The following is a 72,089-nucleotide window of genomic DNA, read 5'->3' as shown; positions in this document are numbered from 1 at the left end:
GTTCTACCTCGCCAATGGTTGCTGATCGAGGCCATCAGTTTTGTGCAAGGGCCAAAAGAATGGTGCTTGGGATTAGCATTTCATTCACAATTCACAAAACTCGTGCTCCCCCTTTGAAAATGAAAAATAACGGCGCCGGCCACGTCCTAGTAGTCAATGAGGAATGAAGGAATGATTGTTAGTTAGATATTTTTAGGATCAATCAACAACCTTTTGTCCCTAAATAATCCAAAGAATAATTTTGAAATACTCAGATAAAAAGGTAAGTCAATACCACCAACTATAGAAACCGTCTATACGTCTGCGAATCTATATTTAAATATCCAAGGAAAGGGTTTTGTTAGTAGGGGAAAGGTTATAGATCAGGATCCATTTTGGTGAATGGCGCGATCGAGTTTTCCTACACCTCCTATGCTCCTAGATTTTTCTTAAGGAAACTCCTATTTCTATCTTTGAGGCAGTGATAAAAAGTTTAAAACTAAAGTAAAAAATGTGTTTAAATTTTCTTTCAAATAAACTTGTTTTCCTTAGTCTTGTTCCTGATTCACTTATGAGTTTTCAAGAACGATCCTTAAGATTGAAGATACTTTTATCAAACTTAAGAATATTTATAAGAATATATTTAAATTAATAAAGTTTCGTTAATGGATGAAGAGGTTCACCTTTTTGTTTCTTTTAATTTTTAATTTGTTATGTTGTGATAACTGGACAAGATCGTTTTTGAAAACTCATCAGTGCAATTCTACTCTTTGCCTCAGTTGGGTTACGCGATTGCACGAAGAAAACAAATCAACCAAAAAAGTTGGTTGTTCAGAGTAAACAAGTGAGATATTCAATCTCATATAGCGGATAAAAGTTTATTTTAAAAATCAGTAACAATACTTGTTATTGAAAAGTTACTCATTTTATTCGACAGTTTAAAAAGTCTTTTCGCAGTCCAATAACCTGAAAGTTGAGGTAAATAGGTATGTTATAAATTTAAGTTTATTTTTTATTTATTTGCCTATTTATGTAAGTTTCATATCACAAGAATATTCCATTTTCTAAAACTAACAAATGATAGCAGTTACTGTTAGCACAATTTAAAATTCTTTATTATTATACAAAAAAATGATTTTTTAACACACAACATATTTTCAAGTAGTACATGTAGTGTTCTTACGTATTTTAGTGACTGCCGATATATCATCATCCATAATTTCCTACACTTCATTTAAAATCTTTAAAGAAAAAAAATCGAAACTTTGCGCCCTATCAAATCTGAATAACTATAAGCTTTTCAAGTTATACTCTTAGCATACCTAACAAGCGCTTTTAGTGAATGCTCCTGAATATATGCTGTTAGGAATCAAACTTGTGCAAGTTGTGTGTAAGTTTTTAAAGAATTGAACCATTTCAGATGAAATATTTCAAATTTGCAAAATCGAGCATGTTTAGTAGAAAACAAAGGAACTCGATTTATTAAACAGAATCATAGTATTTAGAACCACTTTTGAATAAATACAATCACCAAATAAATTTTAAGTCAATATTTTTGAAATGCCAGAAAACAAATTCAAATCCAAATTCAGAATACAACCAGAATTCAAAGCTTCGGACATATAAATCATAAAAAACACATAAAATGTAATATTTAAAAACACTGTTTAAAACCAATTTAATACCAGTTCTGAAATAAATTTTCAGATCAGGTCAGGAACAAACCATGATTAAAATAATATTTAATCAAGATTAAAAATGTGAATTTTCGATAAGAGAAAAAATCTTTTTAAACTTAAGAGAAAATATTGAAAACACATAGATAATAAATAAATAAATGTGATACAAATGAAAATATCAGCCAGTGATCAAAGAAAGAGACGAAATCCAATTGAATTTTTTTGTACATTTATCGAAGTAAATGACTTAAAAAATTCATGATTTGTTGAAGTTTACAATCATAACTTTCTAAATTTGAAAAACAACATATTCAACTCATCATCTCTGACAAATTACAGATTTAGAAATGGGTGATTTCTTGTATGATCAAATACGAAACTGATAAAATTACAAAATAAGGAATTCCAAGACGTGTTGTAAATATCGAGAGCATAAAGCATTAATTTAATTAGTATTTGCTTATTGAAATCAACTCTTGAAGTTACTATTAAGAATCGTTTTTCGAACCTTTCATAAATGATGGTCAATTCAGAAAAGATTATTTAAAATAATTAAAATACAGATAAGCATATTAAACTGATGAACCATCGAATCTACATAAACTGATTCTGAATATTATTTATTATACTGTTTCAATAAGAATATAATATTTTGATGATGATGATGATGATGATGATGATGATGACGATGAATGATCTAAAAAGGTAATTTCTTCATATTTTTAAGTTTGGAAGAATAAGCATTTTTAACATTACTGAAGAAAGTTAAAAAAAAAGTTTTTATTTCATTTGATAAATTTATTTAAGTCTGCAAAACGATTGGACTTTTGCTTGTGAAAATATTTGAAATTCAATTTAGTTAATTCTTACTGAAAAATTCCCTAAAATTCTATTATTTCACAGAATTGGAAAAATGAATCAGAAAGATATTTCTAGTTTGTAGAAGTATAATTTAATTGCGGTTTTAAAGATAGTTGATATAACTTCAGCTTATTAATTTTTTTAAACTTATCTTTACAGATTTGTCAGAAAAACGCAGAGTTTTTTTATACAATTTTTACCTATTTTCAAAAGATTTGCTGCCGCTGGAAGCATAATTGTCACATGTTACATTTTGATACGTGAGGTGTTTTGGTGTCTACAACCTCGTTGAAATGAGTATTTTCATTATGTTTGATAAAAACATGTTTTTAAGAGTAAACTTGATGTCTCTATAAAAAAAATAGCAAACACAAATTTTGAAATAAGTCCTCTAGACACCAAAAAGTAGAAAATTTCAGAATGTAACATGTGACAATTATGCTTCCAACGACGGCAGTTTAGGGCATCAACATTAACATGAAAAAAAAATTAGGGCCTTAATTCTTTGCACCTCAGAAAAAGGTGAACTTTGTTGAATTTTTCAAAACCCTTTTGAATTTGGAGTTGAGTTGGATTTAGAAGAACAAGAAAAACAAAATGAAATTGAGGTATAAAAAATTTCACATTAGCATTAAATATGCAATGAAATAGATTATTTTTATTTTTTTTTCTAAGAAATAAGTAATAAAATGATGGATGAAATGGTTAAGATAAACATCATAATAAATACCAATTTTGAAGACGAGGTAGGGTTTTTGTGTGTCAAGATTTAAGTTTCAATATAGAAGGCTTATAAAATTGCCGATCGAAATTAACAATTAAACATAATTTTCAAATCTTGAAAGACATGTAGTGTCGTTGATTGAAATGTGTAAGTTTTAGAGTGATATAGAATAAAATACAGACGGAGGCGAGCCATTTTTCGGACATCTTCACACTTATTTTAAAACACCTTCTAGTATCAAGTAATTCATTTCTTGAACAGAAAACTTTACTTGGAAAAAATCTCCATGGGAGGGGGGGGGGGGTTAAACCCCAAACCCCCCCCCCCTTTCGCACGCCCTTGCCTGCTTTCCTCTGATTGTAAGAAACTTCGATTCTCAATTTTGTTTTTAAGTTTCATAAATAAACTATTCATCCTCTCATACCAATCATCCTCTCATACAGAACACTTATTTTCTGGAATCATGTGCTAGATATTGCAAATTAACTCCTATCCTTTAAAAATGTAAAAAATGTATTAGTTGTATTACAAAAAATATTTTAAGCTGTAAAATTTAACAAAAAGTATGTCAATTTTTTTATTAAAACTCCTAAACGAGAATCTTTATTTTAATGTTTTATCCTTCTTATATATAGTTGTTAAACAAGATGAAATTTTCTTCACTCAACTCATTACTGTATTCTGATTTTTAGAGAATTGATCATAGAAAATACACGTTGATTACAGTGCTTATGTGAATTTGCTAATGTGTTAACACTTAGTTTTAAGACGTGTTCTAATTAATTTTTATTGTGAATTTGAACATAACTCAAAATCCAACACACTGTTCTTTACGCGGTTTGATTTTACTCAGTTATTTTAACGCGGCTTCTCCGTACACGGACTTTTGCCATGGATACGGATCTTCTACTCGGCTTAAGTGAATTAAAACGTTTTGGAGCGAAAAACTTCCATGTCCTATACGTTAACGACGGATTTCATACCGCATAAAAAAACTTTAGCGTTATCTTGAAAACGTCGGAATCGATTCGAGTCACATACATACGAAAAACATTCTTGAAATAAAAATAATTGATCTAAGGTATATGAAAAATCATTTAAAAAAATATACTTTTTTTTAAATATTTATTTGCCGTTATTTTTACGGTTTTGGAAACTTTTACAAATTATTTAATTCCATAAAATTACAAACAACCTCCTGCACTTAAAAATATGTTTGGCAGAAATCTGCAAAACTGTTTTGAATTACAATAAATCAACAATACCTGCTTACTTTATCGGCCTTATTGGTGAAAAGAAATGTCCTTTTTTGCAAGAACATCGTAAAATAATGAAACTTCATTGACGAATAGAAAGTAAGAAGAAGAAATGAAAGTTGGTGCAAATGATTGAATTTTATTAGAAGACCAAATTTTTGTTCGAGCACTTCTATGAAGTGGTAGATACAGATAGAATAAGTCCCGCTCATTATCACCATCTTTCATTTCTTCTAACTTTCTTTCCGTATGTGTATGTTTTTCATAATTTAAAGGACACAGGGTACAGTGGGGCAGACCTGACCAATCGATGGTCAAAACCTCATATTTTTTTCAAATCAAATGGTTTGAAGTCTTCTGAAAAGTTGTTCATCTGATCAAAATCTTCAATTTGATGTAACTTTTTTTTTCATCTAGATGTTGTGAAATTTGATCTAGATAACTTTTTTAAGCAGATTTTCCTTATCAACTTGAAGGCTACTCAGTCGAGCGTCGTGGAAATTATAATGTAAGGGTTTTTGGACAGTTGAATAGTTAAATGATGTTTTAAAATCCTTCCCCTAACAAGGATGGTGGGCTCCCATACAAGTGATACCTTAATATCAACAAATTTCTTGAATTAATAATGTCAATGGATCCAAATTTGCCAAGAGAGAAATGCATGTTATTTTAACACTAGTTTTAGACCAATCTCTTTTCTGGAAGAAGAAGATTTCATAGAAATGGTACAAAATGTCAACATTTCTAAAAACTAACCAAGTAACCATAGCAGATCTAACAACTAGTAGGAGCTTGACAAGGAACAAATCAATCAAATTGAATTGAATTATGATGGCTTAAAATTTATTCCATCTATGAAACAATAAAATTTATGTATAACTCGAGAATAAAAAAAAATAAGTTCCAATAAATAAGCCATAAACTCATATTGGTGCCTTATTTAAGAAGCTAGTGGATCAAGTAGGCTGTTGCTCAATGTGACAGCTTAAAACATGGTTTCATTGTTTTTATAAATATTCAAACACTCAGTGTGAAAATAATTTCTATTTAATTTTTGAGTAAAACTAGAAGATCTGGTTTTTTCTCCTTTTGAACGAATGTTGTAGAAACAGTTTATAGAAAAAAAAAATTTGAATCAAAAATTAAGTAAGTAAAAAGCTACTATGCATCTGACCCAAGGCCGTGCGAACGGGGGGGGGGGGGGGGGTTTAGGGGTTTAACCCCCCCCATGGAGATTTTTTCCAAGTAAAATTTTTCAGTTCAAGAAATGAATATATCATAGTAACGAAAAATTGCTTCACCTCAAAAGGTTTTCATAAATACATGTCGCAAAATTTTCTCGCCTCCGGCGGTTTTTAACCCTTTATCACTCTAGGTCTAAGACATTGCATTCTGCGCCAGTACATGACATTTATGAATTGAGACTAGTTTTTAATTGTCAATTTCGATTTACAATTTAATATTAAACCCTACCTCGACTTTGAAATTGGTTTTATTAAATAAGACATTTATCTAAACAAGTTCATCCATTACATTATTACTAATCACTTCGATAATAATAAAACACTTTTATATCATAACAAATTTAATGCTGATATTCTTCTTTGGTCCTGGTTGGTCACCAATTTCAACATCAACTTTAATTTGCGTTTATTGTTCTTCCAAAATAAACTACACAAAATTCACATTTAATTCAGTTGCAAAGAATTTAAGAGCTAATTTCGATTAATTTTGTTGTCTTGCAATTTTTGAAAATATGTATAAATTATTTTAGAAAATTCTACACTTTTCTGATAAAACTTTGAAACATTTCTGACAAATTTAAAATAAAGGTTTTTTCCCCTAAGACCGTAAGTCATTTTGACTCCTGTGAAAAAAAAAAACTTATCAAAGTTTTCTTTTTGTTCAGTTTTCCCAATTTTGTAAAATAATAGATTTTAAACGAATTTTTAATGCTGTATTAACTAAATCGGATTTGATATATTTTTGAAGCAAATATTAAAGCATTTGCATATTTCGAAAAGTTCGTTAATTTGAATCATCAATTGAATTCAATAAATGAGTTAAAAAATTGTATGACGTTTTTATTGAAAAATAGTTTTCCAAAAATGTTAAAATTTTATCTAAAAAACCTTGTTTTGGATCCGTTAATTGACCGAGAAAGCTGAAATATTTTCCCGTTGTTTATATTTTAATACACGAAAAGCCCTCATTGATGAAAGTTATGTACTTTAACAAAGAAAATTATAAGATCATTAAAATTAAGGCAGATTGATAGAAATTAAATCAATATATATTTAAAATTAGCGAGTAGAATTTGATAAGAATCATTTTCATCACATGTCATCAATTTGTTCCTCATGGAACAAATTTTCATATCCATAGTTTTGAAATGTTCTTACTAAAATAACATGACTTTATCCAATAACTCGGATAAAATGAGTTAACATATTATTTGAATTTCCAAAAAAAAAAAAATAACCAAGTTCTAATGCATTTTTTTTTCAATTATATGACCGATTTTGAAGTCAAACTTTGTAGAACTTTGTTTTTACGAGTCTAAATTTTTGTGTGTTGAAAACATAATCTTCTTGGAAGCCCAAAAATCTAAATTTTCAATAAGAATAACTTTGTTTCATGCTTTTGTCCTTGAAAATTTGAAAAATGATTTGAAGTAGCAACTTCAATGGTTAATTTGAAGGCGCAATGTTGACTCAATTAATATTTGATATCCTTAGTTTTTCTAAAGCTTAAATTATGACAAACGTTTCAACTCCAGATTGCATAAACGTTATCACAAAAAAGTTAAAGTGATTCAAGTATTTAGTGACTTTTTTAAATCTTTAATCTTGTTTGTTTAAAATTTCACCAATGTTTTCACAATCGGAAAATCAAAAGAGATGGATTTAGATGGAACCATATATAGATTCATATAATTTTAGATAAATTTTATGATTTCAGATAATTCAACCCTCCAGAACTGCTGACAAGATTTGCAAGCCGCTTTTAAAATTCTAATATTAGGAGACATTTTAAAAAGTAATATTTTTGGTTTTACTGCGTATTTTCTGTAACTCGTTTTTGTAAGTCTATCTACAAAACACACCGTGCCGTTTTTGTTATTTTTGGTATTTCTAACTAAATTTCATTTTCGAAAACCCCCCCATGGACGAGTCTTTCGCACGGGCCTGATCTGACCGAATAGGTTTTGAGAACGTTGTAGAAAGTTTATATTCCAAAAAATCTTATCTTTTTGTCTGTAGATTAAAAAAAACTTCATAAAACCGGAATAGTATTATCAAAATAACTAAGAGGAAAATAAGTTTTGAAAAAATTTTAAATGAGCTGCATTTCAAATTCGATTGAGTTCAAGTATTTCTAGCAAAAACCATTATATAAAGTACGAAAATTGTCCAAAAACATGTTTCACTAAAACGTGAATAACTTTTGAATTGGCAAAAAGTAGCAACTAGTTTTGATTTTGTTGAATAGTTGAGACTTATATTTAAATGTTTGAGTAGTAATGAGAGTGGAGTAACGTGGGATAACATGTTTTCCAGATGTCCGAATATGATGAAAATTCGTAATTTTTTAACGATATACGTTTATGCTCGTAAAAAAAATTACGATCTTTTTTTCAATTCTTCAACCAAGCAATTAGCAACCAAATTTAAGAAAAATGTATTAGCAAGTGCTGTAACTCGGAGTATGATAACATAAATCAGTTATATCATCCACAATTCTAGGTTTAGGTTAGTAGATAGAATTAGTTTTGAGCATCTATAAAATTAGAAATGCAAAGCATTCAAGAGAGTATCCTGAGATGCCACCAAGTCACAAAAAAAAATCAAAAATTGAATAACTTGACTAAAGATTCAAGCAAATATGCGTATCTCTTAATTTGTAAACAAACCTCAAGTGTTAAAGCTCTTAACAAAAATTAAGTAGTTAAAAAAATAACAGGGTTCAATTCTTCATACAAATAAATCAATAGTTTTTGAAATAATTTTTCAACTTTGATGAGTAATAGCTTTCATACGACTCAAAATAAAGGCTTCAAAATAAAAATCTTTAGTTGGTTTCCATAAAATTGAGTTTTAAGTTTGATTTTAGACTTATGTTTGAGGGTCATTTAAATTTTAAAAAAAGCTTTTTTAAAAAAGAAACTATTTTTCATCCGGTCAGTTTCAGTTTAAATGTTTTTTAGTGGGTGAGTATTTCCAGGGATAGTAAGAAAAAATATACTTTAAAAATTAAGCAGGAAATGAAGGGGGAACTAATGGGTCCTAGATCATGTTTTTTTCAAATTTTTTTTTTTATCATAACAGTTGCGTGTTAAAGTGCATTTTTTTTACAAATTTCAAAATGCATGTTGTCAAAAAAGTTTTCTTTTTGGTCAAAATGAGCGTGTGGATTTTAATGATTTCAACACTAAGATTAAAGTAATCGGGTTCAAATTTAAAGATTTATGTGAAAAACATGAAAATTAGTTCTGAGATTGTTAATTTTTTGGTTATTGGGCTTAAAGTTTTCCGAAAACCACAGAGCGGTAGAAGTAAAGAGAAAAAAATATGACGTTACAAACAGGGTGCTCTTTTTATGACAAAAAAAAAGAATACAGCATCACTGTCAGATTGCCACTATGCTCGAAGTCCATCTGTCCAGAACTAGATTAAAACCGGAAAAGAAATTTCCTATATATTCACCCACGATTAAGGTTGCCAGATTGCCCGATTGTATCCGAGTTTGCTTGGATATTTAATACAAAACTTTGTAAAGTCCGGTCCAGCCCGGTTGCCCTGATTCCAGCTCGGATTTTGCCCGGATTTTGCCGGAAATAAACGGGATTTAATTCATTTATTTGGCTAATCATACAAAAAAAAATTATGAAGTGAATTTTTTTTATTTATGTCACCAAAACGAAATTTTTAAAGCAAGAATTATTATTTAAAATAAGCTGATGAGTTTTTATGGAATTTTATTTTTCTTGATTTAGCTTCAATATTGGTTTCACAGCACTTATTCAGAATCAGATTTTGAAAATAGTTACCCAAAAAATGTACTTCCAATTTTAAATTTCTGATAAAAGAATTGATTAAGTTGTGTCTAATTCGATAATTCTTGAAGTTCTAGGCAAAGTTTTTGCAATCGTTGGCGGTAATTTAAATTCTACGTATTTGTTCAAGCATGTCACGCTTCTGGTAGGTGTGTAGGTAGAGAGAAAAAAAAAGATGAAAACAATTTATTCCATTCACATGGGAAATGACAAAATGCTGTCTCCGGCTTCCGTTGCGCTTCAGCGCCTGCATAATTCCGTATGAATAAATACGCCTGAAACCTCCGTTGTCGTCGTCGGCGTTTTTTGTATGAAGTCTGCAGCCAACGAGCAAGAAAATGAAACAAAAAACGAAATGGTAGGTAGGCACCCATAATGTTATTTCAAATTGTGTCGTCTAAAAATTGCTCCCGCTCGGAAAATGTACGGCTTTTTCGAGATGCGGGACTGCCAGATTGTCACAAAGATGAAGCCAGTCGTTGCAGTGTGCTGGAAAATTTAAGCAGAGTACTTTTCTGAAATATGAAGACTGAAAAATGAACCCCATTCTGGCGTCCTTGCCGGATGTTTTATGAGCTTCCTACTACAACCTGAGGCCGTTTTGCGTTACGCTCAAGAAACCTCGAAACATGAATGACTTATTTCACACGTACAAACCCACACATCCGCGTTCCCTCCAAGGAACATAATTTGTTACATGCGGGAAACATTTATGAACTGCCGCCCAGGGACTCCCATGGAAAACCCATCTTTGGGTGGTTGATTTGTGGCTCCATTAGTCGGTGAAGCTTCGATGGAAAAACAACTCGCGCCAAACAATTAACAGTAAATTTTCCGCCCAAGAAAGCGGCAACTGATGGAGCATCAATCATTTGCGTTGTGGAGCTTTTAAGCGTCGTCGGTCGATTCTGTGGCGCGGTGAATATTTCCGGTTCAGTTTGTTTTCCCATTCAGTTCCAAACATCGTTCTCGTGCAACGAAATGTTTTTTTAGGGTGTAGCTAAAATATTCCATGCTTTCGAATGTTGATTTATAACATCAAATTGCTTTTTTTGGTTAAAATATGGAACGATATAAAATGTAGTAAAAATATTCTCAACTGTTGACACTATAAAATTGAATGGGTCATGACAACGCAAAACATCTGCTTCGTATTTATCGGTAGCAAAATAGGAAACTCTGGATCGTGTTTGTCTAGACTTTGCCAGTTTTCCCGACTATTCCCCCACCCAAGAGCATCCCATCAATCGAAAACTTTATCAAACGAACGCAAACCCACAGATCCTTCTGCGGCATATCATTCTGATTCCAGGAAATTTCTACCAAGATCCGATATCAACTGTGCCAATAATGTTGCAGCCAGCTCTAGCACTCACTCTGTCACAGTTATTTATCTTCAATTTGCTCGACAAACCCCAGAATTTAGCTTTCTGGCTGCCGGAGAATGTCCCTACATATCAACATACGTTCTTCTACCAGATGTTCGGTGTTTTGTGGTTTGCTGAGAGCAAAGTTCGATTAGTCGAGTCGATTTGAAACCATGCAATTCCATGTTTTGCTATGCAATGATTGAAGTTTTGTAGCTTTTTGGTAAAAGGCGATCGGGGTGGGGGTATTAAAGTTTATTTTCAAAAACAATTAATTTAATTGCTTTCAAATATGTGTAGAAAACATTGGAACATTGGTTGACATATTTTCCTTCAAAGAATGCTATTTTACTTCGTATGATATGGAGTAAAAAGAATAGTTTTTTTTCTAATTTAGAGTTTCAACCTTAGTGTGGGTTTACACGCTTTAGAAGCAAACAACTTTCTCCTAAATCGCTGCAAAACAATTTTTACTGTTCCTAAAACCATATTATTGGGAAGATATTTCATGGAATAAATAAAGGAATCGCGTAGATGATTTTGTTCAAGTATCAGTCTTTTTTATAAGTTGATAACCACAAGTGGAAGCTCGTCTATATGCCCGCGTACTTGAACTCAATCGATAGCGGATCGCGAAGTGATCGCTGTGCGTATATTTAGGCTTCGCTTAGCAATTCAATCGCACACCAACCCCGGGCTACCGAAGGTGACATCTATGGTTGACTCTCTCCGGCTTCTGTGGTAGGTCCTGGTGTTCCCTACGTTCGCTTGTAAGACTCGCCACTAGTCAGTCGGCAGGCGTCTCAGAGATTCCCTAAACAATCTCCAGGGTCTACAAGCTTACTGATCAAAGCAAAATGCAGGGAATATTCGGAGGAAGAAAAACTTCACCTTCTAGCTTAAACTTAAATTTATTGGGGAGCACAATCCAAGCTTCAATTCCACCACTTTGAACAAAACATGAACGACAATAATGGTTATCTGACCTTATTACTGCTACCACCTGGTACTGGTCCTCGGGTTGGTCCGACCTTGGGTTCGGTGAGGTCAAACTCGGTCCAATGGCGTCGACGCGGCGATGTAACTAGCAGCGCATTAGGGTAACGACCAGCGGAAGGTGCGAAGCAGTTAACGGGTAAGTTGCAGTGTACCTGGCCCCACCTTGGATGCTGAACCAGGAAAGGAAGTGTTGTTGGTCGGATCAAATTCGCCAGCGAGAAATTTACTCTAACTAGCGACGGAGCGATGCGCAAAACCAACGGCTGATTAAAATCCGTCTAACGGTGGATCCGGAGGCGATGAGGTTACCTCTATTGTAGCGACAGACGTAACCTCCAAGACGGCAACGGATTTACGGCGGATTCAACTTGTGTGTTCGTATTTGAATCCGATTGAACGGTGACGGCTCGACGATGGGTTGTTATTTCATCCCAAAACAACGGGGTCCTAAATATAGGGTCCAAATATCAGATGATGTCGATGGCGAGAGCAAAATGTCGAATTTTTATCTGCTGTCCGAATATGTGACTTCAAACTTATCACAATATTCCAATTTCTTCAGGAGTTCTTTCGTCAACGTTCAAATTCTAAATGACGATGGCCGTTCATATCACGAGCTTTGGACTGCAGGCAATCGTTGCTCTCGCCTCGCGCCTTTTTTGCCTCGCCTTAATTCCAATTCTTCTATTTCCATTCGCCTCTGTTGCCTCTTCGCTCTGCTGGGTGGCCCCGTGGTCATGGCTGCGTGCTTCTCGTGGAAGTTTTCGCCTTCCAGAGGAATAAAGTCTGTTTCTCTTAGAATCTGGTCGGATAAAATAGATCATTTCTCCGCATAGAAATAACGTACAACAAAAGTAAAAATGTCATTTTGTAGGGTTTTTGTTGCACTTTAAGGAAAAAATACATAAAAATCATTCGTCAGCTTTTCGGATGAATTTTCGAACTTTTTTTGTGATATCACCCAACATTTTCTGCACAGTACTGCTGGTAACCTCATTCGCCATCTCGTTCCACCACTTTTCCATTTGAGCGGGTTTTTCCATGGTTCTGCCACATTTCTTCAGTTTGCCCTTAACTATTGCCCAATATTTATCGTTAGGACGAAAATCCGGACAGTTTGGTGGATTGATACTTTTTTGAACAAAATCGATCTTGTTCTCCTTATAGCACTTAAGGACATCCCGGCTGTAGTGGCAGCTTGCCAGGTCCGGCCAGAACATCACCGGACCTTTGTGGGACCGAATGAGTGGCAAAACCCTCTTCTGGAGACATTCTTCTTTGGAAACATTTCCATTAATTGATGAAAATCTTAGCCTTCTTCCAACAACTACAGATCCCTTGCCAAACCATCAATTTACGAGCAAATTTATCTGCGAAAACAAACTTGAATCTACCCGCAACATTCCCTTTACGCTTCGCAAGGTAAAATTTGTTACCGGGTATTTGTCCAAAATCCATTTTGACGTAAGTCTCGTCGTCCATCAAAATGCATCCGTTGTACTTGGTCAACACTTTCTCGTACAACTTCCTGGCCCTGGATTTGGCAGCCAGGTTTTGTTCCAGCGTCTTTTTGGAGTGTTTGCTTGCATGATACGACCGCAAGCCTTCTCGCAAACAAATTCGTCGAGCTGTACTGTAGTTCGCCTTGAACTTTTTCGCCAAATCACGCAAGGAGATTCCAAGATTATTGTGAACTGATCAAATTACCTTTGCTCACAGCTTCCGGTCATATGCTCCACTTTTACGCCTGGTTTGTTTTGCTCGATCCGTAAGGGTCTCCCGGTAACGTTGCAGCACCGAATTTACAGTCGATTTTCTCTCGCCTTTCGCGTTCCATCGTCGATAACTTTTGACTGACTGCTTCAATCTTGATGAAATTTTCACCACTAACTAAACAAACCATCCGGATCAAAACACTATCAATAGATTTGCGATGTGACAACTAGGGGCGCTGCGGTAAATGAAATGATGCGACCAGATTCTTTGGCCCTTATTCTGCGCCTCGAGTGACGTGACGATAGTAGAGTCACCCAAGTCACTCTATTCCAGCAGTCGGTTTAGGTGAGGAACGTCACTTCGGATGAACTTTGTGAGTTCTCGTAGTCACCGTGTGTGAGAATCGTCGCATTCGGGTGACGATTTTAGGTGACAATTGTCGGTACCTTTTCAGGTGGCGACGAGATAGAAATTCAATGAAAAATTTATGAAACAGGGAATAATTTGGCTCTTAAAGTTCAACAACATTAAAGTATGACCATTTTAAAAACAATTTTCACGAACAAATCTAGATTCGCTTAACTAATTCGGCAATCGATGAGGATTGTCGGTACCTTTTCAGGTGGTGACCAAAAATAAATATAACAGAAAATTTATGTACACGGGAATGAAAGGCTCTAAATAGTTAATTAAATGATGAGAATGATAGTTTTGAATATGTATGATTTTTTTTATTTATTGAAATTTTTAGCAAAATGTGAAAACGTGAAAACACGAACACTTTGAAAATAAAATATTAGCAATCAGTCCGTTTATTTTCACTATTATCATTAGGATCATTTTTCCTCGAAACCTTTTCCGACATATGTGACAAAAATTACGTATATTGTTCCACCTCAACTGGTCCGCAAATTCAATGTTTTCCGGCATACTTCCGTTCTTGGGTCATGGCCTTTTCTTATCGGAAAGTTTGGTTTGGGCGGTCGGTATGTGGATGTGGAGGTAAGTGAAGGTAACACAGGCTCCGATCGGGTTTTTTAAAAAAATTGGCTGAAGGCTTTTTCGACGGAATACCACGACTTTCCTGTGGCGCAGCCTCGAAGATGGCGCAGTCATGTTGTAAGCTTTTGCCCAGTTCTTAGATTGCGACCACTTTTCCAAATCTAAAAAATAATAAAATCCATTAGTAAAGAATCAGTACGCCACAATCAACTAACTGTTCGGATCGATAATTTCCGGCATTCCACGGTGGTAACCTCGGTTGGAGAAAATATATAAACCGACACCATTCGGAGCCGTCGGCATCTGATTTTGTTTTTTCGGCAATAATACCCAAATCCGAATCCAGCTTTGATAAGCGTAATTTCTACTTACGTCGCACAAATCGTCCTTTTATCATCCTCAAGCAGCTTGCTGTGACCGTACAATCCGATGATGGCCATTTTCGAACCGAAATTCTAAACCGTTACACGAAAAACTTATTCGGAAAATCCGAAGCGAAAGCAAAATCAAAACAGCTAAATTCTACCATTTTGACAGATGTGTTCATTCGGCCACTCACCTAGAATGAACCTCTGTCACTTTACCCATATCGACTACGGGAATAAGGTGACAAATCTCACGGTGATTCCGAGGTGAGGTGACAATCATAACGTCACGCGTGGCGCAGAATAAGGGCCTTTGTGAAAAAGACTTTAGTTCAACCACCAGCAGTGATAGAAATATTGCTATTTTTGCATCACAGCATGCGAAACTACAACACGTGTTGTTAAAAAACTTGAAGGCCACAGATCTTGAAAATGTTTTTGCATGGCAAAATTTTCAAAATGTGCAAAAAGTGACAAAATTTCTACCACTTTTTCCCAACACCAGTGAACTTGCTTTTAATAGAAAAGGAAATCGAGGAATATTTGTTGTTTGGTAGGAACCGACTAACCATGCTGACGTTCCTTACTCTTCTTAGAGTACTTTACCTTGGCTGGTCCTGCCGCTTAAGACTATATTGCGGACTCTCTTCTTGAATTCGGATCTTGATCCTGAGTCATAATTTGAATCCCCAGTTTCAGAATCCTTCATCCTTTATATTTATTGTGAACCTACTTTAATGAATAATTCCCCTGATTCAAAGCAATCGAAAGATTCCCTTTAATTCAACTACGGTATCTGAACTTTTCTTATAGGTACCGTGGTTGATTTAAAGGAATTTCGATTGCTTTGATTCGGTTTATATTGATCCTTTTTCTGATTCTGTATGTTGATTTCTGATCACGCATTTTGCTCCCGAAGCCTAATTCCGGATCCCGATTTCTGATTTCGATTTTGATCCAGAATTTCAATACTCTTATCCTATTTAATCCCGAATTCGTATGTCACTTTAGTCATTTCTGTCATTTTTGTGTAAACCTTACCAATCAGCGTTGAAGAAGCTCCACTGAGGCCAGTGCTCATCTAATAAGATGTGCTCATGACATCCGGTCAATGACAGGTACTTCAAAGTGTCTGAAAATTTAAAATGTTTGGAATTAAAAAAAAATGCAATTTTGGTTTTGTAACAATTACTTTCTTTAATTCTAACTAAATTCATCAACTTTACTTCAAATAGTATTTAAAAAACAAATAAAAATTGAAAAAAAAAATTCCATAATCAAGTCTGAGCAACTGTCACCCTCACTTCCCACAATTGATTGATACCTGTTCGCCACCGGCAAACAGTGATCTGCCAACTTGTTTTGATGTTTGTTCAACTGATGGCAATGGTGAGTTTTTTTTCCCCAAAACTGAAAAACAAATTGAACCAGAGCTTAATTTGGGTACCGGTTATTTGAGTAATGGGAGATACTTGCCAACATTTTCTATCACTCAAGCTATCTAGTGTTCCACATTTTTTGACGATTTTTGCTAACTTTTGTACGCATTGTTTATTGTCAAACACTCTCCCATCAATGTGCAGGAAAAACTAACAAACTGTGGGACCGGAAAATAATTTTGTAACAAAACATTTGACATAAATTTTTTACTTAAATTTAGAGCAGTTGGATGTTTACAGGTTGCAACTGGAAATTTGTCAATACTACTGGATCAAAATTAGCACAATTTAAAATGAGTTGACACTTACAGAACTGAACTGCTGTGGTTTTCCGCGGTTTAAAGTTTAAATGTGGTTTAAATGTATATTTTTTTGTTATTTCAGTACAATGAATATCGGTCTAGAGAAAAAAAAACCTTCGCCATTCTTGTAACCTAAATTGGCACAACTAATCGGAACTGTTCATGTGAGTTCGAGGCGTCTAGCAACATATATAAACAAAGTTCGTCCACAAGGCCCCCGAAAAGTTGGTGGATAAACTTTAGCCGGTCGACGTCGACGTTTACAGAAGCTAGTGCAATATCGAAAGTGCTTATCTCAGTGCCAGTGTATCGAGCACTCTTTCGAGAGAAAAGATAATATTAGATCAACACCTGACTGAGTCGGAAGCTGGGCAGCGTCATTCACACGAAAACGCTTTCCAGTGAGTTTGGATTGGCACTCAAATCAAAGGATTAATCACTCAAATCAAAGGATTAATCATAATATTATTTTTTTTTTGAATTCAGAATTCTTATTTCGGAAAGAATGAGATTTGAATACAAAATGATAAAAATTTGAAATTCAGGCTTTTGAATTCTAATTTATTCAAATTGAACTTTGAGCGCATAACTACATTGTTGTTTGTTCAATCCCACACAGAATCGTCCTAATCGTCCTGAACTGTTCTCGAAGGCAGCCCAATCCAAAACACTTGCTCTGCAATGAACTTCCAAAAGGGAAAATCAATGGTCCTCAACGTGGTGCTGTTGCTGCTGGTTGCATTTGTGGCCATCTCCGAGGGCCACCGGAACTGCACCGCGGTCAATTCCACTTATGTAGGTTTCATCCGAACCATTGAGAGAATCTTGACTGTTTCCTGAAGTCAGCTTTAATGTGTTTTGGTTTTTTTCTGGTCTCAAAATTTCTTCCCTTTGACCCAGATTACATGTACGGTTGTGAATGGGACGTACCTAGGAGGAGGTTTTAGCGGTGAACGACGTCGTGGACGTCGTTTTGCTCCAACAATTTTGAAACCGATGCAATTGAAGGAAGGCTCGAACAATTGACTTTTTCCGATGGCGATTCTACAGAGAATGGGGGGATGATTTAGGAGGGCCTTAAAAAACTGGAGCTACCGGAGAAAGGACGAAGTATAAATCTTGGGTTTATCGTTTTGGATTAAATGGTGAAAAATGTATTTGGTGAGGGTATTTGGTAATTGATACGATGGAGTCGATTTTTTTCTTCAATGTTAAATAAACTGATTGATGAGAAAACGAAAGCATAAAACCATTATTTATTATCCATTGCATACAACTAATACAGAAATAGAATTATAGTTCAGCATAGTATTTGAAGGATGTCGTTTATTTTTGTTTAACAAACATAGTGAGAAAAACAAGTTCTTATGCATAGCAGATCAAAAATCTCCGACATTGCTAAAAGCACTTGACTATCACCAAATGGCGATTCTCCAACTTCCTGTCTGTTAAAGGTGAAGTGTTTTAGTAGAACGATGGTGAAACTGAACCTCTCTCTATCTCTGTCTTTTCGGAATAAACGTTCCGGTGTTTTCCTATTCCCGTTTAGCTGTTTTGTTATGCAATGAATGGCTTCGTATAGCTATCGTATGTATACTGAGCCGAGATAAAACAAACATTGCCACTTCCTTGGAGCGACAGGCGAGAGTGTAGAGCAAAAAATGGTGGCACAACACCGGAAGGAACACATTTTTAGGTAGGATAAGACTCGGAAGTCTGCACACAATGGAGTCTGCTGGCTGGCAAACGGAAGTCCCAATAAAGAGAACGAGCGGAAATGCGTCTACCGTGGTATTGTATTTCGGCTACATGGAGTTTTTCATCTTCCCCATCTGTTCTATGGACGTGTTCAGCTTTTGATTTGGCTGGTGGAAGCTACCGTCCTATTGTCGAGAATAAAAAAGTCGATGCACCTTCAACAACGATGTCAATTACGCTGAGTGGAACCCTCTAGGCAAACTTGAAATTGATAGTGCCAGCGAATTTCCGGGGAAAATCATTTTAATGGACGCTTTTATTGGCTATTAGTGAGGCAAAGATTGATTTGTGAAATCATTAAGATGAATCTCATTAGAAATTAAGTGATGAATAATAAACTAATGAATCAAAGCAACCGAAAGATACCCTTTGATTCAACCACGGTATGAGAAAAGTTCAAATACTGAAATTTAAAATCAAATACTATTTTCTTCAGTGAGCGTTTTCGATTCAAAAACGCTCTCTGAAGAAAATGGTAAGTTGCTATCGAAGAACCAGTATCTGAGCTTATCTAATACCGTGGTTGAGTTATTATTGAACCAAGTAGGCCATAACACATATAAAAGTAAATAAACTATAAAAATTAATACGAACGAGAATCAATTTCAACATAATATTCAATACAACTTTAGTGAAGCGGAAGAATTTATGGGACTGTCAAAAATGACAAAAATGACAAAAATAACAAAAATGACAAAAATGACAAAAATGACAAAAATGACAAAAATGACAAAAATGACAAAAATGACAAAAATGACAAAAATGACAAAAATGACAAAAATGACAAAAATGACAAAAATGACAAAAATGACAAAAATGACAAAAATGACAAAAATGACAAAAATGACAAAAATGACAAAAATGACAAAAATGACAAAAATGACAAAAATGACAAAAATGACAAAAATGACAAAAATGACAAAAATGACAAAAATGACAAAAATGACAAAAATGACAAAAATGACAAAAATGACAAAAATGACAAAAATGACAAAAATGACAAAAATGACAAAAATGACAAAAATGACAAAAATGACAAAAATGACAAAAATGACAAAAATGACAAAAATGACAAAAATGACAAAAATGACAAAAATGACAAAAATGACAAAAATGACAAAAATGACAAAAATGACAAAAATGACAAAAATGACAAAAATGACAAAAATGACAAAAATGACAAAAATGACAAAAATGACAAAAATGACAAAAATGACAAAAATGACAAAAATGACAAAAATGACAAAAATGACAAAAATGACAAAAATGACAAAAATGACAAAAATGACAAAAATGACAAAAATGACAAAAATGACAAAAATGACAAAAATGACAAAAATGACAAAAATGACAAAAATGACAAAAATGACAAAAATGACAAAAATGACAAAAATGACAAAAATGACAAAAATGACAAAAATGACAAAAATGACAAAAATGACAAAAATGACAAAAATGACAAAAATGACAAAAATGACAAAAATGACAAAAATGACAAAAATGACAAAAATGACAAAAATGACAAAAATGACAAAAATGACAAAAATGACAAAAATGACAAAAATGACAAAAATGACAAAAATGACAAAAATGACAAAAATGACAAAAATGACAAAAATGACAAAAATGACAAAAATGACAAAAATGACAAAAATGACAAAAATGACAAAAATGACAAAAATGACAAAAATGACAAAAATGACAAAAATGACAAAAATGACAAAAATGACCAAAATGACAAAAATGACAAAAATGACAAAAATGACAAAAATGACAAAAATGACAAAAATGACAAAAATGACAAAAATTACAAAAATGACAAAAATTACAAAAATGACAAAAATGACAAAAATGACAAAAATGACAAAAATGACAAAAATGACAAAAATGACAAAAATGACAAAAATGACAAAAATGACAAAAATGACAAAAATGACAAAAATGACAAAAATGACAAAAATGACAAAAATGACAAAAATGACAAAAATGACAAAAATGACAAAAATGACAAAAATGACAAAAATGACAAAAATGACAAAAATGACAAAAATGACAAAAATGACAAAAATGACAAAAATGACAAAAATGACAAAAATGACAAAAATGACAAAAATGACAAAAATGACAAAAATGACAAAAATGACAAAAATGACAAAAATGACAAAAATGACAAAAATGACAAAAATGACAAAAATGACAAAAATGACAAAAATGACAAAAATGACAAAAATGACAAAAATGACAAAAATGACAAAAATGACAAAAATGACAAAAATGACAAAAATGACAAAAATGACAAAAATGACAAAAATGACAAAAATGACAAAAATGACAAAAATGACAAAAATGACAAAAATGACAAAAATGACAAAAATGACAAAAATGACAAAAATGACAAAAATGACAAAAATGACAAAAATGACAAAAATGACAAGAATGACAAAAATAACAAAAAAAATAAAAATGATAAAAATGACAAAAATGACAAAAATGACAAAAATGACAAAAATGACAAAAATGACAAAAATGACAAAAATGACAAAAATGACAAAAATGACAAAAATGACAAAAATGACAAAAATGACAAAAATGACAAAAATGACAAAAATGACAAAAATGACAAAAATGACAAAAATGACAAAAATGACAAAAATGACAAAAATGACAAAAATGACAAAAATGACAAAAATGACAAAAATGACAAAAATGACAAAAATGACAAAAATGACAAAAATGACAAAAATGACAAAAATGACAAAAATGACAAAAATGACAAAAATGACAAAAATGACAAAAATGACAAAAATGACAAAAATGACAAAAATGACAAAAATGACAAAAATGACAAAAATGACAAAAATGACAAAAATGACAAAAATGACAAAAATGACAAAAATGACAAAAATGACAAAAATGACAAAAATGACAAAAATGACAAAAATGACAAAAATGACAAAAATGACAAAAATGACAAAAATGACAAAAATGACAAAAATGACAAAAATGACAAAAATGACAAAAATGACAAAAATGACAAAAATGACAAAAATGACAAAAATGACAAAAATGACAAAAATGACAAAAATGACAAAAATGACAAAAATGACAAAAATGACAAAAATGACAAAAATGACAAAAATGACAAAAATGACAAAAATGACAAAAATGACAAAAATGACAAAAATGACAAAAATGACAAAAATGACAAAAATGACAAAAATGACAAAAATGACAAAAATGACAAAAATGACAAAAATGACAAAAATGACAAAAATGACAAAAATGACAAAAATGACAAAAATGACAAAAATGACAAAAATGACAAAAATGACAAAAATGACAAAAATGACAAAAATGACAAAAATGACAAAAATGACAAAAATGACAAAAATGACAAAAATGACAAAAATGACAAAAATGACAAAAATGACAAAAATGACAAAAATGACAAAAATGACAAAAATGACAAAAATGACAAAAATGACAAAAATGACAAAAATGACAAAAATGACAAAAATGACAAGAATGACAAAAATAACAAAAAAAATAAAAATGATAAAAATGACAAAAATGACAAAAATGACAAAAATGACAAAAATGACAAAAATGACAAAAATGACAAAAATGACAAAAATGACAAAAATGACAAAAATGACAAAAATGACAAAAATGACAAAAATGACAAAAATGACAAAAATGACAAAAATGACAAAAATGACAAAAATGACAAAAATGACAAAAATGACAAAAATGACAAAAATGACAAAAATGACAAAAATGACAAAAATGACAAAAATGACAAAAATGACAAAAATGACAAAAATGACAAAAATGACAAAAATGACAAAAATGACAAAAATGACAAAAATGACAAAAATGACAAAAATGACAAAAATGACAAAAATGACAAAAATGACAAAAATGACAAAAATGACAAAAATGACAAAAATGACAAAAATGACAAAAATGACAAAAATGACAAAAATGACAAAAATGACAAAAATGACAAAAATGACAAAAATGACAAAAATGACAAAAATGACAAAAATGACAAAAATGACAAAAATGACAAAAATGACAAAAATGACAAAAATGACAAAAATTCTAAAAATGCCAAAAAAAAAGTATTTTATGTATTTGGATTTTTTAAAAAATTGTGAGGAATTGTTGGCCACCAATTCCAAATTGACTAAATAACGTGCAAAGTTTATGAGTTGGCCCAAAACTGAAATTTCAAAACCCATTTTGTTATTTTAAAGCAATTTCATATGAGGAAATAAAAAGAGAGTTGTGTATGATCAAATATTTCCTAAAACCTGGCTCTCGAACGTTTTGGCAAAATTCCTTAGGGAACATCCATAAATGACGTAGCATTTGAGGGGGAGGGGGGGGAGTTTGACTTTGTGTGACGATGTGTGACGAGAGGGGGGGTAGGGGTTCATGTAAAGCTACGTAGCTTTAATTAAATATCGAAAAAACAAATCAAAATTGAGAAAAATTATGCATAATTCAATTCAGTCTGAACATGTAGCTTTTGACTCCTACTGCCCGACTGTTTTCAAGCGTATCAAGGAGCGTACATGCAAGAAATGCAATTTATATTTCTTTCAAATGTTCTCCAAAAGGAGCATAGCAAAATCCACAAGGCCCCAGCCTCGGATTGAAAGATTCGTCCGAAGCGAATTGTAGGCAAAAGAGGACACGAAGTGCTGATTATCACTCCGGAGGACGATAGAGAGTGAGTGGAGGCAGCTGACATCGCAGATGCAATTATTCTAGCCGAACAGACGTTGGAGGAAAGCTGCCCAACAATTTCATTGGAATCCAGAATGGAGAAAATTTGGACCGACGCAACTGATTGAATACTTACTAGCTATCTGTGTGAATGGATAAAACCGACACTTCTTCATCCGACACGAGCGTGCACGCCAGTCGGCCGTCAGTCAGGACATCGAGCTCGCGAGTGAACCCCGTGAGGCAGCGCGGTAGTTCCTTCGGCTAGGTGCGGTCTAGAGACCCGCGGATGGTACTTCCAAACGTCGGACCAGTCTGCACATTTGGCGACCGTGGCAGGTAATATTTCAAAAGCTTAAAAAAAACGAGAAATAAGTAAAAAAAAGCGAACCGAAGAAAGAAAAACAAACGCGATTCACGTTAAAATAATTTTCGTCAAACGAGGTTGAAAATCAAACAGTTTATGAACTACCCATTGCAAAAAAAAACTGGAAAATGAGTAATTAGATTACCCATCATTTTTAAAGTTGTTTAACCTTCCCATGCCGTTCGCAAAATATCCGTTTCGGGGAGATTTGAGTTGTAGTTTGATTTCGTTCTCCTGGCTGTAAATATTAACCGATTTTGATGATATTATATTCATTGTGTAGGTAATTTATTCTAATTACTCAACATTTCAAAATAAAGTCGATATGTATTACCAAGTTATCAGAAACTGGTTCAGAAAGTAAAAAGTCCGAAAAATCAATTTTATTTTTAAAATGCTCATAACTTTTGACAGCTTTTCTGTATTCAAGAGTTTCATTGATGTTTGAAATTGTCAAGAATCCATCTATCCGACAGTGCATAGATATGTTGGGGTCCAATGAAAGTTTTGACCGCTATCTCAGATCTTCCGGTAGAAAAAAAATCTAACTTAAAAAAAACGATATCCAATTTTTGCTTTGCTTAGCTGTATTTCATTTCCAAATGAACCGATTTTCAAAACTCAAATTTTAATTTTTTTACGTTAATTTTATCATTATTTTCATAGAACATACTTGGTCTGTCAAAATTCCTAGTTCTTCAGTATATTGGAATGATGATAAAGAGATTTTAAATGTGCGCTTCGGGTCATATTGACCCGAACGGCATGGGAAGGTTAAGAAAAAAGCAACGCTGTTGGAGGACTTTCGGAAGCTATTTCGGTCAAAATGGAAAAATAGAAACAGCCATTTAGGAATAATGCCGAAACTGGATTTTAAGGAAAACAATTCAGTCTAATTTTAAAGTCTGTTGAGAAGAGAGCTTGGAAAAAAAACAATAAATATGTTAATGTTAAGCGAGTCGTAAAGGCAGCTTGATTATGTTCACAATTTCAAGCGAGTTGAGAGGACAGCTTGAAATTGGAAGGCGTGTTGAGAGGACAGCCCGAACATATTGACGCTAGTTTCAAGCGAGTTGAGAGGACAGCTTGAAACTGAAAGGCGAGTTGAGAGGACAGCCTGAGCGTTTTGGCAACAATTTCAAGCGAGTTGAGAGGACAGCTTGAAATTGGATGGCGAGTTGAGAGGACCGCCAGTGCATATTGATGAGAATTTCAAGCGAGTTGAGAGGACAGCTTGAAATTGATAGGCGAGTTTAGAGGACAGCCTGAGCGTTTTGGTAACCATTTCAAGCGAGTTGAGAGGACAGCTTGAAATTGGATGGCGAGTTGAGAGGACCGCCAGTGCATATTGATGAGAATTTCAAGCGAGTTGAAAGGACAGCTTGAAATTGATAGGCGAGTTGAGAGGACAGCCTGAGCGTTTTGGTAACAATTTCAAGCGAGTTGAGAGGACAGCTTGAAATTGGATGGCGTGTTGAGAGGACCGCCAGTGCACATTGACGAGGATTACAAGCGAGTTGAGAGGACAGCTTGAAACTGATAGGCGAGTTGAGAGGGCAGCTTGGAATTTTAAAGGCGAGTTGAGAGGACAGCCTCAAATGATTGTTAGAAATTTCGAGCGAGTTACAAGGATAGCTAGAAATTAAAAAAGCGAGTTGAGAGGGCAGCCTGAACGTATTGATAAAAAAAAATCCATTATGTTGTGAGGACAGCTTGAAATTGAAAAGTATGTTGAAAAGACTATTTAAGTATTTCATCTCATTGGAAACTAAACGAGTTGGAAGGACTGCTTGAGATAAGAACTAATTTTAAAACATATCGAAAGTAATTAGGGCTTTTTACTAAAATATAATTAGAAAATTTCATGTGATTTTATTGAATAAATCATTGATAGAGCAGAATTAGAGTTCAGCTTGAAATAAGAATATACAATACTTAGCGAGTCAAGATAGCGGATCGAATAAATACGTTAAGCATTCTTGAATTAAAATAACAGCAAGGTAACGGCTTAAAGCTTGAGATATGAATAAGACTGGCAATGTAATTGAATAGAAAAAAGTAAGAACATATTTTTTGGACAGCTTGAAATTTAAAGACGAGGTTAGAAAGTTTCTTGGGAAAAAAGGAGTTAAGCTAACTGTTTGGTTGAATACAGTAGAGGGTAATTGAATTGATCGATAAACACATCTTGAGAACGAATCAATTGACGTTAGTAATTGCACCTTGTATCGAAAGTAAGATTTCCGATGATTATCATGCGAAGTGAGTAAGAAATTTCCTGAAGCTATCGTATTGCAACCTAAATACCATTAAAGTATGGAAAAAAAATGATTATATATAGTTTTTCGTCGATTTTTTACCTCTCATAAAGATTTTTAAATATGAATCTGTTAAATGTTTGAGAGGGTTCTCTGAAGAAATTGCGAGGGTGTTGTGATAATATAACATATAGTGCATAACCACACTAAATGCAGTTCAACATTCAAATACTTTGCTTACATAAACTCCGTCAATTCCTTGAGTTTGCAGATTAAAATTAAATTTGGTAAAAAAACCATGATAAATATATGAGATAGTTTTTAAATATTTTCTATCATTTTTTTTGGGATAGGAGGGGGATGTGTGAATGGATAAAACCGACACTTCTTCATCCGACACGAGCGTGCACGCCAGTCGGCCGTCAGTCAGGACATCGAGCTCGCGAGTGAACCCCGTGAGGCAGCGCGGTAGTTCCTTCGGCTAGGTGCGGTCTAGAGACCCGCGGATGGTACTTCCAAACGTCGGACCAGTCTGCACACTATCCTGTTTGTAAAAAGGTAGCTTGATTTTTTTTTGACTGATTGATATGCTTTTTTAAACTTCCATTTATAACTTCTTTCCCTTTTTTTGGTAATTTTTGTATTATTCTTGCAAAATGCTAATAATAAAAGTAAAAATTAAAAACCGATTTTTAAAAATAGGGGGGGGGGGTTTATTAAAGCTACGTTATTATCTAGGGGGGGTCTATGACTTTGTGACGAAATGCTACGAGGGGGGAGGGGAGTGGTATAAAAACTCAAAAAAAAAGCTACGTCATTTATGGATGTTCCCTTATATAGGATGGACAAAATATTTTTCATAGCTCTTCATTTTGCATAAGCATGCGATTGTGTTATTGATGTTTCATCAAAAACATCTTTTCCACGTGAAAGAACATGACAAAACTAAGATCATAAGCTTATAAGCATATTTTTGTTATGAACTCGAGGCTCCCCTTCGATGCAATTAGCATTTTTTTTTTTAATTTTTTAAGCGTATTATATAAATCAGGCATATGATGCGTATTTAAGTCAACAAAATTAAGAGCTAAAATAAATTTAATTCCAATACATATAGAAGTATTTGAAATAGAAGATATCCTACTATCTTTCTCATGTTGAGAAAGATGCACACACTATCAAAGTACTAAGAATGAAACAGATAAGATAAAGAATGAGGCTTGTTTATTTAACCAATCGTAAATGAACAGTACAACAAAATGTTTACTGCGTGAGTGTTTCGCGAATCAGAAAGACTTTCTTATCAAACTAAAATACTTATGTAATGTGTAAAATTTTCCACGATTAAACCGATGAGATTGTAACTAGTTCAAATTTTCTCCACCCTAAGATACAGGCCACCCTTCGGCGACAAAATAAAACTTCTCTCGTCCAGCTGCAACGGAACCTGACACTTCTCCCCGATCGAAAATTTGAATCCATTCAACAGATACGCCAGTCCAATCCTAGCCTGCATCATCCCGAACCGCAGCCCAACGCAAATCCGAGGGCCCTCGCCGAACGGAGTCCACGCGTACGGATGCCGCTTGGCCTCTTCCTCCGCGGTAAAACGGTCCGGGTCGAATCGCTCCGGATCCGGGAAGATTTCCGGATCGTGATGGATGCCGTAAACGGGGATGAACACTCGGGTACCGGCTTCGATGACGGTTTTCGAATTCGGGACCTCGTAGTCTTTCGCCGTTTCCCGGAAGTGAACCGGAACCGGAGGATACTTCCGGAGGGCCTCTGCAAAGGATTGGGGTTGTGTTTAAGGGAATAATTTATTTGAAATTTCAATTTCTCAGAACTTACCATGCAAAATTTGATCCAAATACTTCATACTGGTAACTGTTTCGTAAGTCATTTCCCCGTTATTTTTGGATAGGACATCACGAACATGCTGTCGTCCCTTTTCCTGAATTTCCTGATTGATGGATAGTTCGTACAGAGTCCATGTTAAAAGAGTTGAACTGGTCTCGAATCCGGCCAGGAAGAAGATGAACGATTGAGCAGCTATTTCGTTAAAGGTAAGCGTACCTTCACTGCTTTTAGTTTCCTGGGGATCTCTCATTTCAATCAAAAGATCCATGAAGTCATTACGCTTAACGTTGTTTTGCACCCGGTAGTCGATTGTCTCCCGCACGATTTTCAAGAAAAAGTCCGATACTTCAGGATCTGTTATCTTAAGTCGAAGTATTTTTGCCAATTTTGGCATAGATGTCATGAAGAAACCCTTCACTTTGCCACGAGGTTTTTGGAAAATCTTTCGTCCCATTACTCGGAACTGTGCGTTGGGATCTTTCATTGAGTTACATTCAATCCCGAAGGCACACATTCCAATGACATCGGTAGTGAATCTAGCCAACAAATCCTTCAATTCAAGCTCTTGGCCTTCCTTAACCTGATCTTCCATAAAATCGTTGAACTGTTTCCCAGCAGCCACAATAGTTGGGAACATCATCTTCATTTTACCGGATGTGAAGGTAGGAGAGAGTTTATGCCTCAGCATCTTCCACCTGCTTCCACCCAAATTGAACATATTGGCAGATAACGGATCATACTTTTCGTTATGAAAGGTTCCTCGATCGTGGAAATACTGAAAATCTTTCACGAAAACACACTTCAACATCTCCAAATCAGTAACGACGGCAATCGGTGTCTGGAACAGGTAGATTCCACCGAATGGATTTTTTCCTTTCAGCTCATGATAAAACTTCTCGAACAGTTTTCCGACCTGCATGGTCCTGCCCATAGCTCTCCCATTTCCGTAAAAGAATTCTGGTTGAACGAAGGGAACTTTCCGATCGGCCCAATACTGATGCTTCCTATCCAAGTATAGATAGATCGCCAAGCAAACCATCACAACAGTGATGATTACATCCAACGGTTCCATCATTATTGATTGACCGGAAGCTTCAATTATCTCTATCTAACTAAAACACACGCAATCCAACCTCACCGTTGAAGTTGTTCCGACAAACTGTCACTCGGCGCTTCGTGTGATTCCCTATTATAATAGAAGAGTGGATTGAGTCAGATGACGTGATGAGACGAGGCGCGAGACCCTCATTCATATCGCGGTCTGTTGGGACGTCCGGCTGACCGGTTGGTTGGTCTATCTGGTGAGAGAGACTGCATGGCCATCATGACGGTGCAATTCGAGCTAGAGCCATTGATTAGTGGTATTAACAACAAACAACAATCGGAATCTCTTGTATGGGTACAGAGCGCCACTCATTGCAGCTGACTGTTTGGTGCTAGATTCCCATTATCAAGCAAGGGGTAATAAAACTGGTGGCAGTTCAAACGATATCGGTGGAACACATTTTTGTGAATCACTTACACGCGCCATGATGTTTTTGAACAATTTCTTAAGGAATACCATCTGATAAACGTATGCAATACATCTCCGTAACTTGATCGCAGGTCTTTTTCTGACATAATGATGTTTCTAACATGTCCAATTTCTATAGACATGTCATTTTTAAGTTCGAGACTAATTTATTGTACCTTGCGGAGTTTTCGATCCAACCCATAAAAATTTTCAAAGGTGCGAAATAAGAATAGCACCACTTGAGTTTTTCAACAGAAACAAGATAATTTTTAAAAATTGACTGAGTAAAAGTGAATAATAATGCTTCCACGAATTCTTCGAATAGATAACTGCATTTTAAGGAGTTTTACAGAATTCCAAAGGTTTTCAAAGGTTTTAAAAGGGGGTTTTAAGAGATGCTCCTCTAGCGTTAAGGAATTTGAGCAATAAAACTTTATCAAACTGCTTGATTTCTTCATTAACATTCATAAGTATGGTGCAAAATAATGAAACATAGATTTGAGGCTGAATTTGAATCCAAAAAGCAGGTTGGCATTCAAAAATACTAATGTTTTTTAATAGCCAAACACTATTTCTCTAGTTTTAAGTCATAGATGGCAGCACTATCTTGCCACTTAACAAAATTCATGTCCATTTTCGAATACCCGGGATTAATTAGGGAGTGCTGGATGATTTTGGTCAAGAAATAAATACATGTACCGTGTGAACGCTTTGGAAATTCTAAGATCACTAAATCCAAAAATAGTTAGAATTGTATCAAGGTCACTAAAAGTGAATTTTTTGGACCAATTATCAGAATAAAGTTATACTTCGCGATGGAGCTTGGTGGAACAGACGGTTATTATTGGTAAGATTTGCAGTTGAATCGGAAGTTGAGATGAGCATCAATATTGGCGGTTGTACATTTTTGTGCTGGTGATTCTTTTGCAAATCCGGAAAAACTTTCTGCAGCGTGAACTTCCACAAAACTGTGATGGGAAAATACCTCAAAATGATGAATATGGGCCTAAATAAACCTGGAAAACAATATTGAGACTAAATTTGGGTTTAACTGCAAAATAGTGCTCTCATCTACGACTTGAAACTGGAAAAAGTATGGTTTACTGAACAAAATCAAAGTTTTTGATTTCCAACCTATTTTTTCCTGATTCAAAATTAATCCCAAATGTTTGTTCCATCATTTCATGTCATTTTAATGAAGAAAGTAAGTAGATTGGTAAAAAAATTACAGCTCAAATATCAAATTCCTTAACGCTAGAGGAGCATCTCTTAAAACCCCCTTTTAAAACCTTTGAAAACCTTTGGAATTCTGGGAAACTCCTAAAATGCAATTATCTATTCAAAGGATTCGTAGAAGCATTATTATTCACTTTTACTCAGTCAATTTTTAAAAATTATCTTATTTCTGTTGAAAAACTCAAGTGGTGCTATTCTTATTTCGCACCCTTTTTTCACATTTTTGGTCCTCAACGCCAATTGCGATATCCAAAAAAAGTAAACTTATGTTTGATTTATCCGTCAAACAATTCAGAACAAACTGTGGAAGAAAGTTTTCGTAATTTTCAATCATTCATATTTTAAGAAGCAAAACACATAGTGGTGCTATTCTTATTTCGCTCACTGTATGTATGCCGTGACCGAGACTCGATCTCATGACCTCTCACTTAGAAGATTTGAACGCTATCCTCTAGGCCACGGTCGGCGGCATTTCAAAATTAACAATCAAGAAACACTAATAAGTTCAAAATGAACCAGTACAGAACCAGAACAAGAAGATGAGATTTAAAAACTTCAAAAAAATTATACGGTTTCGGAAGGGCTTTAGCCCTCCAGAATCCGATTTTTTTTTTCGCTGAAAAATTCACAGCTTAGTTTAATGATTACAAACAACTTTTGTTCTACGAAAATCATCATAGGTGAGGAAACATTTTTGGCACATGTTTCAAAAATTGCATAACCACAGGGGCACTCGAACTGGACTTTCAGTACCTTTTTGATTGTAGTTTTCACACTCTTCAACCATTTTTTTCCTTAATTAAGACAGACTCATTGCTATATTTTTATATATTTTTTGTTAAACTGTTCCACATATAGCTGAGATATTTCAACTTACATGGTCGGGATTCGACCAGACCGAACTAAACGCCAACAGCATTTTTTCAAGTCAATTGAGTTTAATGTACAAATATTTTCATCAATAGACGGAATCTGTTAAATTAAACAACGAGAATCAATAGTTTATAATCCGAGAAACACATTCCGGTGAATTATTTTAGTATTTTTGGTCTCGCAAAACAATAAGATGAGTTTCAAAATCAGCAGTTTAAAATTTTTTCTCATGGCGTTCAGTTCGGTCTGGTCGAAGCCAGGCCACATATATAAAAAGTAGATATTGCGCCAATTTGTTAAATTGTTGACATACTTTCTCAACTCCGCCCTAGGAAGGGGGTTTATGTTGCTCTTCTACCTAACTAAGGGTTTTTTGTTTTTTTTAAAATAATCCATTATGTTGGTAACGTTAAGACCTAACTGCAAATCAGTTTTTAAGATCGAAAAATACATAGAACAAGAATTCTTAGGCTACCAAATTGATTGTTTCTTGAGAAATAGGTCCATTTGTAGTTTTTTTATGTTTCAATTATTTTCTTAGCTGTAGCTTTAGACAACTACTCGTAAATTGTTTTCATTAGTATTGTTAGATTAACATATTTTGAAATGTGCTGCGTTAAAGTAAGTGATTGGCTATGCTGAATCAAAGCAATCGAAAGATTCCCTGAAATTCGGATACCGGTATTTCGATAGCAACTTACTAAATCATAGATCATCTTAAATCTGGGCGCATTCTATCTCGGAGCTATGTAAACGAAGTAAAAATGTTTTGTACTCAAAATGTAGGTCTTTTAATGAACTTTAAAGGAAAAATAATAAAAAAAATTCCGATGAGGTTTTGATGAAATTTTGAACTTTTCGTCGAATATCACTCATCATAGTTTGGACACCCTGTTTGCTGACCTCAACGGCCATTTTGTTTCACCATCTCTTCATCTGTGTTGGATCCCGAGTCGTCTTACCATTCTTCTTCATTTTCTGCTTGAATAGTGCCCAATATTTTTCGATAGGGCGGAATTGAGGGCAGTTGGGTGGGTTGATGTCCTTGCCAAATCTGGCCAAAGCTTTACTGGTCCTTTGTGAGATCCAATGTACGGAAGAATACGTTTTCTCGGGCACTCCCCCTTGTACATCTTGCATTCCATGGTTTTGTTTGTCACAAAAACCGGGGTTTTCGTCCGCAGCTACAAATACCTTGCAAGATCAAACACTTTCTTGCAAACTTATCGGCAAAAACAAATTTGAACTTGCCGGGGACATCACCCCGACCACTGGCTTTATAAAATTGTTGACCAGGGTGCTGCCAAAATCCATCTATACGTACGTTTCGTCATCCATGAGGATGCGATCATCGTACTTCGTTAGAACCTTGTTGTATAACTTCTGGGCGCGTCCTTTGGCTACTACAATCAATGTCCGGTTTGGTTGCTTATTGGCCCGATAAGATCGTATTCCTTCGCGCAGACGAATCCTTCTGACGGTGCACCCGTCGGCGTTGAATTTCTTGGCGATGTCATAGTCCGACTGCCCTGGGTTTGCCTTGATCGTTCTCAACACCTTCAAAAGTAGTTTCCAATCCTTAGTTCCACTATAACGCTTTGTATGAACCTGCCGATCGATAGTATGCATCTCACCGAAACGTTAGAGAACGTTGCACACGGACGATTTTACCATTTTTAACGATTTTGCGATTTTTGTACCCAACCACTTCGGATTTTTTAGGTGGGTGTCCAAAATTAATTTTCGTCTCGCGGATTCCAGCACGTGTAAATTTTTTGAAACAAAACGAATCGTGATCGTGAATCGAGATTTTCAGCACTGAGAGAAGAAACATTTCGTCAAATTACTGTCAAAACATTTCAGATCCGACAACTAGGAGCGCTATGGTATAATAAACAGTGCGTCCAGATTTAAGATGATCCATGCTTTATCTTCTTCGATATGCGTTTTTGATTGAAGAAAATATAGTAAGTTGCTATCTAAATACCGGTTACTGATCTTTTCTTATACCGTGGTTGCTCTTAAGGGATACTTTCGATTGCTTTGAATCAGCAGAATTATTCAACTAAGTAGGCTCATAACGAATATTAAATTGGCTATGGTTTTATACCAATTTTAGTATACCCCGTTTAAAAGCGGGTTTATTTCTGGTAACCCTAGTTTTATTTGGCAAATGATAGAGAGTCTAATGAAGATCGGAACATATCAATGCTCTAAAATCAATAACTGTCTTATTAATATCATATTTCTGAATATTGAGGAAAATCTGTCGATGCTGCTTGTATTTTTTTTCACAAATAATTTTTTTTTAAATCAAAACTCATTAGCAGTTTTTATGATTTTTTTTTGTAAAACTTGCTCAAAAAAATTTCGTTATGAACGCATAAATAAAAAAAAATTACAACACATGAACTCCGGGCAACAGGGCCGGAACGGACTTTTGTCAAAATAAGTATTACACGGAAAATAAAAAAAAGGTAAAATTTACCTTTTTGCGAGTTGAATTTTTTCCACCCCTTTTTCGAGGTAAATTTTACCTAGCAAAAAGGTAAATTTTACCTTTTTTCAATTTACCTAGCAAAAAGGTAAATTTTACCTTTTTCGCATTCACCTAGCAAAATAGTAAATAATACCGTTTTCCCATTTACTGATTTAAAAGATAAATGCTGGTTGGTTTGATTGTTTTCTTCAATAAGAATTAAAAAATTAGAAAATTCTTTCAAAAATGATATTTATTGGAGATAAATAGGGACTGGTAATTCGGCTTCGCGTTCTTCTGAGCCGCTATGGCCGCTGAATCCACCTGCGTTGCGTACATTCATGGCCTCCTCCGTTCGACTTTTCCGGCTGGAGGATGACGTGGAATTCACCTCAAAGCTCTATGGGCCGATCTGAAACAAAATCAATAGTATTATGACGAGAACCAGCACAACTAAATGATATTTAAGAACACTTACCATTCTATTCCGATTTTCACATATTAGGCACAAAGCAAAACTTGTTCCTAGAATGACAAAACAGCTTAACCTCAATGAACGGGTTCGGCGAATAGTTACTTTTTTTAGAAGAATTGTACCGTTTTGTTTAGCTCAATCCAGGTCAATTACACCTCGCTACGAGGTAAGTTTTACCTTATTTGGATTTACCTTTTTTTCTAGGTGAATTATACTTTTTTATCGAGCTCAATTCAGGTGAACTTCACCTCGCTACGAGGTAAGATTTACCTTTTTTGGATTCACCTTTTTTCTAGGTGAATTGTACCTTTTTTCCAACCTCGATTCAGGTAAATTTTACCTCACTGTGAGGTGAGTTTCACCTCGAAGAGGTAGAAGTAACCTTTTTGGCTTTCACGAGCGTTCACTTTTGCTAACTCGGTAAATTTTACCTTTTTATTATTTTCCGTGTAGATATTCAGGCTGTTGGAAATCATAGCAGTCAGCGATTTACAGCTATTTGTATATAAGGAGCATAGCAACTCAAGTTGCTATGCACGTAGTAAATAAGTATCCTAGCAGTTCTGGTTGCTATGGTAATAATAAATAACAACGGCTAGGGTATAAAAGCAACCAGCCTAGTATCATAAGTTGTCCTGTAATAAATCATCATCGAAAACGTAAAGACGTGTTTCTCAATAGGTTATGGGCCCAGTCACGCCATACCTAAGAGTGCAGTAGAGTTTAGAAGTTCTTGAAGTCTGTGAAAAGTTTCCGGTTCAAGATGAGTAGTCCGAAGAAAGTTGGCATCGTGCAGTTCGCTGGCGAGAACTACGACACGTGGAGGTTTCGAGTGGAGACTCAACTTTCGACGCATGGAGTGAAGGACACCATCACGGCGGATCCCCCCAGAGAAGCGGCAGCGAACGCAGCGTTTTTCGAGAGGGACGAGAGGGCGAAAGCACTCCTGGTGGCGTTTATTGCGGATAGCCATTTAGAGTACGTGCGCGACAAGGAGACGGCCAAAGAGATGTGGACGTCGTTGGCAAGTACCTTCGCTAAAAAAGGTTTTGCCTCCCAGACGTACATTCGGCGGTCCTTGGCTATGCTGCAGATGGAAGAAGGGACGTTGCTGGCAGATCATTTTCGTCGGTTCGATGAGCTGGTGAGACAGCTGAAGGATGCTGGTGCCACGGTGACTGAGCTTGACATGGTCAGTCAGCTGTTCATATCGTTGCCACCCAGCTAAGACGTCGTAGCCACGGCGATGGAAAATTTGGACGATCAACAAATAAGGCTTGATACCGTAAAAGCACGCCTTTTAGCAGAGGAGAGGAAGCGTTCTGGAAGAGAATTCGGACCAAATCTGGAAAAGGACGTAGGAGGTCAGCGAATTTTCCCGGAAAATGCTACAATTGTGGAAAGGTCGGGCATAAGAAGCATGCTTGTCCCAAGGCGAGTCGAACGGACGAGGCGCAGGTTGCGAAAACTTCATTCAACAAGGAGGTTGCCCTTGTTTCTGGTGCGAAGGTGTTCAGCCATCAAGACGAAGTCGAGTGGGTTCTCGATTCGGGTGCAAGCTGCCACATGGCCCGAGACGAATGCTTGTTTAACGAAATTCGCAACGTTCGTGAGCCACTCCACATCGACAGCGCAAAGGTTGGTGAGGTGCTGATAGCAACGAAGAAAGGTACCGTGAAAGGCGTGTCGGTCGTTGGGATGAATCAGTACAAGTTGTCGTTCGGCAATGTACTGTGCGTCAAGCAGCTCAAGTACAATGTGCTGTCGTTGGCGAGACTATTGAAAGCGGGTGTGCACGTGGAGTTTAAACCTGACCGTGCAATTCTGAGGAAGGACGGCGGCACAATCGGTGTTGCTAAGGCGAAGGGCAACCTCTTCTATTGGCGGATGAGTCGTTCACGCAAGGCACCAAGTGTGGACGAGAGATTGGTTATTTCGGAGATAATACCACCGTTTCCCGAGCAAGAGGGGGAACATGAGATCGCAAAAGAAGAAGCAGAAGAGGATAATCGAGGATCCGGCGGCAGTAGCACTGCTGGAGAAGATGAAGAAGAAGACGACAGCAACGAGGAAGGCGCAACCGCACTCCCACCACAAAAAGGTAGGAACGAACCTAACGTGGTAGTTCCCAGGTCCAGTGGTCGGGAGTGCAAGAAACCAGGTTGGTTTTCTGATTTTCTTCCACATAGAGCTCTTTCTGCTGTTGTTAATCCCGAACAGGTTCCTGAACGTTGTACCGATGTCGATGGTCATCCGACCGAGGTTGAAAGGCGGCAAGCGATTCAGGGCGAGCAAATGGCGTTGCAGGATCATCAGACTTGGACAGTTGTTGAACGGTCAAAGAAACGTCGTTTCAAAATTGGATGCCCAACCAGACGGAGCACATGAGGTGCTCAGAGGGGGAGCGACTGTAATCCGACAGTCATTGAGATGCAGGCGTTTTATCCAGTGAAGTTAAAAATCGTTGGTTGTAGCTCCAAGGCTCCAAGATTCAAATATCTGAGAGGGGGTGTTGGAAATCATAGCAGTCAGCGATTTACAGCTATTTGTATATAAGGAGCATAGCAACTCAAGTTGCTATGCACGTAGTAAATAAGTATCCTAGCAGTTCTGGTTGCTATGGTAATAATAAATAACAACGGCTAGGGTATAAAAGCAACCAGCCTAGTATCATAAGTTGTCCTGTAATAAATCATCATCGAAAACGTAAAGACGTGTTTCTCAATACAGGCAAACCCGGCGAAACCCGGGCAATCTGGCAACCATAGGCTAAAGGATGTATGTCTTTAAAAAAAATTGTCAGAATATTCGCCGAAATATAAGCTTAAGGCGCTAACTCTTTTGTCAGAAATCATCTTCATAAGAGATGATAACAAATCTTCTTGGAGTAGTGAATGAAAATTTGAATTTATTCTAGTCAAACCAATGTTAGTTTGTTATTGTATCTCCCATATAGTACATTAAAAATTTATGGTCAAATTAAAGAAACTTTTAGAGGACCGGTTAGTTATAAAAATAAAATAAATAAATATAACATAAACGTAGCGCTTGATAAAATTCATTTATGGCAGATGATCTACCTCATGAATGCTTACACGAGGAAACATTAACAAAAGATGCAACAAAAAATTCTCTCAGTTGAGAGAACTTCATTCGCTATTTGAGGTAGGTCGGTGCTGGAATCAAAGTTATGAACGAGAGATAATCGTTTTGTTTACCTGTAAATACTAAAATTCGCAATAGTCGTAGACACCGGTGGAAGCTAACTTTGAACAAAGTTAATCCTATTCGCGAAAACACTCACAGGAGCTTGATTAAGACTTTTAAGGCTAATAAGAGCTGTGAATGCATACGATTTCAAACTGCATTGTCGATCATTTGTCAGTGAATGGTCTACTTTACTCTAGATCTCCTTTCACCATTTTCAACGAATCATTCTGTACGTGACCGTTTGTTTACATTTTTATTTCATTTTTTTTCTACCTAGCCTTCATCGGTAGGAATGTTTTCCTTCTCTCGTTTTGTGCCAGTTTGTTGTCGTCCTCGCAGACGAAACACTCGTTTGTAAGATGTCTCCGAGGGAAGTGTGCCAGTGATTTGCAAAATCTTATCGTTCGGCTTGAGTTTAGTCATCTGGTGCGTTTGATAACAATTTTTTTCTGGCTAGAGTGTGTTTCGAGAGTTATCACCGTGTCATATTTTGAGCAATTGAAGAGAAATTGAAGTCATCGAGAGCGATGGATGTTGTGACGCTGCTCCTGATTGTCGCTTCATTGATAGCGTATGCAATTTTTAAAGTCCGCAAACAGCTGAGATTTTGGAAAGATCTAGGAATTCCGCACAATGAGCCTAATTTTAGTAGGAATCTTCGGCCAACGACCCACATGGCTCAACGGCTACAAAGTTACTACCATAAGTACAAGGGACAGTTTCCCATGGCCGGAATGTATTTGTTTACGAAGCCGGTGGGGTTGGTGATTGATTTGGATCTGTTGAAGTGCATCTACGTGAAAGATTTTCAATACTTCCATGATCGAGGAATGTATTACAACGAACGGGATGATCCCCTTTCGGCCCATCTTTTCAACTTGGAAGGAGCTAAATGGCGAAATCTCAGAACCAAAATTTCCCCTACATTCACGTCCGGCAAGATGAAGATGATGTACCCGACAATGATCGCTGCCGGAATGCAATTCAGTGATTATATGAACGAAAAAGTTGCGGTCGAGAGCGAATTCGAACTGAAAGATCTACTAGCTAGATTTACGACTGATGTTATTGGAATGTGCGCATTTGGCATTGAATGCAATACTATGAAAGATCCTAATGCTCAGTTTAGATTGATGGCTCGAAAACAATTTGAATCCCCAAGAAATCGATTCAAGGATCTCGTTTGTTCCGCCTTTCCGAAGTTTGCAAGATTGTTACGACTTAAATCAACGGACTCGGATCTTTCAGATTTTTTCCTGAATGTTGTTCGACAAACCATCGACTTTCGGCTGAAAAATGATGTTCAAAGAAATGATTTTATGGATCTGATGTTGGGAATGATGAAAACGGAGAATCCAGAACAGGATGTGCTTACCTTCAAGGAGGTGGCCGCTCAGGCTTTCGTATTCTTCATAGCCGGTTTCGAAACATCATCCACAACACTGACTTGGGCCCTATACGAGCTCTCGATTAACCAGGATATTCAAGAAAAAGCTAGGCAAACGGTTAAGGAAGTTCTCGAAAAGAATAATAATACTTTGAGTTACGAAGCAATTCTTCAAATGAATTATCTAGATCAAATTATCAACGGTAAGCTTAAAAAAATTTATTATCAAATCTCGATAATATAAGTAATATAAGGTCTTTCCATGTTCCAGAAACCCTCCGGAAATATCCTCCGCTGCACGTGAACTTCCGCAAGGTCGTCAACGATTACCAGATTCCAAACACAACGACCATTCTTCCGGCCGGAACATCGGTCATGGTTCCAACCTATGCCATTCAGCACGATACGGATGTTTTCCCGGATCCGGAACGCTTCGATCCGGATAGGTTCACGGCGGAAAACATCCAATCCCGCCATCCTATGGCTTGGACTCCGTTCGGTGAGGGACCACGGATATGCATCGGAATGCGCTTCGGGATGATGCAGACTCGCATCGGGTTGGCCCTGTTGCTGAAATCTTTCCGATTTTCCCAGGGTGCGAAATCGACTGTCCCGCTGGAATTTAATCGGAAAAGTTTTATCTTGGCACCGGAAGGAGGATTGTGGTTAAAGGTGGAAAAAGTGTGATGATAGATATTACTTTTGAGCGATAAGAAATAAGCTAGGTCATTTATTATAGCAATACAAATATATTTTGAATTCTATTGTTGATGTTATTACCTTTATTTTATAAAGAAGTTAAGAAACGAGAAACTAATTCACAGATACATGTAGCTAGCTACTTGTAGGTACCTATAGAATGTTTTCCGGCAATCTCAACCTTTTATACGCAGTGCCCGTTTTACCCGACCTTTTTGAAAAAGTGTAATTTGCAAGCATCTTTTAGATGCCTATAAAACTGTTTTTCTGAAGGAAATTTACTAATGCCAATGATGAATACGATTGAAAACATCATAAACTACACAAATGCACGAAGACTGCGACGAAAAAAGCAATATTAAGTTTTCTATTGCGATTCTATCTTAGGGTATCCGTCTTACCCGACTTTCCCCTACATAATTTGGTTAAACATAGTAGGCTTTTTCTGGTTACAAAAAGTTAAAATTTAAACCCGCGTTTCGTCAAAGCTCATTTTGAGAAAACCATGGGCATATAGTCTTAGCCACTGGCCCTTACAACCCGAACTGCGATCAGGGGTGCCAGGTGGTTTTGATAAAAATCAGGACACCGCAATGATAAAAATCAGGATTTTTCAGGACACCACTAAATTGATGAATATTACATGAAGCTCTGCTTAAATTGCATAACTAAAGGCGAAATGCAGGTGCTGAAGACACCTAAAGTTATGCAACTAAAGCAAGAAGAACCTTGGATGGCCTGAAGTTAACATCGAAAAACACTATTTAAATATCATTTGAACCAAAGATTGTCATCGGTTAAACTAGTTTAATTATTTATAGAAGATTTGTTTGATTTTTGTCACATTTCAACAATAAATTTAGTTAAAGTTAAGATACTTTTCAAAAAACAGGAGAAATCAGGACATTTTAAAGGTCATTTTTAAAAAATCAGGACAATTCAAGGGTTTTTGAAAAATCAGGACGGCCTCTCCAAAATCAGGACAAATCCTGAAAAATCAGGACACCTGACACCCCTGACTGCGATGCAGTTCAAGTAGAGAAAGAAGAAGAAGAAGAAGAGAAAACCATATTATTATTTTTTTTTTGGAAACAGCTACTTGCTAGACAATATTCTGGATTCATTAAAAATTTCCTTAACGCTTGAGGTCGGACTAAAAATATCGGTATTTCATGATAGGTACCTAACTAAAATTGTTTTAATTTTTTTATAGCAGACTCTCCTGTACAGTTAAATTTTCATAAATGATGACATAAGCGGCAAAGGCATGAAATGGAAGTTGTCTGATATTAAGCAGTGTATTCGAAAAAAAATGCAACACTCTGATTTGTGAATATCTTTTGAATGCATGGATGTATGTAAATGAATGAAATTTTCTGCAAAGTTACTTGATAATGTAACGCTTACATGGGCAAGTTTTTGTGATGTTCTGTCAAGTGGTGATTGAGATAGCATCCAGTTAAAAAAATTTTCGTCATTAATTTTTGGGCTATACGTGCGCTATCTGTTTTACAAACTTTGAACCACCATTTTTTTTTTCAAATCAAGGCTATTTTTGTTACGTTTTCTGTTTCCTGAAGCTTAACCTACAAAACAACTCATGATTTAAAATTTGGTCGAAGTTATAACAATTTTAGCCGATTGTCCTCCTTCGGCACAAAAACAACATATTTGTATTTTATCACTCCACCACCATTTTTGCGTAATGGCACGATCCCAGATCCCAGAGTATAAACTAGGGTGGTCTAACCGGTTTTACCGAAACCGGTAAAACCGGTAAAACCGTCAATGTTTCAATACCGGAAATACCGACTTTTGGGACGGTAAAAAACCGGTATTTCCGGTAAATTTTTCATCATTCTTTGGCACTGTAATAAAATTGACACAGATAAATGTTTTTTACCAATTATGTTGGAATACAAATACCTACTCATATTTTTTTTTATTTGTTTCAAACTCTAAGCTCCTTAAACCTTACTACAAAGTTTATGTGAGATTTGATTATTGCTAAAACTTGCCGATGTAACTTTATGAATTAAAGCTAGAGTGGCGTTCAAAAGACCATTAGAAAGCTGCCATCTCCCACTCAGATGTCTTTTTTTTTCATGAAACTTAACACATTTCAGTTCAGCTATCGAACTAACGTTTCAAAACATTTAAAGATTATACAAGTGAACAATGACTGAAAAAAAGATACAGCTACAAGAAATTTAATATTGCTTCATAATAATCACTGTAGTTTTCATTGAAAAACTGGAATTTGGCCAAAAGATGCGAACATATTTTATCTATAAACAGGACAAGTTTTTCAAAATCGTTCTAAGTGGTGCCGGGCTTTCAAAAATTAAAAACCAAAAATGTTGATTAGATTAGAAACTTCTTAGTTTGTTTTAAAACATAAAATGTTTAAACAGAATCAGCATTTAAACACATGTTAAAATGTTTGTATGAAATTTCTCTATCAATATTTTCAAGTTAATTGAGTAAACTCTGTTGTTTTTATTTTTAACGCTGTTAAAGCATTTCCATTTTCCAGACAATGCAGTGACAAAGTTTTTTTTTTAATTTGCAGCAGTGTTATAGCAACAAATAACATATGGATTAGATCCAAACAACTATATTTATTGCTGAGTTTTGACTGTTTTTTTTTTAAGATTTTTATTTCTATTTGTTCGTTTCAATTTTGGAAAGGCAAATATATTGCTATCACAACCTAGGTTGCGGGTAAACATCCGTATTTTAGAAAACTATTATCTGTAATTTTGTGAGTCAATCAAAAACTTTGTGACAGTGTTTTGAGTTCTGTTTAGTAATTAATTAAGCCATTTTTTTACGGAAAATCTTTTTGTAAATCAAATTTAGTATCGATTTCATGAAAGACTATAAAAACTTTTACTAAATCTGTAAAATCTGTTCTTCAATACTGTTCAAAAATTCGTCGAAAACTATATGAAACTTTTATAATTTCTGCAACCTCAATGCGAAACTATAATAATAAAATGAGGATGATAAGTATCATTATTATCGTTATAAATTCTGACCATTTTATGCCATTTATGCTTCTGCAATTACACAAAACCTTTTCATGAATTCGAAATATTTTGTAAAATACCGGTTTTACCGGTTTTATCGGTTTTAAAAATTCCAAATACCGAAATACCGGATTTGAAAAAAACCGGTAAATCCGACCACCCTAGTATAAACTTAGTGGGAGCTATTGAAGAGCTTTGCAAAGAAAACGGTTGCATTTGGAGTCAGTCTTCTTTGTATTTTAGCCATTCATCGTGTCAATCATTTTGAAAGACTGAGTTATTTGCAGTTTTCATAGATCGTTAGCCTCTTTAAGTATAGACATTTTTTCAATTTTTTCTCCTTGTTTATCTTCGGGAAAAACAGGCGAGACTTGTTGACGAAAAGTTTCTGGTTGGAATCCTGCCAGGTGACCGCCAAAAAGTTCGTTTTGCTGTCCATTACGAATTTTTCAAAATATCTCCCCACAAGAAGTCTAAATATTTAGCGTACGATCTGACCACCGTATTTTGTTTATTTTACCAGTGGGCAAGGTTTCTACCTTGTAGAAATGAAGTCAAGTCTAGTTATAAGTTAGCTAGACAAACCAGTAAAAAAATTGACTTTTTTTAATCACTTACTCTATACAAATTTTCGGATTAAGCTTTATAAACCCATACACATTCCCTTCACTTCATGGAATCAATCATCTTCACTTTTATTCAAACTTAAGCTCACTATTGGATCCTCTAAAACTTCTTAAATCATTTACCATGTGAATTTTGATCAAATAGTCGATTTCCAGCTGTTTTTGGGTCTTGCACTAACTATTCTGGATTTTTATCGATTCTGCCCAAAAACTGTTTGTAAATTATCTTAAGTTTTGGACGCTATCTCAAAAGCCGCTTTGAAAAACTCATCAATTTTCATCCATGCATTCAAATGCTATCCACAAAACAAAGTGTTGCATTTTTTTGAATACATGCCTTAATGCCGATTTTCAAGATTTTTAGTACAAAAAAAACCATCAGAACTGCATTACTAGCTAGCCTCGGTTTTTGTAAAGAGAGTTGAAAAAAATTGATTTCGTTTTGTATTTGCATCGATTGGATTAAATAGAAAAAAACGTTGTTAGCACCGTATTGTGAAAAGGATTGGGGGATTTCTTCACATTTGTAGTAAGAAAGAAATATGAAAGAAGACCACATAAGACTTAAATATGTTTTGAGTGGAATCAATACTTGATATAAGTGGTTTACAACGCAATTGAACCAAATTATTTCGGCAAACTTTATGTCAACAATAACGTAAATGACAAAAATGCTAAAAATGCTAAAAATGAAAAAAATGACAAAAATGACAAAAATGAAAAAAATTACAAAAATGACAAAAATTACAAAAATGACAAAAATTACAAAAATTACAAAAATTACAAAAATTACAAAAATTACAAAAATGACAAAAATCACAAAAATCACAAAATTGACAAAAATCGCGAAAATCACTAAAATGACAAAAATGACAAAAATGACAAAAATGACAAAAATGACAAAAATGACAAAAATGACAAAAATGACAAAAATGACAAAAATGACAAAAATGACAAAAATGACAAAAATGACAAAAATGACAAAAATGACAAAAATGACAAAAATGACAAAAATGACAAAAATGACAAAAATGACAAAAATGACTATTATTTCAAAGTAGTCGAAGATTCCTTTGAATTCAGCTACAGTACTGTAGCTGAATTCAAAGGAATCTTCGACTACTTTGAAATAATAGTTTCATTCAGCTAAGAGGTTCTTCAAACCTTTGATTACACTAGTTTACAGCATTTTTGAACTCAGTAAACTGAAGGTCATTTCCAATGTAAAATCGGGCGCTGAATCCGAAAATGAAATTCAAAAAAATCTCAGTAGAACCGTTTTTGAGTTATGCTCCAAATATGTAACTTCGGAAAAATTAAAAAAGTTCTTGTACTTAGATTGAAATATCTCGGACGACATAACAGTAATTTGAAATCTGTTTTTTGCATATTAAAGGTGAATAAATTTTCTATCGATCATCTGAACATGGTTTTTGTGTTTGACCAACAGTATTGTTGATATTAGTGACTTTATGAGGAAGAAAATTATAAAAAACGAATTTTTTTAGAGAAAATTTTGTTTCAACGAAAGTTTTTGACTCGATGGTAGTATTTAAAAAATCTGATTTTCTTTTGCGCTTAAATGTCAATTTAAAACAAAGATTTCAAGTGGTTATTTATCGAAATCGGTTGAAAATTGAAGAAGTTATGGCTACTTTACCAGAATAGTATTTTTTGTAGTTTTTCATAATTTAACGAACCGCAGTACACTTATCATAGTATAAGAAGAATGAAACATAATAAATCTTACTCGCACCAAGTCAAAATTATTTATTAGCTTACCAGAAGGTCTCATGCCAAGATTCAGGAAGATCTGACCATAGGGAGGGATTGCTTGAGTCTCAAACGTGAATAAAATGTTGAGGTATTTTGCCCGGAAGTAACGAAAAACACTGGTTTTTCATCAATAACTTTTTTCATCACTAGCTGATTGTTTTTTATGGTTGATTTTCTTAAAGCCTAAAATGAGACAAATATTTCACCCGAAGACTGTTACTCGATTGGATTAGAAACAGAAAAGTTATTGCGGTTCAAAGATTGTATTTTGGTCGAAAATTGTCGTATAAAACGCAATGCGTAAAAAGTACTCATTGCGTGTTGGACAAAATTTGCGGCCTTTGAACCGCAATAACTCTTCTGTTTCAAATCCAATCGAGTTACAGTCTTTGGGTGAAATATTTGTCTCATTTTAGGCTTTAAGAAAATCAACCATAAAAAACAATCAGCTAGTGATGAAAAAAGTTATTGATGAAAAACCAGTATTTTTCGTACCTTCCGGGTAAAATACCTCAACATTTTATTCACGTTTGAGACTCAAGCAACCCCTCCCTATGGTCAGATCTTCCTGAAACTTGGCATGAGACCTTCTGGTAAGCTAATAAATAATTTTGACTTGGTGCGAGTAAGATTTATTATGTTTCATTCTTCTTATACTATGATAAGTGTACTGCGGTTCGTTAAATTATGAAAAACTACAAAAAATACTATTCTGGTAAAGTAGCCATAACTTCTTCAATTTTCAACCGATTTCGATAAATAACCACTTGAAATCTTTGTTTTAAATTGACATTTAAGCGCAAAAGAAAATCAGATTTTTTAAATGCTACCATCGAGTCAAAAACTTTCGTTGAAACAAAATTTTCTCTAAAAAAATCGGTTTTTATAATTTTCTTCCTCATAAAGTCACTAATATCAACAATACTGTTGGTCAAACACAAAAACCATGTTCAGATGATCGATAGAAAATTTATTCACCTTTAATATGCAAAAAAACAGATTTCAAATTACTGTTATGTCGTCCGAGATATTTTAATCTAAGTACAAGAACTTTTTTAATTTTTCCGAAGTTACATATTTGGAGCATAACTCAAAAACGGTTCTACTGAGATTTTTTTGAATTTCATTTTCGGATTCAGCGCCCGATTTTACATTAAAAATGTTGGTCAGTTAATCAAGTTCACGGTTTTTTCAAAATTTTGTAAACTAGTGTTATTAGTGACAAAAATGACAAAAATGACAAAAATGACAAAAATGACAAAAATGACAAAAATGACAAAAATGACAAAAATGACAAAAATGACAAAAATGACAAAAATGACAAAAATGACAAAAATGACAAAAATGACAAAAATGACAAAAATGACAAAAATGACAAAAATGACAAAAATGACAAAAATGACAAAAATGACAAAAATGACAAAAATGACAAAAATGACAAAAATGACAAAAATGACAAAAATGACAAAAATGACAAAAATGACAAAAATGACAAAAATGACAAAAATGACAAAAATTTCAAAAATGACAAAAGTGACAAAAATGACAAAAATGACAAAAATGACAAAAATGACAAAAATGACAAAAATGACAAAAATGACAAAAATGACAAAAATGACAAAAATGACAAAAATGACAAAAATGACAAAAATGACAAAAATGACAAAAATGACAAAAATGACAAAAATGACAAAAATGACAAAAATGACAAAAATGACAAAAATGACAAAAATGACAAAAATGACAAAAATGACAAAAATGGCAAAAATGACAAAAATGACAAAAATGACAAAAATGATAAAAATGACAAAAATGACAAAAATGACAAAAATGACAAAAATGACAAAAATGACAAAAATGACAAAAATGACAAAAATGACAAAAATGACAAAAATGACAAAAATGACAAAAATGACAAAAATGACAAAAATGACAAAAATGACAAAAATGACAAAAATGACAAAAATGACAAAAATGACAAAAATGACAAAAATGACAAAAATGACAAAAATGACAAAAATGACAAAAATGACAAAAATGACAAAAATGACAAAAATGACAAAAATGACAAAAATGACAAAAATGACAAAAATGACAAAAATGACAAAAATGACAAAAATGACAAAAATGACAAAAATGACAAAAATGACAAAAATGACAAAAATGACAAAAATGACAAAAATGACAAAAATGACAAAAATGACAAAAATGACAAAAATGACAAAAATGACAAAAATGACAAAAATGACAAAAATGACAAAAATGACAAAAATGACAAAAATGACAAAAATGACAAAAATGACAAAAATGACAAAAATGACAAAAATGACAAAAATGACAAAAATGACAAAAATGACAAAAATGACAAAAATGACAAAAATGACAAAAATGACAAAAATGACAAAAATGACAAAAATGACAAAAATGACAAAAATGACAAAAATGACAAAAATGACAAAAATGACAAAAATGACAAAAATGACAAAAATGACAAAAATGACAAAAATGACAAAAATGACAAAAATGACAAAAATGACAAAAATGACAAAAATGACAAAAATGACAAAAATAACAAAAATGACAAAAATGACAAAAATGACAAAAATTACAAAAATTACAAAAATTACAAAAATTACAAAAATTACAAAAATTACAAAAATTACAAAAATTACAAAAATTACAAAAATTACAAAAATTACAAAAATTACAAAAATTACAAAAATTACAAAAATTACAAAAATTACAAAAATTACAAAAATTACAAAAATTACAAAAATTACAAAAATTACAAAAATTACAAAAATTACAAAAATTACAAAAATTACAAAAATTACAAAAATTACAAAAATTACAAAAATTACAAAAATTACAAAAATTACAAAAATTACAAAAATTACAAAAATTACAAAAATTACAAAAATTACATAAATGACAAAAATGACAAAAATGACAAAAATGACAAAAATGACAAAAATGACAAAAATGACAAAAATGACAAAAATGACAAAAATGACAAAAATGACAAAAATGACAAAAATGACAAAAATGACAAAAATGACAAAAATGACAAAAATGACAAAATTTACAAAAATTAAAAAATTACAAAAATTACAAAAATGACAAAAATGACAAAAATGACAAAAATGACAAAAATGACAAAAATGACAAAAATGACAAAAATGACAAAAATGACAAAAATGACAAAAATGACAAAAATGACAAAAATGACAAAAATGACAAAAATGACAAAAATGACAAAAATGACAAAAATGACAAAAATGACGAAAATGACGAAAATGATAAAAATGACAAAAATGACAAAAATGACAAAAATGACAAAAATGACAAAAATGACAAAAATGACAAAAATGACAAAAATGACAAAAATGACAAAAATGACAAAAATGACAAAAATGACAAAAATGACAAAAATGACAAAAATGACAAAAATGACAAAAATGACAAAAATGACGAAAATGATAAAAATGACAAAAATGACAAAAATGACCAAAATGACAAATCTGACAAAAATGGCAGAAATGATAAAAATGATATAAATGACAAAAATGACAAAAAATTTTTTGATTTTGGTTATTTTTTTGGCATGAATTGCTTAGTTAGAGGTCAATAAAGTTATTTACATTGTTAATTATTCTTTCTCAACGAATTCATAGTTCTTGCAATAGAGGGTTATGCAAAAAAAAAAAACAAATGCATGTATAACGATTAAAATTTAATTAGAATAACTAGAAAAGTAATACGAAAACTCGTGAATTGCGAAGTGAAGAAAACCTGAAGGAGCCACAGTAGTTATATATAACCTTTGTGGGTGTGTCCGAAACGCATTTCAATGAGTCACAATTAATCAACAAAATTTCATTTAGCATCCCAGACATCCGTTTTTTTTTTCAATTTGATTCAATGCATTTTTTGGCGCTACGCTACGTTATCAAAAAACTCTTATCACCACTGTACACTTATCAACAAATGACAAATGGCTTTATATAATGCCACAAACAGGTACTCAAGTCAGTGATCAGAACAAATCTCAAGCACAATGGTCGCCCTGTCGTGGCTCCTCTCGATTCTCAGTGGCCTGGTGGCCTACGGATTGTACCGGTTCTGGAAGCAGCTGACCTTCTGGGCCGATCTTGGAGTTCCGCACAATGAACCGAAATTCAACCAACTCATGGACAGCAAAATGCATATAGCGAAACAGCATCAGCAATGGTATCGCAAATACAAGGGCCAGTTTCCGTTCGCCGGGTTGTATTTGATGAATAAACCGATTGCCTTGGCCATGGATTTGGAGCTGCTGAAATGTATCTTCGTCAAAGATTTCCAGTACTTCCAGGATCGCGGAACGTATTACAACGAACGGGACGATCCTCTTTCGGCTCATCTGTTCAATCTGCAAGGAACGAAATGGCGCAATTTGAGAGCAAAAATTTCACCTACCTTCACATCCGGAAAAATGAAGATGATGTACCCGACTATGATTGCTGCCGGAAAGCAGTTCAGCGACTATATGGACGAACATGTCGGTAAAGAATGTGAGCTGGAGCTGAAGGATTTGCTGGCCAGATTCACAACCGACGTGATTGGAATGTGTGCGTTTGGAATTGAGTGTAATTCCCTGAAGGATCCGGAGGCCCAATTCAGGATGATGGGTCGTAAGCATTTTGAAACACCTAGGAATCGTTTGAAGGACACAATGTGTATGGCGTTCCCTAATTTTTCTCGATTCATTGGTTTGAAACAAATTGTTCCCGAGCTGTCGGACTTCTTCCTGAATATTGTTCGTGAAACCATTGAGTATCGTACGAAAAACAACGTTCAACGAAATGATTTTATGGAGTTGATGATCGGAATGCTGAAAGGGGAAAACTCTGAGCTGGGATCGTTAACATTCAACGAAGTGGCCGCACAAGCATTTGTGTTTTTCATTGCCGGATTCGAAACTTCATCCACCACAATGACCTGGGCATTGCATCAACTATCAATCAATCAAGACATTCAAGACAAGGCACGAAAGTGCGTACTGGACACTCTACAAAAGCACAATGGTGATCTGAGCTACGATGCGATGATGCAGATGCCCTACATCGATCAGATATTACAAGGTAAGCATTAAAAACTACATCGAAATACCCAATCTTAACTATTCTCATTTTAGAAACTCTCCGAATGTACCCTCCGGTCCCCGGACACTTCAGAACGGTCGGAAAAGATTATCCCGTCCCTAATACCAACGTTACCCTCCCGGCCGGAACGTCGGTCATGATTCCGGTCTACGCCATCCATCATGATCCGGAAATTTTCCCGGATCCAGAGCGTTTCGATCCGGATCGTTTCACTGCGGAAAACAGTAAAGCCCGACATCCGTACGCGTGGACGCCCTTCGGGGAGGGTCCAAGGATTTGCATCGGGATGCGATTCGGATTGATGCAGGCGCGCATTGGCCTGGCGCTGTTGCTCAAGAGTTTCCGCTTTTCCAGCGGTCCGAAGTCTACGGTTCCACTTGATTTTACCCCGAAAAGTTTCATTCTTGCTCCCGAAGAGGGACTGTGGTTGAAGGTGGAAAAATTGTAGTTAATATAATGTCTGTGTGTTTTTTTTTTTAATTGAACTGAATATAAGGCCGCTTTACTAAACTCTGTTAAAGTAATTTAGATGATGTATATTTAAATAAAATTCCAACTCAGATCTAGGCTTTTAAACCAGTGATTAAGACCAGGGGTGTTATTCGCTCACACAATGAACTCAATGTGCATTTTTTCCGTAGCACATTGAGAGAGCAAAACCGAACACTGCCTGAGCTATCTGTTCATCAATGTGCCACACCGAAGCAAATCACTGATCTACGCAGCGGTCACCCTCAGCTCATTGAGCTGCACAATGTGTACCACCACAACGCTGAATTCAACAAACGAAAGCGAACTTCCTTGCTATGTAATTCCCAGAGAGAACCATAGAGAGAGGTCATATCTCATGCAGCTTCGTTGACGACTCGATCTTACGAAGCCAGTTGATGTCGAACCTTTATACCGTTTAGCAACATAACTGCTGACCAGCCAACGTGGCGTCATCAAGGCAGTTTCTTCCCGTACCCTTGGATTCTTCACCAATAAACAAGCAACAGCAACAACACAACCGAAATTTGAACGGGCAATTCGAAATCAAATCTCAGATCAGACTTTCTAGAAGGTGGAATAATCGACACAAGCTATGCACCACCAAAGATTTCCAGTGCTTATTTATCAAAATCGGTTGAAAGTTGGAGAAGTTATCGTTATGTTTACTATAAATATGCAAACATTTCTGTTATCTTACAGTAATGTTTGTATTTTTCAATAATTTGACGAGTCGCCGTGTACTAAGTAATCTTAGTATAGAAAAAAATTAACATGATAAATCTCACCCGCTCTAAGCTAAAGTTCATCAATATGTTTACCAGAAGTTCACATGCCAAGCTTCAGTAAGATCTGACCATGGAGAAGGGTTGCTTGAGTCTCAAGCGTGGATGAGATTTTAAGGTATTTTGATTGAGAGGAACAAAAACTACTGGTTTTTCATTAAAAACTTTTTGCTTCATTGACTGATTGCTTTTCATGAATACCCAAGCAACAAAACGTCACATATTTACTTGAATGCAGGCATTGAAAGTTACATATTGGCTGACAAAGAGTATCAACTGCCCAATTCCCTTTAGTGAACTTTAAATATGTACTCATGAATAGACTTTAAAACTTGCAAAAATGATTAATGTGTACGTTGTACACTGTATCAAAAAATTGTCCGTACAGCACGTACCTTGAGATCCAAACAATAAAAAAGTGCACTTTTTTAGTCAATAAAAATACTACAATTACATCATTCGCTGCAGAAACTAATCCTTTTTGTAGATCAGTATTAAAAATGTTTATGCATTAAACCTAACAAATAATCAAATTCATTTTGTATAGAAAGTCCCAAAAACGATGTCAAAAAATTGTCCGTACACTGAGGCCATTGTCAAATATTAGTCAAGTAAACAGTTATATGTCAGTCTGTCAAACGCAGAAACGTGAGTTGAATCTCAGCAAAGACGATTTCCAGTGGTCTGAGCGATAAATACGGTAAAATGAACTTTATTTAGCATAAATCAGTAGATTTCAACAATTTGTGGATTAAATTAACACGAAAATGTCTGCTCCTCACAAAAAAAAAAAAAAAATACCCGTTGACATCCGGAACTGATTGTTGACCTGAAGAATGACGATAAAAGCTTGTCCGAAATTTATTTATTTACTTGTCTTCGAATTACGCATAGAATAGTAAAACGGCCATGATCGTCGGTTCAGTATGTCCTTCAGAACTTTAAGAAGACTAACTCCCTGGAGACTAATCGTATAAGCTGATGGTTGGTTTGATCGTATCTGAAACAATCATATTTATATTCCTGAAGACGCGTAATATGACTGATAAATCTATTTATTTTTCTCCATGAATGAGCATACCACAACATTACATGGCCACAACCGAGCTTAAGCGTCGGTCACAAATTTTTCGGATCCAATTCAGAATTTGGATTACGCCATATTCTTACATGTCCGTCAGACCCAAAAATATTAAATTTGTTTTGTCAGCGAATATGACGTTCTACCAGAACTCTTCCGGTTCCAGGACATACTTCTGAGCGTATTCCAGCCGCTTTTTCTTATTTTTAGCAGATATAAACGGCTTCTTCAGAGCAACACGACTTCGGTATTTTTTCTCATGAAGTATGTTCCGTACCGTTTGAGGATTAACCTGTATGTTTTCAAAATTCTTCAGGCTGTCTGCTAGTTTCGGGGCATTGATTTTAGGATTCTGACTGATTTCCCTGACAATGATGCGATGGTGACGATCCGTACGCTTCAGTTTGCGGCCTCTTCCTGGAGTGGTCTCCAGGAAGTTAGTCTTCTTAAAGTTCTGAAGGACATACAGAACCGACGATCGTGGCCGTTTTACTATACCTGCAATTTAGGACCAGCTTTTACCATCATTCTTCAGGTCAGCAATCAGCTTCTGGATGTCAACGGGTATTTTTTGTGAGTAGCAGACATTTTCTTGTTAATTTTTGTGGATTTAATAAACATGAAAATGTCTGCTTTTCACAAAAAAATACCCGTTGACATCCGGAGGCACGAAAATCTACTGATTTATGCTAGATAAAGTTCATTTTACCGTATTTATCGCTCAGACCACTGGAAATCGTCTTTGCTGAGATTTAACTCACGTTTCTGCGTTTGACAGACTGACATATAACTGTTTACTTGACTAATATTTGACAAAGGCCTCAGTGTACGGACAATTTTTTGACATCGTTTTTGGGACTTTCTATACAAAATGAATTTGATTATTTTTAAGGTTAAATTCATAAACATTTTTAATACTGATCTACAAAAAAGATTAGTTTCTGCAGCGAATGATGTAATTGTAGTATTTTTATTGACTAAAAAAGTGCACTTTTTTATTGTTTGGATCTCAAGGTACGTGCTGTACGGACAATTTTTTGATACAGTGTATGTGACTTATTTTGCCCAATTCCCATGAGTGAACTATATGTACTCATTAATGAACTTGAAAGTTGCTAAAGTGATAAGTCACATAAAGGGCACAAAAGTGCTCAAAACGGGATTTGGTAAGTCACAAAAAGTGCATTGAGGTGCTTTGAAAATTAAATCACCACTTCGAGTTTTAGTTTCAGTTAGAACAACATCTAGGCGTGGTCTTGTGGTAACGTGTTCGATTCTCACCTCGAAGGTCGGGATTCGATGCGCCAGCCGGGCAAGTTTTTTTTCTATAAACAATTTGGTAATTGAGTGTCCATTCTGATGCGATATATGTATGAAATGTAGGAAAGAAGCAATTGATCTATTTGTCGAGTTTGGAATCCGGGCATCATGGCTGCACCATGTATTGAACATCCCAAGTAACCATAAGCACTAAAATATAGCCCTTAATCAACACTATATTTCCATATATAACTCTGAATTAATGCTTGTTTTGCACTATATGCCTATATAATGCAGATTTAATGCTAAAAAGGCGAAATAGCGGGCTGGATAAATACTATCACGACATAGCCTTTAATAAGCATTACAAATGCTGAATTAGAGCACTTCAAAACGTCATTTTTCGCCAGCCGTATAAAAGCATTAACAATGCATACTTAGAACACCTTTTAATTTTTTAATTGATCATGATTGATGTGAAATGGAAATTCAAATTAACAAAACAAATGAACGAAAATTAAAAACTAAAATCATTATCTACAACATCAATCAACCTGCTGAATGAAGGATTATGCTTGCTTAATGAAGCGTTCTATGAAATGAGAAGTGATTATAATTGAATTATGAATTACTTTTGATGAGTCTCGAACCGAGGATCCCGCAGCAGCCTTTATTTTTCCTTGCGCCTTTACCATTTCGACCACTCTTGACGCTGATAAGGAAGGTGAAAAAACCCATACTTCAAGTACTGTTCGGTTCACATAACTTCATAGACAATGTATGCATGAGAAGGTTTGGAAATGTATTGGAAAATTTTGGGAGAAGAAAACTGCAACTGCCCGCTCTGTTTGTTTTCGTTTGCTGTCTTGCTTACACACACAGCAAATGAGAAAATCACTCTTGTTTACATTCGCGGGTTTGACGTTTCTTTGCTTTATAAAAGCTTAATATAAGCATTAACAGGAAGTTCTAGTGCTACAGTCTTAATGCTTGTTAACTTTATATAGTAGCTCTATATGTGCATATAGTGCTACCATTAGTGCTAATTTTTGTTATTGCTTCTATGCATTAATAATGCTCATATAAAACTAAAAAGCATTATGAATGTTTATATAATGCTAACTTGCATTAGAAATGTTGATTTAATGCTGATTAAGGGTTATGGTTTAATGCTTATGGTTACTTGGGATAGTAAATAATTAAGAGAAGGTGATATGAACCGATGCCAAGGATTCAGTTGAGATAAAGAGAGATTTTTAGCTCATTTTACGATTTTTTGGAAGCTGAATTAAAAGGCCGCTGAAGGTCGAATAGAAGATCATAACACTTCCCAGCCAACAATTTGGTAGGTATATCAAAGGATATACGTACGTCTATGTCGACACTAATCATCGTATATGACGTTAGAAAAAAGCATATACCTACCAAAAGTGCAGGCAATATACGTACATGTTTTCGTTATTTTCTGGTTTACGACGTCGACAACATCATATGTGATGTCATTTACGATGTTAGAAATACTTTGGTACTTTATGTCGCATTGGCGTCATTTTGTTATGCATATTTACGATGATGGGAGGATTGACGTCGTCTACCCGTAATGAGTACATTTTATTCAAGCAACCAAAATTCCCTTAAAAAGGTTTCATAGAAGCTTTATCAACTTTTGATTCTGTTTGAAGAGAATGCTAATAAGCCAAATATTCATGGTCTTAAAGCTACTTTGAAGTTCGTTTAGGTGGCTGAAGAGAATGCTATTCAAATTCCAAAAGCTTCTACGGCCGAAAAAAAATCCGGCTGACACCATACCACGACAAGAAATTGACAGATATTTTGTACATGTCGCTTAGAATTCCCATATAGGTTCTTAAAAACACCTAGAAGTATCATAACGGTGCGTTAAAAAGTGATAAGCGAACGTTATCGACCTTCTTTAAAGAAGTTGCATTAAAAGCGCTTAGAAGTTGAGGATTGTTTAACCTTTCAAAAGGCGATAGAAGTTTCTGAGTAACTTTCACGTGACAAGAGTCACCTGATGCTCCCGTAATACGTTTTTTCAGCCAAATGTTAACTTCGGAGTTCCATCTTTAAGTAAAACGCGACTTTTGGTTGCTTGGGTATGCATTGGGCTCGAGTTTTTATGCCAGTAGTCGGTAAAGCAATCATAACATCTTTGACCCTGTAAACTTTTCAGTTCATTTCAGTCATATAAGAAGCTCCGATCGACATTGAAATTGGAAACCTCTTCTTTGGGTGTACATAATGGATGAAAAAATAAATAAGAGTAATATTTATTCTCTCCGGATTACTACCTACAATTTGCAATTGTGTATAATTTAAATTTTTTTTTTTTGAAAAATTGAAAAAAAAAACAGTCATAATCGGCGTTATTGAAAAAGTGAAAACCTGTAGGTAATATTTAAGTATTCATTTAGAAATGTCGAATTCAAGAAAAAAATCAGCTTCGCAGTTTTGAGTTCAATGTTGATAACATCAATAAATTTTGAACCTCCAATTCCGATTTACAAGTTCGATTCGAAATATATGAATCAGTTTGTAGATATCAATTTCATATTCGACATTCTTATTTTCAGGATCTTTTTATCATTTTTGTCATTTATGTAGTACCGCCCGATTTAGACTTTTTTCGATTTTTTCAATCTTTGATGATAGATCAAAAGACGTTCAAATGGATTTTTTTTGATATTTTTTTTTTTTTTAATTTGTTGATTCTATATAGTTATCTGTTAAGCAGTACTTTTCAGTGTTAATGAATAAAAAAACGGAGGCAACGGAAGTTAAAAACTATATTAATGGTGAAAAAGCATGCCAACTTCTTTCATGACAAATTGTGGTTTTATAGAAATTTTACCCATTTGTGTCATTCTTATCTTTTATGGCACTTACTGATTCTTGATCGGTTCAGACATTCGCATTGAAAAGTGGTCTCAAATCGAATTCTTTTTCACGTGATTGTAGGATTTCTATTGCTTATTCAAAATTAAAATTCTGCATTTTCACTTGGTGTCCGATTTACATTCACAATCCAGGAGTAAATCATAAATATAATTTAAATTTTATGTTTCTTTAAAAACAATTTTAAGAAAAATTCGAATGTTGAGCTTCAAAACAAGTCAAGAAGATTTGATTATAAGATAGACATTAAAATCAGATTTCGATAGAGAAATCAATGGATCTCTTATTATGATTTCAGATCTAAAATCTCCTTAAAATTTCTTTATTTTTCACAAATTTGCATGAAATTGTTTCCAAGTAAGTTTTTTTTCAATAATGTTTGGTTTTTAACTAATAATAAGATAGCGACATCCAAATTATAAAGTCCACATAGAAGTGTGGTCAGTGATAGAAGGTTCACATAGTCTGTCGATTCTGCTTCGTCTGGTGAGGTATGTAGCGCACTCTGGTGGCGACTAGATGATTTATCATCATTCATGTAGTTCGTGCTTACGGGCGTAATGGAAATTATGCGCCATGCTTTTTTGCTTTTCCTATTTTAACTGTAGAAGAGCAGGAAAACCCGAAAAACCCAGGTGCTCGACAAAGCATATTTTCTTATTCGATATTTGAGTTAAAAGACAATATATACTGAGGTTTCGCGCACGTAGCTTTGGGGTTTGCAATTTTTGCAATTTGAACAGATCAGGTGCCACACATTTCCGCTGATCAAATCTGTACATTTTCCAGACATGTGCTTGAAAAAAGGTCGAAAATTTGACAAAAAATACACGCAAGCAGTTTTGTGAGCCTGAGACATGCTGTTTTTATATTTTCGCATATCCAGCTTCCAGGCTTATCAATTTTGGTTCTCAAATCACGAACCGAAATGAGGAATAGATCAACAGAAAATCATGTATGAAACAAAAATGATCAAGAAATAATTCCTTTTTTTCCTGAAAACTAGACTAAATTACTAAACTAACTGACAAAATATTATAAGCTGTCATCTATATGTAAACCTTAAATATTTTGGAAACAAAAAGTGGTTTTACTACTCTGAAAAAGTTCTCATTTTCTGAGCACTTTCAACGTGCTCAACACTCTCAACGTTTATCCACAATCCTCCTTGGAATCCGGTCAGGATATTCACAGGATTAAATTGTGGCGGAACTGAAGTTTTCGGGGACAACATGAAGCGGAAGTTTTTCAGCAGGTACGCCATCCCCAATCGAATCTGCATCATTCCGAAGCGCATGCCGATGCAGTTGCGGGCGCCATATCCGAACGGCATAAACTGCAGCGGATGCCAGGAAGCCATCGTTTCTGGGGTAAACCTGTCCGGGTCGAATCTTTCCGGTTCCGGATAATTAGCTGGATCGTTGTGGAAGGCGTGAAATGGCAGCATCACTCGAGTTCCTTTTTCGATGGTCACGTTCATTTCTGGCACGTGGTAATCCTTGGTAACTACCCTTGTCGAAATTGATGCCGGAGGATAGAGGCGCATACTTTCTGAAAAAAAAAAATGAATGTTAAAATCTTAAAAGATATCAGAACTATTTGAACTACCATTGATACAGTTTTCAAGATATTTCATTTCATGAATAGCTTCGTAGGTGAATGATGAACCATGCTTGGCCAAGACTTGTTCAATCTCGAGCCGAGCTTTCTCTTGCAATTCTGGATTACGAGCAAGCTCGTACATACAAAATGACATGGCTGTGGAGGATGTTTCGAATGCAGCTAAGAAAAATACAAAGCATTGGGCAACAATTTCATGAAATTGCCATCCCCCCAAATCATTAGCCTCTCCAGAAGAAGTTTCATCCTTCTGCATTCTGATCAAAATATCCAAGAAATCTCCTCGTCTCACATTGTTGGCCTTTCGGTGATTGATGGTTTCTCTAACTGTATCGAAGAAAAATTTCTCTACTTCGTCATCAATGACCTTAATCCCTAAAGCTATCCCCAGCCTCGGGAACGTGTTGCAGAAATCACGTAAAAATTTAGTTTTCGCAGACTGTTCCGTTGCCACCCGTCCCATTTCTCTAAAAATGGCTTTGGGATTTTCCAAGCTGTCGCAATTTAGTCCAAACGCACAACTACCAATCACGTCTGTAGTAAATCTGGCAAATATGTCCTTCATCTCGATTTCATCCCCATGATCCAGTTCAAACTGTACCTGCTTCCACAGTCGCTTGGCAACGTCCTTCATCGTTGGATACATCAGTCTTATTTTTCCAGAAGTAAACGCTGGCGTTAGTTTGCTGCGAACATTTTTCCACCGAGTACCTTCGAGGGTGATCAAATGTGCTCCAATTGGATTAGCTTTATCGTTGTTGTAGATTCCGCGGTCATGGAAATATTCGAAATCCTTCAGTAACACATCCTTCATCATGTCCAAATCGGCGATGAGAACTACTGGTTTGAGGAACGAGTAAAGGCCGATAAACTTTACACCCGGAGCTTTGTGGCGGTTGTAAAATTCCGTTAGCGACAAGAACATTGGCTTTTGCTGGAGTTCTCGCAAATTTCCGAATGGAAAAGTTGGAGGGGCGTGTGGGACATTCCGACGGCTCCAATAGCTATAACAGCTTTGTATCCAGCAATACAATGCCAGTAGAAGGACCAGTAAAAAGTAGATGAACATTGCTGAAGGATGTGATGTGACCTATGTGAGATCTCTAGAAGCACTGAACATTTGCCAGTGCTGGGCTTCGAAAGATGAGTCCTCCCGTGAACCTGTTATCTCAGGTCGAACCTGCGATTTTTTGTACTGATAATTTCTAGCATTGATGACGCGTGGATTACTTTCGGCTCATTTAGATAATAGACAGACTAGTCTCGAATCGACCTCAAGTCGGTGGAAGGGTTCAAGAAAAAGTTAAACTTATTAGATTATTTAACCCTAAAAGTTAAACGTTAAACCAGGCATGTCAAACTCGTTTAAGTGTGCGGGCCGCATTAAAAATCTTTCATTTCCAAAAATAATATTATTTCCTCTCGTAGCAAAAAAAAATCTTTTTAATATTTTGTGGCAGGAAAGCCAGCGTACTTCTGTGTAGTAGGGAATTTTGTGATAATTTAAGACGGAGCTACGCGGGCCGCATTGACCAAGGCCGCGGGCCGCATGCGGCCCGTTAACCCCCAGTTTGACAAGCATGCGTTAAACCTTAGACAAGCATGTCGCTTTTATGTGGATTGCGACCATGAATATCGATAGAACAATTGCATCATGATAAAAAATGTGTTAGCCTTTATATTTTTTTAACATAACTTCAGGCGTTTTTGCACATGTGTCAAAATCTGTGTCTGTATTGCTGAGTCAAGAGTCCAAATTATTAACAGTTTACATACGAAAGAATATTGAAAATTTTGGTTCATAGAGAAACTAATTGGCCTTGCAAAAACGTCCGATTACCAAGCTTGAAAAAGCGTCCGATTAGGGAACGAATTTTGAACTTCTTTTTGTTATTTTGCTATGTTTAATCAACATTCATGAACGATTTAACAAAGTTATGATGTTTGTCAAAACTATATGTATATTAGGGTGTCCCAAAATTGCATAACTTCTGGGAATCTGGGGGCTCACCCTCCAAATGGTAGATTAGAATATGCACAACAAACTTTTGTATGGGGCCGACTTCAAAAAATCATGTTTAGAGGTTCCGCAAGCGCGATCTTTGAAAAAAGTTCACTTTCAAAAGATTTGATTTTAAATAAATTAAAGGTCTAAAAATTTTCATAAAATTTATATTTTTTATATTTTTTAAATTTTGTTTGAGTTAAATACTACACGTAAAAATTGAAAAATAAACCAAATTTGTATCAAAATTTAAAACTAGCAGGCTATTTCCTAAAAAAAAAAATTTTTTGGTCCAAAAATTTTGGATTCAACTGAGCAAAATGTGTACCAAGCGTGAAATATTTTTGATACCAATGCCATCAAAAGATGCGGACTTTTGTGCATTTAAACTTTGCTGAACAAAATATGTTGTTTGTATCATCGTGTGAAGAGCTATGCACGGTTTAATCCTTAACAAAAATCACAATGTAGGATACTTTTTATATAATTTATCAAATTTGTCTTAATAAATACCTACTTAAAAATCAAAATACTTGCAAAAAAAGACTTATATGGTTTAAGGGAGTCATCAGAAGGCCATATGCCAAATTTGAGCGGAATCGGACAACAGGAAGGGGTTGCACTGAATCTTAAGTGTGAAAGAGATTCTGAGACATAGTGTTCTAAAGAAGCATAAAAAACTGGTTTTTCATCATACATTGTTTTCTTTACCAATCGATTGCTTGATTATGTAAATTTTATTAAAATTTCATTTAAGACTAACATTTCACTTGAAGACTGCAACTCGATTGGACTTAAAACAAAAAAGTTATGGCTGTTCAAAGTTTGTATTTTTTTGGCAAATTGTCCTGTAAAACGCAATGAGTAAAATGTACTCATTGTTTGTTAAACGACAATTTGCCGCAAAAAATGCAATCTTTGAACAGCCATAACTTTTTTGTTTTAAGTCCAATCGGGTTGCAGTCTTCAGGTGAAATGTTAGTCTTAAATGAAATTTTAATAAAATTTACATAATCGATTGGTAAAGAAAAAAATGTATGATGAAAAACCAGTTTTTTTATGCTTCTTTAGAACACTATGTCTCAGAATTTCTTTCACACTTAAGATTCAGTGCAACCCCTTCCTGTTGTCCGATTCCGCTCAAATTTGGCATATGGCCTTCTGATGACTCCCTTAAACCATATAAGTCTTTTTTTTGCAAGTATTTTGATTTTCAAGTAGGTATTTATTAAGACAAATTTAATAAATTATATAAAAAATATCCTACATTGTGATTTTTGTTAAGGATTAAACCGTGCATAGCTCTTCACACGATGATACAAACAACATATTTTGTTCAGCAAAGTTTAAATGCACAAAAGTCCGCATCTTTTGATGGCATTGGTATCAAAAATATTTTACGCTTGGTACACATTTTGCTCAGTTGAATCCAAAATTTTTGGACCAAAAAATTTTTTTTTCTAGGAAATAGCCTGCTAGTTTTACATTTTGATTCAAATTTGGTTTATTTTTCAATTTTTACGTGTAGTATTTAACTCAAACAAAATTTAAAAAATATAAAAAATATAAATTTTATGAAAATTTTTGGACCCAGAATTTATTTAAAATCAAATCTTTTGAAAGTGGACTTTTTTCAAAGATCGCGCTTGTGGAACCTCTAAACATGATTTTTTGAAGTCGGCCCCATACAAAAGTTTGTTGTGTATATCCTAATCTACCATTTGGAGGGTGAGCTCCCAGATTCCCAGAAGTTATGCAATTTTGGGACACCCTAATGTATATATAGGTCCTGTTAAAGCAAAAAATATTAGGTATTGTTATTTCAAAAAGCTTTCGAACTCTTCTAAAATCGAATGTTGTCAACGATTAAGTAATTTATGTGATTTTTTAATATGTTTTGTCATTATTTATCAAATTCCGGTTTTCGTTCCGGTAATCTACAAATATTTGGATTAATTAAACATGCGATTATACCTTTTTCGCCTAAAAGATTGTTCAATAATATTTCAGTTAAACCAGTAAAATCTTGGACTTTTCTCCACTGGACATCGATAAAATCATACCTCATGAGCGTGAACAGTTAGCCAATAATTTCCAGACTTGAATTTCTAGAAAGTTTTTTTTTCCAGACCGCAATAGATAAGGTCACTTGATACAGTGCCCGTCTCTGCCAACGATGCATCAAAGATCAGTAGGGTAAATGTACCCGACCTTGGCACCTAAAGCATGGTTTACCCTTTTTTTCGACATTCCTACCTTCCTGTTGAGTGCACCATATAACATCCTTTGAAGAATTTACTTGCTAACTGGCTTAGAGTTCAACAAAAATATGTTTTCTCTATGGAACTTTCATTAATTTGAGTAAAATGCATGCAAAGTACTCACTGCGGTGCTCCAATTACTTGGCCGCCGTACCAATTGTTTGCCGTTTCGATGATCCGATTCTTGGCCGCCAGCAATGTGCAATAGATCTTTACCAACAATGCTCAATTGACAGTTAACAGAATCGTTGGCTATTCTGAATATAAGGCCACTGACAGAATGACGTCAGCTGAGCGTAAAGTTCTATGCGACGATGGAACACTGGGCTTCACTCATACAAGCAAAAAGGCTTTCGAAAACATTGATGAAATTTGGTTGGAAGGGAAGCACAAAATAAGCTTTCATTTCAAAAAGTCGGAAGTCCAGAAATTCCGCAATGTGATTGCGACACATACGGTTATTTTCACTACCAAACAACTGTCTTCATATTGTGGTGTTCGGCTTCATAAAGTAAGAAATTGAAAAATTCCTTGAATGGTATTTAAAAATTTTGCCCTTTTGAATTTGTTAGCTGAGATTATGAGCTTCTAGCAAGAGCCACCTCGAATGCCCGGGGTCGTTGCGCAGTGGTTTGACACGCCAAATAGATGTTAGAATGTAAACCTTGCTAAAACAGTTTTTTTTAATTCGACTCACATCAAATATTTTAAGGAATAATTGGAAAGCAAACGATATTTTTCTGAACTTCCAACTTCTGTTTCCATGAAAAAAATTAGAACAAAATTCAAAACAATTAAACCTGAGTAGGTATATGGTTCCCAAGCAATAGAAAACTATTCCAAAACTCAATGAATTATGTATTTTATATACTAAAGTCAAAATTGTCATCAATCTAACAATTTTTAGATAAGAAAAACATCTTAAGTCTTGCGAGATGTTTAATTTAACTTAGTTTTTTAAATATTTCGAACCACTGTGTTCTGTAGGAGACCACGTGGCTTTTGCTCGGCAGACTGCAATGCAAATGTTGTTCGCACGCATACCAATGTACCTTCGATTCATGGTTCCCAAATAGCGATTTTTGCATTTAAAATGCTTGGATATGACTTTTAGTTAGTCGAATCACTTATGTTCTCCAACTTATTTCGAAGCTTAAGTTGATAGCAACGGTCTTATCATACAACCCAATTAGTATGAAAATATTTGTGCGTAGTTTTAAATGGAGTTTTAAAGAAAACATCAGCCCAAAAATACCTCTTTAATGAACATGTATTTTTTCCATCTTCCAACACTGGTGGTGTATTCCGATTGAAGTTGCATGCCAAGAAAAGGAACAAAATTAGTTTTAAATTTTTATTCAAAACCTAAATAAATATTCACTCTTTAGTCTTTCTAGTATTTTTCGATTTTTTGCCGAGTTTAACTGTAAGCATGAGTATTTATTGCAAATTTTTCAAATGAATTTCCGCGTTTGAAAGCGCATGTGAATTCAACAGTTGCACTAGAAAGGTGAGTTCATCTGATTTTCATACGGTGATTTCCAACATAATTTCCTCGGATGCAGATCGAAAAAAAATAACTTCTTTATTAAAGTACAAACAATCAAAAAAATCGGTATGCACAGATTTGAAACAAATTATTCTCTTCGCAATGAAAATATATTCAAAATGTTTTAAGCTCAATTTGGACCTGAAAAACATAAAAAGACATGTTGGCATGCCAAGAAAAGGACCATGCCAAAATAGGGCTCACTTACCCTACACGATTGTGCACACTGACTCGAGGTTTATCAACCAATCAATGATAAATGCCGATCCTGCTCAATTTTTGCGTTACCTTGAATCAACCTGTTTCCCAGTAGGAAAGGTCACTTTTCTTTTAGGCTGCGGTTATCAGTAGGTATACTGAGCTATATATAGCTCAGGCGTTTGACGAGGATTGAGCTCCAATAGATGGATGTCTTTTGAAACCGCGATAAGGACTGTCGTTATATCGTAATGCTTTTATTTTTTAATTTAAGAAAGATAAAAAAATAATCTTAAAATTGTATTTTCGAAAATAGGCTATGTTATCCTAATCAACTTTAATCAGAATTTGTCTTCAAGATTTAATTAAAGATTAGTTTACAATAAGTATTAAAAACTGAAAAGTCGAATAGATATTCACTTACAAATTGCACAAACGAACAGCTTCTTGATTGCTTTGCTCCCATGAAAGATGCTTCTTTTTTGCTCTAGCAAACACAACAATTTAATTTCTTTCAATCCGTTTAATAAAAAAAACATTTAAATTGTCAAAATTTGTCGGTCTTTTCATGAAAAACAACACAGTCTATAATCAATTTTCAAATGTTAATTGGTTACATAACGCCCTCATTTATGCAAGTTATGGAAAACATTTCTGAAAATTATTTTTTTAAGAAACTTTCCAAATAAAATAAAATATTAGTGATTCAGGCGCGAAATTTCACAACTGATTTTTTTCCAATGTGTATAAATTTTTCTATCATAGAAACGTCATTAGATCTTCATAACTAGAGGCAAAATTCTTAATTCTTTGGCTATTTAAATTGATTGATTTTTACCTCAATTCAAATCTACCGTGAAATTTAGTTTTCAACCAATTTACATAATATTACGTTTCAATTACCGAAAATCAATAAATTATAAAAATTTAAACCAAATCAATATCCATTCCCGTGCTAAACGTCAATCAGTTCGGATCGTAAAAATTTTGCTCTCGTCTATCATAAAGTATAGTGTTTTTTCTTGTCGCGAAAACGGTTCTATCCCAAGAGTTATCCCCGGCGCTAGGTCACCTACTCGAGGTGGCAAACCTGAAATGTGCTGTGAAGAGACGCGCAGCCAATCTCCCTCTAGCAGCTGGCGTTGAAATGACGCGCAACAAAAAGGCGGGAAACTCCGCCACAATCCAAAAAGCTGAACATACCCCATCCAGTCAACAAACAAATGGTTCTAAGCGGCCAAGATGTGAGGAAACTGCCCCAACGGATCATACCACCAGACTTCTGGCATCTAACAGTTTTGCTGCACTTCCAGTCCAACAAACGCAAATGAAAGTGAAAGTTCCTCCGTTGTTCACCTCGACAAAGGAAATCGCTGCGCTCAGAAGCGAGCTAGCTGCAATTCAAATTTACCCCCTCTTCAAGCTGTGTAGCATTGGAACCAAAATAGTCTGTTCTACCGAAGCGGATTTTAAACAAACAATCAAGTTCCTGCAGAACAAGAAGTACGAGTTTTACACCCACGATTCTCCGGGAAGCAAGCCATTCAAAGTTGTTCTTCGGGGTCTCCCAGAGTTCAAACCTGAAGCTATCACAGAGGAGTTAAAATCGCTGAAGCTTAGACCGATAAAAGTGTTTCCCATTGGGCGCAAAATTGATGGTAATTACCGTGACAAGCTCTACCTGGTCCACCTGGAAAAAGGCTCTATATCTCTGGAAAATCTTCGAAAAGTCAAAGCTCTATTCAACATTATTATCGAGTGGGAGCGCTACCGCCCTAAAAAGCGTGACGTGACGCAATGCGGTAACTGCTTGTCATTTGGGCATGGAACCAGAAATTGCCATATGAAATCACGATGCGGAAAATGTGCCGAGGAACATGGAACCGACGAGTGCGAACAAATGGATGAGGACTCCCAACCTAAATGTGCGAACTGTGGTGCTAACCACATGGGCTACGACAGAGCCTGCCCCAAGCGCATGGCCTTCATCGAAATCCGTAAACAAGCCTCCACCAGAAACCAAAGAGGACAACATCGAGCACCACCTCCAGCCACGTTGGAAAATTTCCCGCCGCTCCGTGATGTGCCAAATCTACCTCCATTACCGTTAAAGCATCAACAAGCAACCTTTCCACAAGCATCCACTGTCCAACATCGATTTGTGGAAGCCGCTGCTGTTCAATCCACCCAACAAAATTCGCCAGGATGGGCGAAACCGAGGTCGTGTATTTCATCATCCCCCCCCGTCCGATGATGACTCCCTCTACACTCCGGAACAGATGTTGGAGTTCGTCAGAGATATGCACCAGCAATTACGCCGATGCCGTTCAAAGGAACAACAACTAGATGCTGCTACTATGGTGCTGCTAAACTTCCTAAACAAATATGGGCCCTAATAATACCATCAATTTACTAAATTGGAATGCTTGTTCCGTTAGGAACAAAATAATAGAGCTTGCAGATTTTCTAAACGAACGCAACATAGATATCGCCATCATCACCGAGACGCATCTCAAGCCAGAAATAAATGTTTCCATCCCGAATTTTCGCATCATTAGACTCGACCGCAAGACATCCGCTGGAGGAGGTGTAGCCATTGCGCTGCGCCACAACATCAACTGCCGTCTGCTGCCAAGTTTCCAAACCCATATTATCGAAGCTGTAGGGGTCGAGGTTGAAACTGCGGTAGGCCCAACCAGTGTGATTGCGGCTTACTGTCCCAAACAAACAAATAGTCGAGACGGTTCAGCCACGACTCTTCGTCAAGATATCATCAAACTGACCAGGCGACGAGGACAGTTCATCATTGCTGGGGACCTGAATGCAAAACACCAAGCTTGGGGAAACGCACGCAAAAATTCGAATGGTAACATCGTCCAAAAAGACCAAGAAGAAGGAAACTACACAGTTCTGAGCCCAGATACTCCCACTAGGCTGAGCCGATCTGGGGCTCATGCAATCATTGACGTTTTCATCACCAACGTACACAACAACATATCCCAGCCGGTTGTAGTTCAAGAACTGAGCTCAGACCACTATCCTGTGATGATTGAACTTGGGTCATCGGCAAATCGGCACATCGTATCCCGGCGTAATTACCAACGTGTCAACTGGGAGCAGTTTCAACTTTGTGTGGATGACGGCATAAATTACACAGTGTATCCGGCCACAACTGAAAACATCGATCAACAACTCCAGTGTATTGAAAGTGCAATATCCCAGGCTAGAGAACAACATGTACCGCAATCCAGTCAGGTAAGCAACACCTTAACCATTGATAGTCTCACAAAATATCACATTCGACTTCGTAACACCATCCGCAGACAGTACCAACGTACTGGGCTGTCAAATCTGAAAACCCATCTCAATCGTCTAACAAAAATCATTAAGGCCAGGCTTTTGGAGCTCAAAAATAATGATTTTTCCAACAAAATTCGCACTTTCCCAGACAACAGTAAGCCTTTTTGGAAACTCACCAAAATCTTAAAAACCAAACCAAGACCAATTCCTCCCCTAACTCCTATGGATACCAATAGCTCAGTTGATCGTTTGATAACTCCTGTTGAGAAGGCCGCTGAGATAGCTCGTCATTTCGTCAGCTCGCATAATCTTGGACACAATGTCATAAGCCCACACGAAACCACCGTCACCGAATTTGCTAATAGAACACATCTTATTTCCCATGATTTTGCGGAAGATTTGGAAATTTCAGCTGACGAGCTTTTGATTTACATCAAAACCTCGAAAAACATGAAAGCCCCTGGTTTCGATAATATCTTGAACCTAGAACTCAAGCACATGAGCATCCAGTTCTTTGATTATCTAGCATTGATCTTCAATCAATGCCTTCGCCTTAACTATTTCCCTGCACTATGGAAGTCTGCAAAGGTGATCCCTATCAAGAAACCTGGAAAGGATCCCACCTCCCCAAAAAGTTACCGCCCCATTAGCCTTCTCTCAGGATTATCTAAGCTGTTTGAAAAAGCAATCAATCGTAGACTTCTATCATCCGCTGTTGAGGGAAATGTCTTACTAGAAGAACAGTTCGGTTTTAGGCATGGACGATCAACCGTACACCAGCTGACTCGAGTCGTGAATATACTGAAAAGAAACAAGACAGTATCTAAAACATCTGCTATGGCATTACTCGATGTAGAAAAAGCTTTTGATAACGTGTGGCATGATGCATTAATATATAAACTTCATCAATATAATATTCCTAACTACTTGGTAAAAATCATTAAAAGTTATCTGTCGGGGAGGACATTTCGAGTTTCGCTGAACGGAAATATCTCCGAGCCTCAAGATATTCCAGCTGGTGTCCCACAGGGAAGCATACTAGGCCCACTTCTTTTTAATTTGTTCACTTCGGATTTACCCCAACTTCCTGAAAACGGATCTTTGTCGTTGTTTGCTGACGATACCGCAATCATCCATAATGGCAGGATAATACGAGCACTTAAAAATAAGCTACAGCGAAGCCTAGATGTCCTCACAGATTACTTCACAAGTTGGAAGATATGTATAAATGCTACAAAAACTCAAGTAATACTTTTCCCACACTCACAGTCCCGAAAACTAATCCCGGATGAGGAATGTTTAATCGAAATGAATCACACATCAGTGGAGTGGTCTCATGAAGTCACATACTTGGGTGTTACATTGGACAGTAAGCTGATTTTCAGACAACATGTCGAAAAAATCATCACTAAATGTAACATGTCTATAAGCAGATAGTACTTCCCGTTATTGAATACGGTATGCCGGTCTGGGAGAGCTGCGCTAAAACACACCACCTTAAGCTCCAACGAGTTCAGAACAAATTCCTCCGTATTATCCTTAACTCACCCCCGAGGACTCGTACATCTGAGGTTCATAATCTGGCCTCAATCCAACCCCTTGACGAAAGATTCAGTGAGACTATCCTTAGGTTCAAGGCAAGTTGCCAAGATTCAGAACACCAGATTATTCGCGAGCTGGTCACTTCCTAGGTTATCAAATTATGTATATATTAGTTAAGTAGGTTATCAAATTCTTTAAACAAATCACAAAAAGGTGAAAATAATTTGTTGTCATTATTGAAAATTAAAAATCAAAAGTCATCCAAACACTTAAGCTACAGGGTTGTAGAGCCATTTAGGCTGACCAACAAAAATGACAAATCAAATGTTAACCATAAAACAGAGAAATAAAGCAAATTTTACTACTACTACTACTACTACTACTACCAAATCAATATTTTTCAATCTCTTGAGTTTAATAACTTTTTGCATTTAGTTCATATCTGCGAGTTTTGGTATTGTCTCAACATTTCATAGAAAATAAATAATTTAAAATTATATTCTTCAATTTTTTGTTTAAAATTTAAAAAAAGTTTCATATACCTGAAGGCTATCACCGTGTCTGTGTAACGCCCTTGCTTATGCAATCAAATTTAAATTCACAAACTTCACAGAGGCTGCTGTGTTGATTTTCATAATTTTCACGTGTAGATCCTACAATTTTGCACAATTCAGTCGTTCGACCTTTGATATTATCTAACCAGCATAACGGTTCTATTGTTTACTTCTAAAAAAACAAGATTTTCATTTAATTTTTGTTTCAATTCTTTTTGCCATGAAACATCGAACTTGCGATGTTTCCAGAGCGCGCCATCAGATTTCTGCTGTAAAATTTTCTCAGTGTACGCAGCACGTGCTTTTTGGTTGACAGCGGTTTGTTTGTTTACTTGTTTTTCAAGCTGCGGTCTGCGCGTGTGATTTCGTGCATGGGTTCCGATTTCCAATGTTTAATTCCGTTTTTGCCGGTTAAATAGTTCTAAAAGCTCACGATTCGGTTTCATAATGGCTCTAAAAGAAGGTTAGTATTCGTTTATAGCTATTTTATTTCCAAAAACTTGTTAATTGAGTTCTTTCCCATTCAAGAAATTCTCGCCCGGCTCAACAACCCGGAGCAAGATTTTATCACCAACCTGACCTATGGGATAAAGTTATGGCGGTCCAACAGCTTTTACTATATGTCCAAGTACGAGATCGTTTTTGAGTTCTTTATTGATGGATTGATGGATTTTGCGAAGGACGTCTCGCCGGAACAGATCGAAGATAAATGGGCAATTGTAAACGAATTTTTGGCTCTCCCATGCCTTTCAAACGCACTACCCCCAAGAATAATTCCTAAGCTATTGGAGGTGTTAAAAAAACTGAGTGGCATCGTTGGAGATAATCGGATCGTATTGGAAAGCTACCTGATAGTAGCGTTCGATACAAAGTATAAAAACTTTTACAAGTTCAATTTCGACAGCTACACGCAAGCCTTGGCTCTGGCTCTAATCTGTTTCCGGAAAGTAATGACTGGGAAATTTGATCCAACTCAGGAAGAAGAAACGATGAAACGGATTCTAGACGATTTGAAGATCTATGTTGCTACGGCAGGTGATGATGCGAAATGGCAAAAGGCATTCAAGCTGGTGCTAAGAGAGTTGTGTGAAGTTGTTCTGATACTCAAATCAAACGGATTGGACTACCAAGAGGAGTTGCTGGAACTATTCAAACGCATTTTCTTTCAGAATGGTAGAGCATCAGAGTACAACCGAATCACGACAGAAAACACAAAACGTCTACTGATGGGACATTTCGATACCAAAAAGTATCCGCTTCATGTTACGGGACTACTCATCGAAGGATATCTCAGAGCGTACAGAGATACAAAGATTGACGTGTTGTTGCTTTTGAAGTACATTTTACTGTACGTTTTTGTGGACCCTGAAAAGTCGCTCATATCAGATATTCATGAAATATTCCATCTCGTAAAATACGTGTTCCATTTGCTAAAGAAGTATTTCATAAAAATTGACCAGCAACTGGTACAGGATTTTGATTTCAATGGGATTTTTACAATCAAATTGAAAGAGTTTCTACAAAAATATGGAAATTCTGAAGCACAATTACGAGATCTCTTCTCACTGATTTGCACCATCAATGAATATAATCCACTAATTCTAGAAACGAGCATCATAGATATTTTGCTAAGAACAATGTTCATTCCGAAGGATCCGGAAATGTTGGCCAAATATCAAGACATGCTGATATCCACAATCGATTTATACGTCAAGCTGAATCGAAGTGAAAATTTCCGGGAGGAACTTTTTATGAAACTGGAAGACTATCTGGATGACAACGATTTGGCTGATAGCTTAAAGGATCTGCGGAAAACATCCTTGAAACGGAAGTCATGTGCTGATGAAGAACTTTCTACCAAGCGAAGAAAGTTAGATGATGGAACAATTTCTGAAACAATCGAATCAAAAGATCAATTTGTATTTTTTGAGGCACTGTATCCTGCTAAAATGGAAATCGTTCAACTTAAGCTCACGCAAACCTGCAATCAATGGAAATCCCTATCATTTGCGTGGCCAGATTCCAACGGTAGATTGAGCCGTGCCATGCTGGACTACGTCAAAGGATTGCTTACGAAACGGAGCTTCAACTATTGGTATAAAATGCAAAATTTCATCAGCGACGTGCTTGCATCGCTTGAAGAGGAGCAAACAGAGACAGAGCTTTTCAAGCTCGAATTTTCAATCTGTTGGATGTGTTATTTCTTCGCCGGAAATACCTTGGTTGAGCAAACTAATTTGTTCTGGGAGAAATTGAACAAGTTTTTCACTGAGTTCGATGCAATCATGGAGTCTTTTGGAAAGATTCTTCTTGGAAATGATAATCCAAATGAACGAGTGCTGAGTTCGTTCTTAAAA

General features: G+C 35.3%; 5 protein-coding genes across 5 annotated transcripts in view; 3 read left to right on the top strand and 2 right to left on the bottom strand.

The window, feature by feature from the left end:
* Positions 1-27,069: 27,069 nt before the first annotated feature.
* On the bottom strand, positions 27,070-28,900 carry LOC129744697 (probable cytochrome P450 6a23). The gene is made up of 2 exons (XM_055737349.1): positions 27,714-28,900; positions 27,070-27,647 (listed from the first exon to the last, which is right to left on the bottom strand). Exons 1-2 carry the CDS (start codon positions 28,795-28,797, stop codon positions 27,232-27,234), a joined length of 1,500 nt encoding a protein of 499 aa, XP_055593324.1. The 5' UTR covers positions 28,798-28,900; the 3' UTR covers positions 27,070-27,231.
* Positions 28,901-37,676: 8,776 nt separating this feature from the next.
* Positions 37,677-39,659, top strand: LOC129745108 (cytochrome P450 6A1-like). Its single transcript, XM_055737953.1, has 2 exons — positions 37,677-39,098; positions 39,167-39,659. Exons 1-2 carry the CDS (start codon positions 38,036-38,038, stop codon positions 39,580-39,582), a joined length of 1,479 nt encoding a protein of 492 aa, XP_055593928.1. The 5' UTR covers positions 37,677-38,035; the 3' UTR covers positions 39,583-39,659.
* Positions 39,660-49,046: 9,387 nt separating this feature from the next.
* On the top strand, positions 49,047-50,748 carry LOC129745249 (cytochrome P450 6A1-like). Its single transcript, XM_055738198.1, has 2 exons — positions 49,047-50,151; positions 50,205-50,748. Exons 1-2 carry the CDS (start codon positions 49,086-49,088, stop codon positions 50,618-50,620), a joined length of 1,482 nt encoding a protein of 493 aa, XP_055594173.1. The 5' UTR covers positions 49,047-49,085; the 3' UTR covers positions 50,621-50,748.
* A 7,048-nt stretch (positions 50,749-57,796) lies between these two features.
* Positions 57,797-59,418, bottom strand: LOC129741154 (probable cytochrome P450 6a13). Its single transcript, XM_055732861.1, has 2 exons — positions 58,312-59,418; positions 57,797-58,254 (listed from the first exon to the last, which is right to left on the bottom strand). Exons 1-2 carry the CDS (start codon positions 59,390-59,392, stop codon positions 57,797-57,799), a joined length of 1,539 nt encoding a protein of 512 aa, XP_055588836.1. The 5' UTR covers positions 59,393-59,418.
* Positions 59,419-70,073: 10,655 nt separating this feature from the next.
* The window catches only part of LOC129746818 (uncharacterized), a 4,874-nt gene continuing 2,858 nt past the window's right edge, over positions 70,074-72,089 (top strand). The window contains exons 1-2 of the mRNA XM_055740706.1: positions 70,074-70,195; positions 70,261-72,089. The exon at positions 70,261-72,089 is cut by the window's right edge and continues 784 nt beyond it. Of these exons, the coding sequence (XP_055596681.1) occupies positions 70,180-70,195; positions 70,261-72,089 (1,845 nt within the window). The 5' untranslated portion in view covers positions 70,074-70,179. The remainder of the gene's footprint in view (positions 70,196-70,260) is intronic.

The sequence above is a fragment of the Uranotaenia lowii genome, chromosome 2, assembly GCF_029784155.1.
Source record: "Uranotaenia lowii strain MFRU-FL chromosome 2, ASM2978415v1, whole genome shotgun sequence".
Taxonomy (NCBI): Eukaryota; Metazoa; Arthropoda; class Insecta; order Diptera; family Culicidae; genus Uranotaenia; species Uranotaenia lowii.
The sequence above is the reverse complement of the archived record's forward strand: the minus strand, read 5'-3'. Positions and strand labels throughout refer to the sequence as shown.

Excerpts from the sequence above, each read along its gene's own strand:
- LOC129744697 (XM_055737349.1), bottom strand. The coding sequence starts at position 28,797 with ATGATGGAACCGTTGGATGTAATCATCACTGTTGTGATGGTTTGCTTG. Across the intron at positions 27,648-27,713 it reads TTTGGATCAAATTTTGCATG|AGGCCCTCCGGAAGTATCCT; the intron begins GTAAGTTCTGAG and ends AATCCTTTGCAG.
- LOC129745108 (XM_055737953.1), top strand. The coding sequence starts at position 38,036 with ATGGATGTTGTGACGCTGCTCCTGATTGTCGCTTCATTGATAGCGTAT. Across the intron at positions 39,099-39,166 it reads TCTAGATCAAATTATCAACG|AAACCCTCCGGAAATATCCT; the intron begins GTAAGCTTAAAA and ends TCCATGTTCCAG.
- LOC129745249 (XM_055738198.1), top strand. The coding sequence starts at position 49,086 with ATGGTCGCCCTGTCGTGGCTCCTCTCGATTCTCAGTGGCCTGGTGGCC. Across the intron at positions 50,152-50,204 it reads CATCGATCAGATATTACAAG|AAACTCTCCGAATGTACCCT; the intron begins GTAAGCATTAAA and ends TTCTCATTTTAG.
- LOC129741154 (XM_055732861.1), bottom strand. The coding sequence starts at position 59,392 with ATGTTCATCTACTTTTTACTGGTCCTTCTACTGGCATTGTATTGCTGG. Across the intron at positions 58,255-58,311 it reads TCTTGAAAACTGTATCAATG|AAAGTATGCGCCTCTATCCT; the intron begins GTAGTTCAAATA and ends TTTTTTTTTCAG.